The sequence below is a fragment of the Peromyscus maniculatus genome, chromosome 2 (genome assembly GCF_049852395.1).
Source record: "Peromyscus maniculatus bairdii isolate BWxNUB_F1_BW_parent chromosome 2, HU_Pman_BW_mat_3.1, whole genome shotgun sequence".
In the NCBI taxonomy this organism is placed as follows: domain Eukaryota; kingdom Metazoa; phylum Chordata; class Mammalia; order Rodentia; family Cricetidae; genus Peromyscus; species Peromyscus maniculatus.
In genome coordinates this window covers 130450545-130522633 of record NC_134853.1, presented here as the reverse complement: position 1 = coordinate 130522633, position 72089 = coordinate 130450545, and the positions used below count along the sequence as shown (strand labels likewise).

Genomic DNA, 72089 nt, shown 5'->3' with positions numbered 1-72089 from the left:
AAAAAGCCATCAATTCAGACACACTGCTGGTAGACTGACTCAGGAGAATCATTTGAACCTAAGAATATGAGGTTAGCCTGAACAAAATATTAAGACTCTATCTCAGGGGAAAAAAAACAGAAAGGAAAGGGGAATGAAAGGCAGGTGTGGTGGCATACCTATAACCCTATCACAGCTTTATGAATGGTTTGTTTTACTTAGCTTTGCTTTGCTCTGCTATGTTTTGTTTTGTACAAAGTCTCATAGCTCAGGATGGCTTCTAAGTCACTCTGTAGCTGAGGCTAGCCTTGAACTTCTAATCTTCCTGCCTCCACCTCCTTTAATCTGACAGTCCATAGCTTTCAAAGTAGCCAATGGGTAGTTAGACTATTAGCAGTAGGAAAGGGTCAGTATATATAAATTAAGTTTTTCAAGGCAAATATAGCACAGTCTTGAGTTCTACCCAATCAAAGAGCAGCTACATCTATTACCAGTCTACATGGTCAATGCAAACTCAACAGATCCAGAAGCTAAGCAGGTACTGTCAATTTCCAGCCCTCCTAAATCGTCAGTGAACCAGGCCTAAGTTTAAGGTAAGACTTTTGTGAACTGAAGACCCCACTGAACCTGTGGCTTTGTTTTAAGCCAGACAAGTACAACCTGCAGCCCACAGGACACATGTGTCCCAGAATAGCTATGAATACGGCCCAGCACATTTACAGATCACAATGTCATGGCACAGTATCAAAGATTTCCTCCAAAGAAAAGACTGAAACGCCGGGCGTGGTGGCGCACGCCTTTAATCCCAGCACTCGGGAGGCAGAGCCAGGCGGATCTTTGTGAGTTCGAGGCCAGCCTGGGCTACCAAGTGAGCTCCAGGAAAGGCGCAAAGCTACACAGAGAAACCCTGTCTCGAAAAAACCAAAAAAAAAAAAAAAAAAAAAAAAAAAGAAAAGACTGAAACAAAAAACATTTTATCCCCCATCTCTCAAGCAAACCAAAATTCTAGCAAATTTGTTTTCTGCCACAAAAGTTGTAAATCTGTTTCCTTTCACACTCAAATGTAAGTACACACAAATCTAGGACTATGGTGTGAAAAGGCACAGAAGACTTTGCCTGGTCAAAACACAACTTTATACTAGCTGTTACTCTAAAATAAACCTCAGTTTAAAAACAAAAACTTTCTTTTTCACCTATTAAAAAGAGTCAGCAACAACCAAAGGAATGTTTAGGCAGCTAGCTGCTTTTGAATCTACTTCCTAAAACTCTACAAATCCTCATTAAAGGCAATAAATTACATAATCGCCCATTACAAATCAGTGTCAGTGAAGTCATGGATTTTAAAGGAGAAACTACAACCACCACTTTATTAAACCAGCATAATCCACAGCAACAATTTAAACATTTGCCCTTTTGAACCCATAGATAAATAGTCCTCACCCCTCCAAGGAAACTTCTCCATGTAACAGATGGAGTCAATTACAGAAAACAACCAATCAAAATGCAGAGTTGTAGAGCCCAATCCCAATAGATACATCTATAAAACACTCTCATACCTAAGGCTCAGGGAACACTGGGGTGCGTGAGGTGGGGAGGGGATCCCTGAAATATTTTAAGAGCCAGAGGATCAGAGAGTTTGCTATGAGATTGTCTCTCATTACTAATATGAGAAGCTACACCCATAAAGTCTCATCAGCATGACTGCCTAACCATGTTGAACAAGGATAACACGAATAGACATGTCAAAGTAGACAGAGGAAAGCCCATGAGACCTCAACCTTACACAAAAAACTACAGGCAACTAAGGAATGCTGAAAGTGGGTGAAAGTCTTCTCCAGGAAAGAGCACCCAATACCAAATGGTCAGCCCTGAAAACATAAGTACTGGTAACATTATACAGACTGTACAGGTTTTATTTATAAATATAGATGTATCAACATATGCATAAAACAGTAATTGATGGTGCTGGAGAGATGGCTCAGAGGTTAAGAGCACTGGCTGTTCTTCTAGAGGTCCTGAGTTTAATTCCCAGCAACCACATGGTGGCTCACAGCCATCTGTAATGAGATCTGGTGCCCTCTTCTGGCCTGCAGCCATACATGCTGCATACATAATAAATAAATAAATCTTTAAAAAAAAAAAGTAATTAATGAAAAAAAGAGGCCATGAATTTGAAAATGAGCAAGGATGGGTATATGAAATGGCTTGGAGAAAGGAAAGAAAATAATGTAATTATAATCTCAAAAACAAAAGGAAAAAAATTTAAACTTTCACTAACACTTCTGAATGACAATTCAACTATTAAATAATTCAGAGCATAGTAAAGACAGGGTTAAAAATGACTGAAACCTAACTCTAAAGCTATTTGGGTACATATAACCTAAAACTCTTCCTTTTTCCTTTACCACAATTTACACTAGTTCTTTCTAGCTCAATAATTCCTCTATAACCACAAATAAATATGAACGCAGGTGCAATTATTCTGTTAATTCAGCCAGACTACCTTTTGAAATTATCTGCCAACCTCACTTTAATGTCAATGACTAATATTTAACATGATGAACAATTCTGATTTAAAAATCAAACTCTGACCTCCATATGCATGGCTATTACACATGTAGGCTCATACACACTCACATACACAAAAATAGACAAACAGATAAAATGGGGGAAAAATTAAGCTAAACCAAAGGTGAATTATTTTGTACTTCTATATATGGTCAATGTGAAGTTATATCCTTCAATTTAATATTCAATTATGGTCAATTTTTACCTTTTAAATTTTTATTGTTTAGAATTTTAAATTTGTATTGTTTAGAATATGTCAATGAACAGTTGATCCTTAAAATATATCAAAATAAGCCCGGCGGTGGTGGCGCACGCCTTTAATCCCAGCACTCGGGAGGCAGAGGCAGGCGAATCTCTGTGAGTTCGAGGCCAGCCTGGTCTACCAAGTGAGCTCCAGGAAAGGCACAAAGCTACACAGAGAAACCCTGTCTTGAAAAAACAAATTTATATATATATATATATATATATATATATATATATATATATATATATATATCAAAATATGGGGCTTGGATTGTAGAGCTGGCTCAACAGTTTGAGCATTTGTTGCTCATGCGAAGAACCCATTTCAATTCCCACCACCTACATGGTGGCTCATAATCATTTGTAACTCCAGTTACAGGAAATCTTTTGGCCTTTCTGACCTCCATACATGGTATACATGCATACATACTGGCAAGACTCCTACATATAAATAAAATCAATAAGTCTAAATGAGGCAATAATCTGATTTCATTCTCCAGATCCCATGTTTAAAAAACAAAAAAGGAAACAGGCATGATGCCACACACATATGAGAGAAGACAGGCAGGTTCTTGAGGCTCACTGGCCAGCCAGCCCAATTACTTGATCAATTCCAAGCCAATAAGAAAACTTGCCCCCAAAAGTAAATAAATGAAAGGGTGGACAGCACCAGAGGGACAACAATTGAGATTGCCCTGCAGTTTCCACAGGCACACATGCCCACATATCTACACATGTATAAGTGTGTGTGCGTGCACGCGCGCACACACATACAAAATCCATAAAATTTAAGTTCTACACTATTTTTTCATAGCAGTCTTATTCTAATAAATATTCACTAATTATCTCTTACGAGTTTCTGTAGTAACAGATGATTAAGAACTAAGCAGCTGATCTCCCAAAGAACTGGCAGTAGGTGGTAAAATATGTAAATTGATCATTAACCATTAAAAAAAAAACTAAGAGAGAGAAACATGAGCAAATACAGAATAAATAAATTACCAAGCCTCAGTAGGTGTATAGGTTGTGTTGTGAATGTTATATACAAAAGACAGGGCATGAGTTCTTAAAGAATAAATAGAAATGTTCCCAAAGGAAATAAGAGTCCAACACCAAGTCTCCACAGAAATACATCTTTATTCTAAGTCATACAAATGGATCATAAAATCAAAGAATGAAAAGCATGGATGTAATTTCAAAAGTCTTCCTTAATAAAGTGATTCTCAAGTTCTGATACAAATGAAATTTGCAGATCCAACTCCGGATTCACTGAATAACCTATGGTTTAGCAAACCCTCTAAGTTACTCTAGTATACACTAAAATTTGAGATCCATTGCTTTAGATCAGTTTTTAGCGCTATCAACATTTAAGACCTGATAATTCATTGTGGGTGAATTTCCCATGCTTTACAGACATTTAACAATATCTTGGGCCTCTATACCTTAAATGCCAACAGCACATCTCCAGACATTGCTTAATGTCCTGTCCCCTTGGGGAACAGAAATCACCACTAATCTAGATCAGGAAAATTTCCTGTAAGGCATCTAGTAAATATTTCAGGTTCTGTAGTCCATATAATCAACTCTGCCCTTCTACTGAGGGCAAAAGTGGCTAGAGACACAAACAAAAATGAGTGACTGTAGGTACCAACAGGCCTGTATCTTCAGAACCAGGTGGTAGTTTGGCCCTCAGGCTGTAATTTGTTGACCCCTAACATAGACTACATGCATTCTAACTAAATATCTTCAACTACTGCTACCAAGTAATTGTCTAGACTCATATCTGACTTCATCTAGTCTACTTGTAAACTAGATAGGAGTCTAGACAGAGCTCCATTAAAGGTTAACTGTCTTACTCAGAGAACAATTATCAAAATACTGTAGCTCCAGCTGCTCTACCTAAATGCACTCTCTGACAACTGTACTCTATAGAGGTATAACCATATATTACTACATGAGAAACATTCAAATATCTTATATTGTAAAGCAACCAAAACATACAGAAAAATACTGATTTTACTGAAGGCAGTAACAATGATTTTCTTTTAAATGGGATCATTTCTCTTATGGGCAAACTTTATAAGAAAATAATTCCAGGATGGGCCACTTTGTTCATGGGACCATTGGGCAATAACAGAAAGGCAAGGTAAAGAGGCTCACTGTACACAGAATGGGTCATCCTATCTACTTGATTACTGAATTCTTTCCCTGCTGAGGTCTCCTTTTGATGAGCATTTACACGGGACACAAGTATCTTTGTTGGGGAATATTATTTTAAGGAGTGTTACTTTTGTTTATGTTGCATTTGTTTAACTCTTTGAACCTGTGTTACTGTGCCTGCCTGAAACATCTGATGGTCTAATAAAGAGCTGAATGGCGAATGGTGAGGCGGGAGAAAGGATAGGCAGGATTGGCAGACAGAGAGAAGTAGAAAGAGAAATCTGAAAGAAAGGGAAGAAGGAACAAGAGAACAAGGAGAGGAGGACTTCAGGGGCCAGCCACACAGTCAGACACGGATTAAGAAGGAAAGAAAAGGTATACAGGAATAAAGAAAGATAAAAGCCCTGAGGCCAAAGATAGACAGGCTAATTTAAAGTTAAGAAAAGCAGGCAAGAAACAAGCCAAGCTAAGGCCAGTCATTTATAATTAAAAATAAGCCTCCATGTGTGATTTGAGAGCAGAGTGGCAGGCCCCTCAAAAGAGCAAAAACTATCAACATATCTTCACATCCATTGTTCAGAATCTATGCACATACTTCTTCCCAAATGTCTTTCTCAACAATTTTCCAATCATGCTCTTTCTAATCCCTGATCATTCAGCCAAACCACTGGCTATATAACCCATCAATCAGTAAACAATCATACATCTGATCATTTCTCCTTCCAAGCAAAATGTACAATCATGTGTACTGCTGAAGTTCTTTCTACTTCACATAGAACAGTGTTTTTCAGGATTGTCCCATAAAGAAGTTTTAATGCTGTAGTTGGTGATGCCTGCAGAACATGCAGAACAGTAAACCAGGTCCTAGTCTTCTCTTCCTCAGTCAACCAATCATAGGACACACCATGTTTGGAAGAAAACACTGTAACAGCAGAAACCATAGGTATTTGGGCAACTTCTTCATATAACTTGTTTGTGCACTCAGGACCTGCTCAGTCCTGATCATGTAAATACCACTTCCATTTGATAATGAATTTCTGCTGTGCACATCCTACTTTATGGCATGGTGGGTCAGATAACACACAACTCATGATGGGCAGCTCAGTTTGCATAGTACCTTGGTGGCCTGCTGTCAAACATTCAGTCACTAGAGCACAATATCACTCAAAGAGAAATGTTGTCTACAAACAATGGTAGGGCCTTGTTCCAATACCCCAAGGGTCTCCTTTTTGATTCACCTATAGAGGCCTACCAAAGGCTCCAAACCACATCCCTACCTGCCACTGACACCTCAAATACCATCAGGTCTGCTGGTTCACATGGTCTAAGCAGTAGGGCAGCCTGCACAGCACCCTGGACCTGTTGAAAAGCCTTCTCCTGATCCAGGCCCCACACAAAACTAGCTGCTTTCCATGTCCCTTGATATATAGGGGAGAAACACATCCAAGTGAAGAATGTGCTGTCTCCAGAATCCAAATAGGCCCACTAAACACTCTGCTTCTTTCTTGATTATGGGAAAGGCCAGATGCAATAATTTATCCTTCACCTTTGAAGGAATAATCTCTGCGTGCCCCACACCCCCAGACTCCTAGAAATTTCACTGAGGCCCTTGAATTGAAGCCCTTGGTTAGATTTATTTCCCATTCTCTGATGCAAATATGTGTTACCAACAAATTCAAAACAGTTGCTACCTCCTGCTCACTTTGTTCAATCTGCATAATGCCATCAATATAGTGAACCAGTATGACATTTTGAGCAAGAGACAGATGATCAAGATCCCTTTGGACTAAGTTATGATACAGGGCTGGAGAGTTAAATATACCCTTGAAGTAAAACTGTAAAGGGGTTCTGTTGGCCTTACCAGTTGAAAGCAAATCATTTCTGGGGCTCTTATGGACAGATATTGAGGAAAAGTATTTTCTAGATCAATAACTGCATACCATATACCAGGAGATGTATTAAATATACTCGAGTAAAGAAACCACATCTGGTACAGCAGCTGCAAACAGAGATATTACTTAATCAAGTTAATGTTAGTCAACTATCATTCTCCATGATCCATCTATCTTCTGCCCAGACCAAATAGGAGAGTTAAAGAGGTAAATATGGTAGGAACCACTACCCCTTTATTGTGACTATACTTTTCATTGTGACTACAACCTCCTCATGGGCTACACTTTCTATCTCCCCTCTAGGAGCCAGCTTTAAGTCTGGTTATAGGTCTAGAGCTAGCTATTGATGGGTACAGCGAGACATCAGTATTGTCTTGCCTAGCATTTCCTTCAGGGAATGTCAATGAGGGTTCCACAGACAATAAAAAATTAATTCCCTCAGGCATAAATTTCTGTCTTAGTTAGGTTTCCAATCCTGTGCTCAAACACCATAATCAAGACACTCTTATTAACAGAAAAAGTCAGGGCACAGTCACAATCAAACCAAAGCAAAACCAAACTTCCAGTGTAAAAATGTCAGTGTTTGACATCTGAGATTCACTTTAGTGACCCTGGCCTCTTGCTAATACATCCAATTCTGATGGTCTAGAAACCTTATAGGACCTTCATTTTACTACAAAATTACTGAATGCTTCAGGAAATTCTAGATGAGATTTCAAAGATGCAGCTCAACATTTCCAGCTCTGCCTCCTAAGGAGTTCTTTCTCAGATACCTCTATTTGGTTATAGGAATCCCAACTTATACTACAGAAAAAGAATCTCAGAGCCAGTGAGATGGCTAAGAGAGTGTGTGTGTGTGTGTGTGTGTGTGTGTGTGTGTGTGTGTGTGTGTGTATTCATTCTTAGGTGTATAGTACTTAATAAATCCCCTCTTCATTTAATAAAGCCCAATTTTTGTTACACACACACACACACACACACACACACACACACACACACAATGTAATAAATGGTCAAAATGAAAATAACAGAATGTGAGCACTTTCTATTTCAGACACCTAATAGCTTTACAGGTGCTAATTCATTTTTCATATTGGAAACTGAGGCAGATGTATAAAATAACTTATCAAGGCTCACAAGATGGATGAGTGGCAGCACTGTGAAATAAATTCAAGGGGTGTGAACCTCAAAGGCATATCCTAACTACAAGCTATTAAATTTTATTCTCTATGCCAAAACTTTATTTTATCAATAATCTACAATCCAAATACTAGAACAGTATGATCTGTCCCCAAAGGAAAGAGAACAAAGAGAAAGGAAACAAAGGACAAAGGTTAACTAGACTACCTGCCCCACAGTACTCAATCTCCGACCCAAGGTAACCCCTCGGCCATTAACTATGTTCCCTATATATTTAGCTAAACCCTAATCTTCATCATCACAAGGAATACCATACTCCTTTGCAGAAGCTATCTGTGTCAAACTGAAAAAGAAAGAAGGATCAAAATACCATTTAGAAAGGCCAAGTATTATACAGGAGTGGCAACAACATGCATGTGACTTACCAGAGAACAGTGTCATTGAAGACTATGCTTGAAATATGAAAGTGAATCAAATCTTAAATGTGAGTCCCAAAATGAGAAAACTTATAAACCAATAGAAGTCATGCTATAAGAAATATAACATCAAAATAAATGCTAAATTTGACAGAAAGAAAAAAACTCTAAATCTATGATCAAAGCAACTAAGTTATTCAGAAAGAATATCTTTTTTTTTTTTTTTCCAGGTTTTTCGAGACAGGGTTTCAATGTGTAGCTTTGCGCCTTTCCTGGAACTCACTTGGTAGCCCAGGCTGGCCTCGAACTCACAGAGATCCGCCTGCCTCTGCCTCCCGAGTGCTGGGATTAAAGGCGTGCGCCACCACCGCCAGGCCAGAAAGAATATCTTTATCCAGGTAGAGGAGATTTGGTTTCTGGGAAAGTCTGAAGCAACACATCACTACCAGTAAGAACCTCTTATTTTTTTCCACTTGAGCAATGATTCCTATCTGTCACTAACAAAAAAATGTAAATAGAAAACCAACTTATGAGACCAGTCTTTTGTTCCCAAAATATATTAAAACTAACTTATGAAGCCGGGCGGTGGTGGCGCACGCCTTTAATCCCAGCACTCGGGAGGCAGAGGCAGGCGGATCTCTGTGAGTTCGAGGCCAGCCTGGGCTACCAAGTGAGTTCCAGGAAAGGTGCAAAGCTACACAGAGAGACCCTGTCTCGAAAAACCAAAAAAAAAAAAAAAAAAAAAAAAAACTAACTTATGAGACTAATCTCTTATTTCAAAAAGTTATAATTTTTTTGTAATGGAAAAACAAATTCTAGCATGACATTAATCAAAGAGCTAAAAGACCTAGAAGCCTCACATCATGGCACACACCTTTAATGTCTAGAGACAGAAGCAGGAGGAGGATCTCTGTGAGTTCAAGGCCAGGGTATTCAACACAAGAGGTTTCAGGGCAGTCCAAGATACATAGAGAAACCCAGTCTTATAAAACAAAATAAAATGAAAAATATAGATAGAAGTCGTTTGCTTTAACTTAATAAGATGTAACTAGTACTACTAGAATGATGTGACAGCAACTGTAATTGTTTAAGTAACTATTTTCCCATCTGTAAACAGATCAAACAGGGTCAAGTTTGTTTGATAAAAGTGATTTTTGTGAAGGAAGAAAAAGAATATAATATAATAGAAAATAATAAAGAATTATATAATTCTACAATTACTAGAAGGGCATAGTGGCTCACCCTTGTAATCTTAGCACTTGGAAGACTAAGGTAGAAGAAATAGCATGAATTCAACATCAGTATAGGCTACAGTAAGTTTCAAGCCAGCCTGGGCTAGGTGTGAGAGCCTGTCTTTTAAAAAAAATTTAAAAAAAAAAAAAAGGGGGGCCAGGACTTAGGAGGTAGAAGCAGGCAAATCTCTGAGTTCCAGGACAGTCAGAGCTACATAACTAGACCCTGCCTTGAAAATAAACAAACAAACAAACACTCTATACCAAACATAATAAAAAATAAGATTTGAACTTTTCATCTGGATGCACCTCTTTGTTATAAAAAACCTGGGGGTGGGGGGCACAGTCTGGTTTTTGGTTTTTAACTCGGGTTATTTCTGTACACCCTCTTTTGGCTCTAGCCTGCCAGAACAGCATAAGTACTACACTCTACCACTACTTTAACAGTAACATACTGTGCAAACAGAATGAACACTTTTGATTAAATAGTCCAAATTCTAAATTGACTAGACAGAGCTAACTTTAAAAGTAACTATTGAACTGGGTATTGTGACCCACATTTACAAACCCAACACTATGGAGACTGAAGCAAGAGGATCTTAAGTTTGACTCTAGCTGCAGCTACACAGGGAGACCCTACAAGATGCTAGTATTCTTCCATTCAAAAAATTTTGGTGGTATGGTTGCTAAGGAAAACAAGATGACACATCCTCAAAAAGACTAAAAATCCCATTTCAGTTTAGGATTATCGTGTGACACAGCAATTTTAGCTTTAGGAATATACCCAAATAAGCTGAAGTAAGGGACTCCAGCAGATATTTTATAGCACTGTTCACAGCAGCATTATTCATGATAGTCACAAGTTATGAGCATCCTAACTATCACAGAAGATGAATGAGTAAGCAAAATATTGCATTTCCAAATATGGAATATTAGTTAGCTGTTAAAAGGAATAAAATTCTGACACATGCCACATCATAGATGAACCCTGAGAGCACATACACTAAGTGAAATAAACCAGTCGCAAAAGAGCAAATCCTGTAAGTCTTGTTAAATAAGTTACCTACAACAGTCAAATTCATATAGACAGAAAATAAAATGTTGGTTGCCAGAAGCCAGAAAGAGGGAGAAATGAGGATATTATTTAATGTACCCAGAATTCCCATTTTAAAAGATGGAAAGAACAGTGGAAATAGATGAATAATGGTGATGGTTGCACAGTGCTATGAATACGTAATACCACTGAAGTGTACACTTGAAAGTGGTTAATATGGAAAATTATGTTATATATTTTCCATGATTAAATTTTGTAGTTGAAAAAACTGGGAGTCCTGTTTGTTTTTCACTACTGGGGATCAAACCTGGGGCCTTATCCAAGCTAGCTAAGCACTCGAGAGGGGGTGGGTATTAAAAGACAATTTGTTCTGTAGTAAGTTCACCCATCCACAGTGTCCCAATCCTCTCCCTTTAAGTGTGAACTATAATCTTCTACCCACTACTTAGCAACTTTTCACTGATTCTAAAAGAAGCATTTTTCTCTTTAAGTAACATGGTCAAGACTCCTTTCCCAAAAGCTTTTCATATTTAGACATTATACTATTATAATCTATTATCCAGCAATGATCAAAATCTGATTTTTTTTTTCCTAAAAGGAAATGGAAGAGTTTTAGAAAGGCTTCTTCACTAGGCTTGTTAATTGCTTTCTTCGTGTTATATAATCATAATTAAATAAACACAAACATTAGAAAAGAAAATACTCAAATGCATGTAAAGGTTTCAACTGAGGGCTTTTTTTCCAAAACCTCAATAAATTTTATTTGACTTAAAGAAATTATGATTTCAGCCGGGCGGTGGTGGCGCACGCCTTTAATCCCAGCACTCGGGAGGCAGAGCCAGGCGGATCTCTGTGAGTTCGAGGCCAGCCTGGGCTACCAAGTGAGTTCCAGGAAAGGCGCAAAGCTACACAGAGAAACCCTGTCTCGAAAAACCAAAAAAAAAAAAAATTATGATTTCATTAAATCACATAAAATTTTTTTAAGTTCTGGAAAATTTTAAATTTTTTGGAAGTTTTTAAAATTTATCAGTTAGCATACAAAAACAATGGGTTTCATTCTGACAGTTTCATACGTAGACAGCATTGGACTTTGCCTATATTTTCTTCCTCAGCAGCCCTTTGTCCCTCCTTCCCTCCTCTCACTCAGGTGCCTTTCCATCACATAAATAGTCTTTCTTTCATCTCACAGTATGTATGTGCATGTAAATAAACATACATATGGCCTACGGAATCTGTATATTAGAGAAAACAGGCAATATATGCACTTCTGAGTCTTTCTTACTTTGTCCAACAAGATGATCTGCAAGTGAGTTAACGTCACTCTCTTTTTTAAATTCATTCTTTTTAAAGGTGAATAAAACTCCATTGTGTACCCCACATTTTCCTTACTTTTCACATACTCATGGGCATCTAGGCTGGTTCCATATCTTCTATTGTAAACACCAACACTAAACAAGCATGTACAAGTATTCTTAAAATTTAAAGTTGTGTCCTTTCTACACAGGCATGCTGATCTCTCATAGAATTATTGATTCTGACAAGCACGTGAAATAAAACATAATTTCTTACTATATTCGCTTTGGGGAGGTATTCCACTAAACAAGTATTACCCAAGAATCTACATACCATGTCCTATGTTTGAGTACACATGTGTATGTGTGCACATGCAATTTCGTGTGAGTGTGGTACTAGGTATCAGAACTAGGGCCTTACATATGCTAGGCTAGCCAGTGCTCTACCACTGAGCTACATTCCCCCATCTGCATGCCAAGTCTTGAGGTATAATCCTTACAATAAATTTCTTGATTTTATTATAAGAGATAATTGCTTCTTTTTAAATTAATACTAAAAAGACCTACAATACAGAAGACTACAATGATCAATATAAAAGTAAGACTACACAAACAAAATGATGTGATATTTAATTAGTAAGATCACAGGTTCCTAAACACACAAAGAATTAATGTGCTTAAAGTACACAGAGTTCTAAGCAAAATTTTTATTATATGAAAATTTTCTCCAATTATATTTTCCAATGTGCACAGTATATCCTGGCCTATAAGATCATTCCAATATCATTCTTGTAAGAAAACTCTTTGGCCGGAAATATAGACCAGTAGTAGAGCTCTTGTCTGGCATGCACAAGGCCCTGGGTATAATACCTAGCTACTGAGAAAATAAAACATTTTCAAAGGTGAAAGAAAGACTGGAAAAGAGAATGTTATTGAAATTTAAGAATGTGATCAAAATAATCATTTTGATTTCCAAACCAAAAGTCTTGATACCTCAAAAATATGACTCTGCCTCTGAGAACAAAGACTGTAAACTTCCAATCCTTTAGCTAATGTAAGAGTAATAGTGAGCCAGGTGTGGTGGTATACACTCCTGTAATCCCAACACTGGAGAAGCAATCCGGGCTTGCCTGGGATGGATGGATGGATGGATGGATGGATGGATGGATGGATGGATGGATAGATATATCTTGAAACTCTGCCTCAAAAAAAATTAAAATTAAAATTAATAATAAGCATAGTGATTGACAGAAGATGGAAAGTAGCTACAAGTTATTAGAGCTTTTAAAAATTTATAAAATTAAAACAAAGTTATAATCACACTAGGGCTTGGGTAAATTCCACTATGTGTTGCTGTCCAGAACCTTTCCCAACAAAACACAAACTGGGTAAAACTCCATCTAAGAAGTAGACACAGTGGATCACAATTTTAATCCCAGTACTGTGAGAAGCTGAGGTAGGAAGACTGGATTTAAGTAGATGCCAGCCTGGGCTACAAAGGGAGACAGGGTCTAAGAAAGATAAAAGACCTCAGGCTATTCTTTTTGTTTGTTTTCAAGACAGGGTTTCTTTGTGTAGCTATGGAGGGTATCCTGGATCTCACTCTGTAGACCAGGTTGGCCTCGAACTCACAGAGATCCGCCTGCCTCTGCCTCCTGAGTGCTGGGATTAAAGGTGTGCCCCGCCACCGCCCAGCCCTATTCTAAAGCCTACAAACACCAAAATATCATGACCAAATTTCTTTTTAAAACCATCCTTTCTGAATTTGCTGTTTACAGTATGGTCAAAATGTACATGTAATCATATTCCTAATGTACCAGATAGATACTAGAGAAGAAAAAAAAAAGAGCAAATTCTTGGAAATGGTCATCAGAATAATAAATAGAAAAGGAATGCCTACAGAGACCGTGAAGTAATACCAATGTTGGAGAAAAAGTCTGCCAATATTTGACACACATAATGCCAAACGGTGTGTGTATGACACTAAAATATTTTCTTCAGTAAATATCAAAAGGCAAAAAAAAATTTACAGGATATTGTTTATAACTCACAACCTTTCCAGACGCACATGGTGCTACTTTCAGGGGGCCTCGCTAAGATACTTACATGCCAGTGTCACTATAGAAGGGTTCAGTAAAGAAATAATCTTTAGTTTATATTAACTCCTGAGGAAAGGACACCAAATAAATCAAGTGGGGAGGGGAGGGGAATCTGCAAATATGAACGGGTTAAGTTTGTGTATTCACTGCAAAGATACATCAGAACATACCACAGAGGAGCCTCCTTATTGTCCACCCTCCAAAGATTCCAGTAAGGCCTTCAGCGTCTCCTCACCTGTTTCCCCCTCTTTGAAATGGACCACACAAAGCCCAGCTAGCTTCATCACCTCCTCATCACTCTGCCTTTTCAACTCTCCCCTTCATACAATACACCACACCCATAGCAACACACTCCACACACACACATCAGTTTCCTCATGGAACAACCCAAACACCCCACAATTAACCCCAGAGTCTACACATTCCTCATAAAACTAAGAAAGAGCCCACACACACAGCAACCCCCAATCCTAACAACCCCAAACCTAAAATCCTCATTCAACCTCATTTAACACGTTCTACACACCACACACACACACACACAATACAGCATATGAAATACATGTTCCCCCATGGTTCACAATATACACACACCCTGAGCCACGTAGGGGTAGAAAAGCCCCACACTACAACCACTGCGGTGCTCAAACAAACGCTGGGAAGAGGCCACCGCGCTGCCACGCCGAAGCCGCCAAGTTGGAGGTGGGGGGTGGAGGTGGGGGCGGGGGGGGGGGCGAGCAGAGCCAGACACTTCACCTGAAAATCCGCCAGGATCATCTCCCGGTCCATGTTGGACGCCATGGCGGCCGCCGAGCTCCGCGGCTCCGGGGACGAAGCGCGCACCTGGGAGCGAGACGGCGCCTCCTGCGGCCGCAGATGCGGCGGCCGCCGCCGGGGGGCGAGGGGCTGGCGGGCGAGCCGGCGGGCGGGCCGGCGGGCCGGCGGGCGGGGCAGCGCGGGAGGCTAGGTGCTCATGCACTCGGTAACCTTCAGCCGCCCTGCGCCCGCCTGCGCCCCGCGGAGCCCTCGCTGCAGCCGCCGGGACGAGGAGGCTGGTCTCGATGCCGGGCTGGTCCTTCCGTCGCCGGCTGGGACCCGGAGGACAGGCTGCGACAGCGCGCGCCCCGCTGCCTTCGGCCGCGGCAAGCCCGGCGGGGGCGGGGAAAGCGAGAGAACGAGCAGGCGGGCCAACGCCACAGCCGCCTCCGCCTCCTCCGCTTCCTCCCCGGCCGCCGCCTCCGCCCCTGGTTGGCCAGCGCCAGGGCTGTCGCACATTTTGCCTGTCATCGAGGTCGCAAAGCGGCGCTTTGCGGCTGTCACGTGGCCGCCGGCCTGTCAAGCGCTTGGCGCACGGCGGGCGGGCGGAGACGTGGGCCCAGGTGGCTGGGAAGCCGATGTGCGTTCCCGGGAGCCTGAGGACCCGCAACAGGTTATTCCGGTTTGGGCTGAAGCCGGGGCCTGGAGGCGCCGCCTCCCCCCTGGCCACGGCGGGAATGTGATTCGGCGCCTCACGTGGTTAGTCACACGCAAAGCACATCCAGCCTCAGCCCAGCTCAGCACACGCATAACCCGCCTGACCAGCAGAATTGGTAACATGCACGTTTTCCTCAGACAAAGGTTCACCCAAATACCGCTTCGTATACGGTCTCTTACCCTCAACCTCACGGTCAAAAGCCGCTTGCATTCTGTCACTCCCAGTCTGGAAGCTTTTTTCTCAGTCTACACCCTCAGACCCGAACACTGAGGTACACAGAGGACCATGTGCCTGTGGAACTTAGAAACTGAGAGGTGGATGAGAATCCAGACCTCAAAAGGATGCTGAACATTTTAAATTAATATTTGAGGGAAAAGATTTCTACTGCTATAATATGAACATTTTTAGAGCTAAGACAAGGAGAAAACTCGAATACACTATTTTGTATAGATTTTTTTTTTAATACTTTCATAAGTAAAACTCTGTAAGTACTCATAATTACTGAAAATTTCAACTTAGGGTCAGAAATTGGCAATCCCCTGTTACCTAAAACGGCCAAAAGTCTATGAATTATATGACAGTTTGCAATTGCCATCCAGGACAGAATGTATTCAATCTTGACACAAGATAGCAGGAACTTAAAGACTTTTAAAGGGCACATACAGGCCCTGGAAAGTATTTTAAACTCTAAAAATATTAAACAAAAATAGGAAGTAATGAAATCACTATGAGGAACCAATGCCTAAGCTTCTTAGGCTAGGAATATTATCCAAGAAAAAATAGGAAGTCTGAAATATTCAGTCCCTTGAATATAAAGACGTGTGCTGTGTCATGTTAAGATCTTGATTTAGCCGGGCGGTGGTGGTGCACACCTTTAATCCCAGCACTCGGGAGGCAGAGCCAGGCGGATCTCTGTGAGTTCGAGGCCAGCCTGGTCTGCAAATCGAGTTCCAGGAAAGGCACAAAGCTACACAGAGAAACCCTGTCTTGACAAACCAAAAAAGGATCTTGATTTGCAGGAGGTGTAACTCAATAGTAGAGCACTTGCCAAGCAAGCACAAGGCTCTTAAATCCCCAAAATCACTGGGGGAAAATTATAATCCATGGTTCTTTTACTAAAAATAATCTGGCCTACAATTCTATGATAACTTGTATCTTTTTTAAAATTTTTAAAATTTACTTGTTTTATTTTATGAGTGTTTTGCCTGTGTGTATGTATATGTACCATGTGAGTGCCTGGTGCCCCTAGAGGCCAGCAGGGGTGTCTAAATGTCTGGAACTGGAATTATGAATGATTGTGGGCCATGGTGTGGATGCTGGGAATAGAACCCTGGTCCTCTACAAGAGCAACTAGTGCTCTAAGCCACTGAGCCATCTTTCCAGCCCTATAACCTGTATTTTAATGTACAGGATCACCTAAATAAAAAATAGAACTCCTGTGGCTGATGTGGTGATGCATGCCTTTAATCCTAGCACTTGGAGTACAGAAGTAGTCAGAACATAGAGAGTTCTAGACTAGCCTGGGCTACATTGTAAGAACGAGAGAGAGAGAGAGAGAGAGAGAGAGAGAGAGAGAGAGAGAGAGAGAGAGAGAGAGAGAAGAAAAAGGACCCTCTTTTTTAGTCTTTTTTGGTTAAAGGGAGAGATTTTGAAAATGTCATACAGGAATCATGAGGTGAAACATAATGCCAACAAAATAAATGAGACAATTCAATTACCCTATTAGTATGTCCTCTCAGAACAAGGCAGATTCAGTTATATGGCCAGTATTAGTGCAACCCTGCAAAGTTGAGTTTTCTCTGTAAGACGTGACTACCTCAGAACCCATTCAAGCACTGCATAGATCCCTCTCAGCCTCCCTTCACTCCATCTGAAAGTTAAAACAATGCTATCATGTAGTAAGAACATGTAGTAAGAATGGCCTGGATATTCAAACTACGACTTTTTGGAACTATTTTCCCAAAACTTAGCTGTAGAAACCTGGATGAGTTGTTCAAATATTATTAACTTCAACTATCAAGATTGTTTCAGGAGGTAAATGAGAAAGTTCAAATATTTGTATAAAAGTAGCATAAATTTCACAGCATTTCTGTGTTTGAGACCTGTTGTGTGATATTTTGTCTGTGTTCTGACAAATAAAGCTTGCTTGGAGTCAGAGGGCAAAGCTAGCCACTAGTTAACCATAGAGGTCTGGATACCTGTACAGACAGGAGACAGGAAGTGATAAGGTGGGGTGGAGAAAGGATCTAGGCCCTTTTGGACTGAGGAGCGAGAGAGGTAGGAAGCAACTGACAGCTGCTCCTGTTTTCTGATAGTTCAGGTTCTTACGCCAATATTTGACTCCAAAATTTTTATTTGGTAAAGATTAATTAGATTTATGCATTATCTGGTGCCCCACATTGGGTGCCATAAGTAACTAGATGTTTCCTGTCCCAACTACCCACTCGGCCAATACCTCAGGCTTATTACTGTGACAGAGTCCTGTGCTGTTGTTCCCTTTGGGGGAGGGAAGCAAGTAGGCACAGAGTCAACGACGCAGACTCTGGGAAAATGTTGAAACAACAAACTCAGTTTATTCAGGAAGAGGCCTCCACCCTGCCCTGGGGGAAAATCTGATGAATATGCATCTGCTGATGTGACATGGCTGCCTCTCATTTGTCCAGGTCATCTTTAGATCATGTCTCAGCTGCTGTTGCTAAGGCCCTTAGGCAGATCCAGGTTGACTCTTTGAAAGTATTTTATTACTGGTTTGGGCAGGCTGGCCCTCAAGCCTTTTAGGGATGAGTCATCCCACATATTACTAACTAGCTCTTACATTTAAATTAATCCATTTCTATTAATCTATGTACTGCCATGTGACTCATGGCTTTACCTGTCCTCTAGTGTGTCTTGCTTTCTGGGTGGCTGGCTGGTGTCTCCCCTGACTCTGTCCTCCTTTTTCCCATCATTCTTAGTTTGTTTTCCCCCCAACTTCCTGCCCAGTGACCCGCCTGTAAGCTTTCTACTAAACAATGAGAGTAATACATATTCATAGTGTAGAAAAGGATTATTCCACAGTAGAGATCTAACTTTGTCCCTTTTCAACCCCTCTGTGAATCTTTAATTGCTGACATGAAACTAAGAAAACTTAATGATTTCAACACAGTGAGCAATACAATGCCTGGGGAAACTCCTTATAAACATTAAAGCTTTCCTAATGTATTAGTTGTTAGTATGATAACACCTAATATTCTTTCAAGGCCACCCCTTTGATTAAGCTTAAACACACAAGAATGTCTGCCTTTTTTTTTTCTAACCATGACCTTTAGTACCTTAACAAATACAATTTCATGTTCTGACAAATTCTATGAATTTTTTTCTGCAGCTGTTTCATCTACAAATGGTTTATTTCCTCCCATGGATTTAAAGTTCCTTGACAGTTATAAACCATTTTATCCAGTATACTTTAATATTCATCACGGTACATTCATAGCAAAATCTTGAGTACATAATAATAATTTGAATATATTAACTTTTATTGTGTCTCTTATGGTGATATTGTATTCCCCAATATATTGTGCATATTAATAAAATTATCTGGGGTCAAAGAACAGAACAGCCACTAGATATAGAGGCCAGAAAATGGTGGCACACACACCTTTAATCTTAGCATTCTGAAGGCAGAGATCCGTTTGGATCTCTGTGAGTTCAAAGCCACACTGGAAACAACCAGGCATGGTGACACACGCTTTTAATCCCAGGAAGTAATGGCAGGAAGCAGAAAGGTATATAAGGCATGAGGACCAGGAACTAGAGTCTGATTAAGTTTTTAGGCTTTTAGCAGCAGTTCAGCTGAGATCCATTCAGATGAGGACTCAAAGGCTTCCAGTCTGGGGAAATAGGGTCAGCTGAGGAATTTACAAGGTGAGGTTAGCTGTGGCCTGTTCTCTCTCTCTCTCTCTCTCTCTCTCTCTCTCTCTCTCTCTCTCTCTCTCTCTCTCTCTTTCTCTCTCTCTCTCTCTTGGAACTTCCAGCGTTCACCCCAATACCTGGGTGCTGTGGGATGGTCTGTATGTAAAATGCCCTGATTGGTCAATAAATAAAACACTGATTGGCCTGTGGCCAGGCAGGAAGTATAGGTGGGACTAACAGAGAGGAGAATTGAGAGAACAGGAAGGTGAGGGGAGATACTGCCAGCCACTGCCATGACAAGCAGCATGTGAAGATGCCAGTAAGCCACGAGCCACATGGCAAGGTATAGATTTATAGAAATGAACTAATTTAAGGTGTAAGAACTGGATAGCTAGAAGCCTGAGCCATTAGGCCAAACAGTTTAAACAATATAAGTCTCTATGTGTTTACTCGGTTGGGTCTAAGTGGCTGTGGGACTGGCCAGTGAGAGAGATTTGTCCTAACTGTGGACCAGACAAGACTGGAGAAAACTCCAGCTACAAATGGCACCCAATGTGTTGGCAAGAGTTTCCACCTAAAACCTGAAAAAAAAAAAAAGATTCTAAAACAGAGCTAAAAACATTTTTTAGTTGTCTCAAGTTAGCAGCAGCCTGAGTGTTTGAGCTACTATGGTGGGTTCCTGGCATGCAAGCTCGACCTGCAGTATGGCGGGAATGAGGCCTCTGCAAGTGGCACATTAAGTTGCACCATGGATTTAGCCTTTGCTAGTACAAAACAAAAAAAAAAAGAGGTTTCTGGGCTACACGCTGCTTTGATAGAAGCAAGAGACCCACTATTTCTGAGAGTTGATGGCTCCCAGAGCTGGCAGAAAACGTACCACTGCCATGTTGGGAAGCTGAAGTGGATGGAGCCAGCAGCCACAGCGCCATTTCTGTCTTAGAATGCTGCAGTTTAAAGCAATAGGTTCAAGGTAAAAAAATAAATAAATAAGCCACATAAAGATGGCTACCACACAGAGAATCTGGATTATGTTCTTGTTGATATTTGTAACTGAAGAAAAATATTTGATTGCAAAAGCTGTTGAGTTATGCCAAAATGTATATTTTAAAGGTACCTTGACGCTGGGCGTTGGTGGTGCACACCTTTAATCCCAGCACTCGGGAAGCAGACGCAGGCAGATCTCTGTGAGTTCGAGGCCAGCCTGGTCTCCAAAGCGAGTTCCAGAAAGGCGCAAAGCAACACAGAGAAACCCTGTCTCAAAAAAAAAAAAAAAAAAGGTACCTTGACTTCAAATTTTGGATGTAAGGATATGTTGCTTTGGAAAGGAGGCTCTACTTTTGTTTCCACAGAAAGCCAGAGGCTATAGATTTGTTTCAGATTAAGATACATCAGGTTTGACCAGCCAAGACCCCCTGAAAGGTCTCCGATGACACCATGGCCCAGATAATCCAACATCTAGATTGAATTCAAGGCAACTGGCTCAGACTATATACCTTCATGGACTACTTCATAATCCTAAAATTTTCTTTGTGTCCCCATAAGATACAGCGCCCGCCCCCCTCCAGCAGGAAGTAGTAAGAGAAGCTACACCCAAATTCCCAAATATACCAAGCTGGCTTTGGAGATGTGTAAAAGTTAAAACCTTCCTTTAAAAAAAAAAAAAAGAAAGAAAAGGGGAAGTGCTGTGGGATGGTCTGTATGTCAAATGCTGTGATCGGTCAATAAATAAAACACTGATTGGCCAGTGGCCAGGTAGGACGTATAGGCAGAACTAACAGAGAGGAGAACTGAGAGAACAGGAAGGTGGGAGGAGACACTGCCAGCCGCTGCCATGACAAGCAGCATGTGAAGATGCCAGTAAGCCACGAGCCACATGGCAAGGTATAGATTTATAGAAATGGATTAATTTAAGATGTAAGAACTGGATAGCTAGAAGCCTGAGCCATTAGGCCAAACAGTTTAAACAATATAAGTCTCTATGTGTTTACTCAGTTGGGTCAAAGTGGCTGTGGGACTGGCGGGTGAGAGAGATTTGTCCTGACTGTGGACCAGGCAGGACTGGAGAAAACTCCAGCTACACCTGGGTCTGGGTTTGTTTTTATTAATAAGACTAAGTTTCATGTTGCAGTCTCTAGTCAGGTACAGTGGCACACACCTTCAATCCCAGCATTCAGGGAGCAGAGAAAGGTGGATCTCTGTAAGTGTGTAAACCAGCCTGATTTACAAAATGAGTTCCAGGACAGCCAGGGCTGTTACACAGAGAAACCTGGTCTTGAAAACAAAGACAAACAAACAAAAGTCTTCTTCATACAAGTATTTTATATACTTTATTTAATTCAATCTTCACAAAAGCCACTTTACACAATGAAAAGCTTCTTTTGAGAGGTTAAGAATTTGTCCAGGTCCATGATCGAAAGTGGAAGGCCGGGGCTGGAAAAATGACTCAGAGGTTAAGAGCACTGCTTGCTCTTCCAAAGGTCCTGAGTTCAATTCCCAGCAACCACATGGTGGCTCACAACCATCTGTAATGAGATCTGGTGTCCTCTTCTGGCCTGCAGGGATATGTGCAGACAGAACACTGTATACATAATAAATAAATAAATCTAAAAAAAAAAAAAAAAGTAGAAGGCCTACAGTTCAAGGCTAGGTCAAAACCAATATTCTTCCCAGTTTCTCTGGTGACTTCCTACAGTATCACCCTCCATGCTGTCAAGTTTATAAAGTAAATGGTCTAGCTATATTGATTAGATAACCAGCATCCAGAATTAATGTCTACTACAGAAAAAAATTTAAAAGAAACCATTGAATTATCATGAGAAAGTAATTTGTTTTTTTATTTTTCTAAAATTCCATTTTGAGAAAATTTTACTGCAGTGCCAAAAATCAGAATAGATATTCTTTTTCCATAAGTATTCAAAATAATTTTAATCTCATTTTCATAGTCCACTAAAGTAGACTTTGGCCTAATTTAAATACAACCTTCTAAAATCTTCGTGTACTACCTCTTTCTAAAACTCTTTGAGTTTTTATTTCATTTTTCAAGTATAAGTTATTTGTGATATTATTAATACTTACTTTACTATTTTTTTTAATTATGTGACATCAGTATGGGTATCCACAGAGGCATCCGATTCCCCTGGAGCTGGAGTTACAGGTGGTTCTGAGCCACCTGGTGGTGTGGGAATCAAACTCGGGCCCTCTGCAAGAGCAGTCTAAGCTCTTAACCACTGAGCCACCTCTCCAGTCCCTATTTAACTAAGTTTTTATTTGAAATTATTTTGGATTTATAAACTCCAATGACATCCCAGATCCTGAAAATTCTGAAGAGTCAAGAACTTTATAAGCTATCCCTCAACTTGGTTTTGCCTAGTGTTTCCTCGGATTTACACTGAGTTTGTGCTGGGCGTGGCAGCACATACCTTTAATCCCAGTATTGCTGCCAGGATGAGAGCCGGAATGGGACAGAATTTGGGGGAAGACCTTATTTTGGGGCAGGGGATGGGGGGGACTATACTGAGTTTATGGATTTTGAATAAGAATACTCAAGGGCAATAGGTCCTTCTCATCACATGATATTGGGGTCTTCACTCTATCAAATGACTTACTGTAGTGTTAACTTTGATCCTGTGATTGAGATAACCGAATTTTTTTTAACAAGGTTTCTTGTTTATTAGGTAAATCATGAGACTAATATTACTACCAAGTTAAATTCCTGTTTAAGTAATCAAACAGGTAGTTTATCCAATGATTTTAAAGAGTCTAGTGGCTGATCTTGGACTTGTAAGTAGTAGGAATGGCCTAAGATTTAGGGCCTAAGATATGAATTCCAGTCCTATACTTAATGACTTTAAATCATAATTTCAAATTTCCCTCATCAAAAAATGAGAATAATATTTACTTCACAGAGTTGTAACTTTTAAATGTGTATCATATTTAATAACTAGAGAACACTGTAAGCATTACTTATTAATATCATATTTAAGCTTTTAAGTTGTTTACTGGCATTTTTTTTCTTACTTTTCAAGAAAGGAATTTCTAAGTCCTACAAGTACCCATATGAAAAGCCTGTTGACTCTCAGAAATAAATACCCAAGCCACAAGTATAAGTAATTTTAAAAAGGCCCCCTAGGGGGCCACCTCTGTTATCTATAAATTCAACAAAGAGAAGGAAGATTTTAAAACCAAGAAAGTATAGTTACCTCATTCACATTCCTCAAAGCTAATCATGTAGAAACTCTTTATTGGCTGGAGTCAATGTGGGAAAAGAATGAAATAATTTGACTAAACCATATGCTTGCTGTAAGTCCTTTAAAATGATTCCCACAACTCTTAGTACCTTATATCCAACTATACAGGTTGCCTTTAAGCGTTTGAGGGACACAACTATATTAAAAGAAAAACTGTTAATTTTCGATGTAACTGAGTACCTGTGAATCTTCTGAGTATGTGTTAAAATATAAGGTTATGGGGGACAGATATTCTTAAATCTAATTTTTTTTTTTCAACTTGATGTGATAGCACATGCCTATAAACTCAGGAAGAACTAAGAAGGCTGAGGCAGAAGGCCCAGGAAGAAAGGGAGGGATGTGAAAAGGAAGGGGGGAGGGAAGGAGAGGGAGGGAGAGAGGAGTGGATCTTCATCGGTAGCCCTTCATTGTGCTTATTTAAGCTCTCTCAGCTGGACTGAACTGTGTGCTGCCAGTTCTGCTTCTCAGAGTAGGCAGAGGAAGCACACTCTTAGGCACCAAACAAAACCAAAACTACCCCCCCACCCAAAAAAACAAAAACAAAAACAAAAAAAAACCCAAACCCTTTCTTAAGCAGTATTTTGGGTTGCAGAGATGGCTTAGTAGTTAGGAGCACTTGCTGCCTTTGCAAAGGCCCAGCGTTTGTTTCCCACCACCAGCCTCATAAGACAGCTCACTGTATCAGGGAATTCAATGCCCCTCCTCTGTCCTGATGCGCGCGCGCGCACACACACACACACACACACACACACACACACACACACGTTTTTATTTACTCTTTAGTTTTGGTTTTTCAAGACCGAGTTTCTTTGGGTAGCCCTGGCTGTCCTAGAACTAGCTCTGTAGACCAGGCTGGCCTTGAACTCACAGAGATCCACCTGCCTCTGCCTCCCAGGTGATAGGATTCAAAGGCACATGCCACCACTGCCCTGACACATAAGTTTTGTTGTTTTGTTTTTATATGTCAAAGTTTTCCCCTCCCCCCACCACCACTTCCCGCCCCCATTCACTAATCCTCCTCTATCTCTTCAGAAACCAGAGGGCCTCCCATGGCTATCAGCCAGCCATGGTATATCAAGTTGCAGTGAGACTAGGCACATCTTCTTCTGTTAAGGCTGGATGAGGCAATCCAGGAGGAATGGGTCCCAAAAGCAGATAACAGAGACAGCCCCTGCTCCCACTGTTCAGGGTCTCACATGAAGACCAAGTTACACAACTGTAACATATATGCAGAGGGCCTAGGTCAGTCCCATGCAGGCTCCCTGGTTGTCAGTTCAGTCTCTGTGAGCCCCTATGAGCCTAGGTTAGTTGGTTCTGTGGGTTTTCTTGTGGTGTCCTTTACCCCACTAGCTCCTACAATCTTTGTTCCCCCTCTTCCACAGGATTCCAGAGCTCTGCCTAATGTCTGGCTGTGGATCTCTGCATCTGCTCCCATCAGTTGCTGGATGAAGCCTCTCTGATGACAGCTGGGCTGGGCACCAATCTATGAGTATAGCAGAGAATCATTAGGAATCATTTCATTGACTCTTTTTTTTTTTTTTTTTTTTTTTTTGCCAGTCTGTTTGGTTCTATCCTAGGTCTCCGGGGTAACCCACCTCTGGGTCCTGGTCCTCAGGAATGTGCTCCCTCTCATGGTAGGCCACACAAGTTTTTTAAACGAACCTAAAAAGTTAATATTTTAAGAAGAGCAACTGAAGTCATAGGAAGAGCAGAATTTTTTTTTGTTTTGTTTTTTTTCTCTGTGTAGCTTTTGCGCCTTTCCTGGAACTCACTTGGTAGCCCAGGCTGGCCTCGAACTCACAGAGATCCGCCTGGCTCTGCCTCCCGAGTGCTGGGATTAAAGGCGTGCACCACCACCACCGCCCAGCGGAAGAGCAGAACTTTATTGAACTGTTTTTGCTCCTTTTTAAAATTAGTGATGTATTTATTTATTTTGAGACAGGGTATCTCTAACGTAGCCCTATCCTGGAACTCACAATGTAGACCAGCCAGCCTCAAACTCAGAGTCTGCTTGCCCTGGCCTCCCAACTGCTAGGATTAAAGTCATGGGCCACCACACCCAGCTGCTTTTCCTTATTTGCAGGTACCATATCATTTTTATATTTATTTACATATTACCTATGGGTGATGGGATGTTAAAATCTTCGTTCTTAGGGCCTCCAAACTTTTTGGTTTTTCAAGTTTTGAGACAGGGTTTCTCTGTGTTGTGCCTTTCCTGGAACTCACTCTGTAGTCCAGGCTGGCCTCGAACTCAGAGATCCGCCTGCCTCTGCCTCCCAAGTGCTGGGATTAAAGGCATGCGCCACCAACGCCCAGCTCCAAAAACTCTTAATACAACAAGGTACAGTACTGCATACTTGTAATCCAGCCATACCAGGCTGCTTCTAGATTACAATAAGCCAGCCTGAGATACATAAGGAGCTGTAGGCTTGCCTGGATAAAAGCACCCTAAATCATGAGTTTTCTTTCACAACACAAGTATTTTATTTGATAAAAGTCAGAACATATGTACACTCATGTTTTACAGAATACATACAATTTTATTCTTTCTCATTACCATATTTTCCCCAAGCAAGATGCCATTAAATTGTAGAAGGCAATGTTTGTAAATTGGATTAGTGCCAGGTATCACTTTAACAGTGCCAATGTCCTATCACAACTTCCAGCTGAACTAAAATCTCATAGTTCCCAGAATGATCGAGTATACAGTATACATGGAATCCTAAATATTATAATGTTAAAATGTTTGCTTTTAAGGAGTTCATTTCTTTGGTTGTTGTTACCTGATTTACAATATTCAGCTTTAGTCACACCAGAAAATAGCTGGTTTTTCTCCCCTTAACAATTTCAAGAAACACTGCCAAATTCTTGCTAGTTTCAACTTTCCCTAACAGCCAACCTGCTTCAAGATGATTACCCAGATGTTTCTGGCTTGTTTTTAATACTTCCATTTTACTCCATGGAACTGGGTACAGATGTTGCTTGATATATGTGCCATGGCTGGTTCTAATTAGACCACTTGTCATTTTTTGCTTGGTTTCATTTTGCTCACATACAACCGTGCTGGTTTGTTTTCTAACTTACTGTAAACTTTGCTTAAAATTAATCCCATTTCTCCCTTTCCCTCAAGAAGAGAAGTCACATTTTCTAGACCCTGGAACTTTAAAGCTTCTAAGTTCATCGTGATTTCTCGTAACATACTTTCCGTTCTCCTACAACTCAGTCTACAAGACTTCTGTCTGGCGCTGTCAGTCGGGTCGCCTCCGCAGCCCTGGCAATGACCTGACAGGTGCCAAGGCCTGCGGTGGAGCAAAGGGGTTCAGCCAGAGCGCGCTCCCGGAGGAGGAGGCAACAGCCGCAGGCCAGGCCGCTCCAATCCGCGGGCCTGGCCCGGGAGCGCGGAGGCCGGGAGCTGCCCGGGTCCAGCAGAGGAGACGCCAGGAGCGCCCGAGCGCTCTCCGCCCGCCAGCGGTAGGGCCGCGGAGCCTCTAGAGCCTCAGCCGGCGCCGGGTTACCACCGCCGGGGTCCCGCCCGCTAGGGGCTCGGCGTCGCGGGCTGCAGCCAGTCAGCCCCAGCCCAGCAGGGCCCGTCCGGGCGGCCCCGACCCGGCTTGGGCAGGGGCGCCCGGTGGGCAGGAACCCCGCGGCCCGCCGCCCCGCGGACCCAGGCCCTGCGCGGGCAGAGGAGAGCGCGGGGCCGCGGGGGCGGGGCGAGCGCGCCGCCGGCCAGTGCGCCGCCAGGGCGGAGGGCGGGGCGTGGGCGGTGCCCGGCCTTCCCGCTCCCGCGGCGCGCTAACTCCACGGAGCCTCCTTAAAACTCTGCCGTTAAAATGGGGGCGGGTTTTTCAACTCAAAAAGCGCTCAATTTTTTTCTTTTCAAAAAAAGCTGATGAGGTCGGAAAAAAGGGATAAGAAACCGGCACCGTCTCAGCAGAGGCAACCGAAGCAGCAGTTGCTCCAGCGGAAAAAGAAGCAAAGGAGAGAGGGAAGGGAAAGATCCTAAAGGGGGGAAGACGCGCAAGTGCCTGAAGCCGGGAAGGGAGCAGCTCTCCGAGATTTTGGGGAGTCGGACTACAAAAGAAACTGTCAGCCGCAGCTCGGGAGGGACGGGCTCTGCCTGGGTCGGCTCCGGGACCCAGCTGGCTGGCCGCCGCTGCCCTGTCCGCGGCACAGACTAGGGGCACAGGCCGGAGGACCGCGAAGAACTGGCCAAGTGGCACCCAGCGCCCGAGCTGCTGCTGGACGGACGCCAAGAAATCGGCGGGACTGGCTGCGCCCGGGAACTGTGGCGACCGCCTCTACTTCCAAGGACCCTTCCCATCACCGGAGCCCCCCGGAAAATCGGAGAAGAGGGAAAGACCGCTGCAGAGGCGACGACCGCCGCTCAGCGAGCGCTTGCAGTGGAGAGCCTGAGCTAGTTCGGTCGTAGGCGGGAAGTTACTGGCGAGCTGGCCCGGTGCAGCCGCGATGCTACGGCGAGCTGCCACAGCGACCGGAGCCCGGTAGACGCGTCCCTCGTCGCCCTGCTCCTTCCTCAGGCTGCCGGGAGTCCCGGGACCCGGCGGGACCGGCATGACGGGCTTGGCGGGGGCCTGCCGCGCGCCCACCAGCCTCCGGAGACCTGCGCCCTGCCCGGCTCCCACGGCCTCTGAGGCTCGGCGGGGCTGCGGCAGCCCGGCGGGCGGGCTCCGGGGGCTCTTCTGAAGGCGCCGAGCCCGCTGGGGAGTCGTTGAGACCCGAGAGTTGAGGGCCACGGAACTGCTGCTCCGGTCTGCCTTCGGCGATCATCTTTAACCCCCCCAGCACGTCAGCATCCAGCCATCGCGGCGCTCTACTGGCGAGCAGCACTCGGAACTACCCCCTTCGGCGAGACGGATGGAAAGCGAGCCCTGCGGAGGACCTGCCCCTGAAGTTCTGCCTCAAGTCACCATCGTGAACAAGGGTGGGTTAAAGCCTTTTCTTCTCTCCAATACTTTCTCTCCCGCGGTGTTTTCTGAGCTGATCTAGTCCCTTAAGGCTCCGCACATCCTCCTCACAGAACTGTGAAGCTTAGGTACGTGTCAGCTCTGCCTACATCTCACGTCCAGAGTAATTAATCAAGAATGCCTGTGTGTCTGTATGTGTCTCTGTTGAATCGCCAGAATCCTTCTTAGGGGTTAAAGCTAAAAAGCTAGGAGAAGAGCCCCTCTCCAATGGGCTCAGTTTTGCTGAATAATCACGTGTGAATCGAGGGGCGGGCTTTTGGCAGGCCGACCTTACTAGTATTTACTACCAAGCTCTACTCCAGATTAACCATCCCAGTCCTTCTGTCAGCCTCCGATGCCATCATGCAGCCTGATTAGGAGCAAAGGAAAGTGGGAAAGGAGAAGCAACTAATCGTCTTTTCCCGATCGTCAGGACCCTAAAGAATGGCCGAGCCTTGGGGGAACGAGTTGGCGTCCGCAGCTGCCAGGGGGGACCTAGAGCAACTTACTAGTTTGTTGCAAAATAATGTAAACGTCAACGCTCAAAATGGATTTGGGAGAACTGCGCTGCAGGTTGGTATCCACAGAGGTGGGGAAAAACAAGTTAATAAGGTTGCCTGGGTTTCTAAAATGACAGCATTTAAATTTTGAGGGGTACAAATCTTCACCGTTTTAAAACCTACTTGGTTGCCATATTTTATATCTTTAAGTGGACCCAACTCCCCAAAATGACGTACTTTGGAGAAACTCGTCAAACCCAATAACATCCTCGATATCAAGAGAATCGTAGGTTTGGTCATAATTTTTGGAATGTTTTTGTGACAGTGGAGATTTTAAAGTAGTCTTAGCGTCGAAATCTGTTTGTTTTGTGCTGTGTTGTTTCAGATAGCTCTTTAAGCACATTATTATGACTCTTATTTGAAGTAAATACACAGCTAATAGTGGTTTTTACCTATTTTGTTCCTAATAATTGACTTTAAAGTTAATTTCCTTGACTACTAGGAAGGGTGTTTTTCCTTCAGCTGCTTCATGTCTTAACAAACGACCTTTCCTCGTTTGGAATGGGATAGCCTGGGCACCAGGACAGGATGTACATTTCACAGTTAATATGGTACCTAATATTCAGGAGTGAGGAGAAATAAAAAGTTGAATTTTCTAATCAGAGCTGAGCAGTAGTTTTTTTTATTATCCTCGTGGTCATGCGGTGGTATGCTCTGATTTTCAGTAATTAGATTTACAGGCAACAACTGACACATGTCCAGCTGCTGAGGATGGACCTGATAATATTTTTTCCTCCTCCGAATGTTGTCATGTAACTTTGCTGAAAGGCATAGAAACAAAGAGTTGGAAAAGTGATCTCCACTAGTTGCTTTTATTGGTGTTCTGATGGTACTCCTGGGAGCTTTTCCTTACCACGAGCAGCTTTTGAAAATCCACTGGGGTAAAGGCATTAGAGAGCTTTGTTTCTGTTTAAAAAATCAGAAATATAAGTGCCAGGAGATAACCACAGTGGAAGCTCACACGGTCTGTATATTTTAAGTCAGAATACACCTGGCCTTGCAAAATTTTTACTATTGAGGAGGCTTATGCAGAGACACAAACATATTTATCTTGATTCAGGTAGATTAAATAAGGAAAGGGTTTTGTTTTCGTCTTACCACCTAATACTTTTGTGCTGGTTTGGTGATGGTAGCAGTGCCCTACACTCCAGATACTGAAAGGTTTTCTGTTGAAAGTCAAAAGATTAGGTCAGTTTCACGAAGTATGAGCCACTTCATCTGTGTTCAGAATCTTTTGCAAACAGGGCAGTTGGGTAATGAAGATAATTAAATTCTGACAAACATTTAAAAAATAATAAGCATCCACTTTTGTTTATATTAACAAACTTAGATAATACCCACTTATTGTAGCTTAATATCAGGATGTATAATGAAGCAAGCACACACAACTGAGAGTCTTTTTCAGTATACATAATCCTGACTCTGAAATTGTGTCATCAGAAAGAACTTTCTTCAAAATCATTTGTAGTATTACTGTTACTTTCTGCCAAAGATGGCAAATTTTAATCTGTGATTATGTTTCTTACTCAACTGTAGAAGCCTTTTTCTTTTGATATTGTTTTCAATCAGAATAATCAAAGACCATCGTACATTTGCTTTGCAAAGATCTAAGGTGCTTGTTTCTTGTTTTACTCACTTTAACTCTTTAAATGTGACTACGGTTTTAGGGAGATATGAAAAAAATTAAAATTAGACTATTAATTTTTAATAACCAGACAATATATTTCATGGAGGTTCTGGAAAAATAAATTTTGGGTCATTTTTCTACTGCTCTAAATCAAGGGGTGAGAGGGTTTTATTAAAGAAGAAACTTAATATAATGACAAAGTGTGTAACTTGCACTTATAAAGTATTATTCATTCTAAATATATTTTACTAATTTGCAATTCTTTAAAAACATTTTAAAGAGATCAAATCAACTTTGTGCATGTTTTCAAATGTATTACTTTTTTACTCTAATAGATATTGAGTGTCTAGTAAGTAGCTCACTTATTATTATATAACTTGGATTCTTATGAATATACCTAAGTATAACTGAAACTAGTTCAAATGCTGGAATTTTCTGGTAGATTAATGATAATAATATTTTTCACACAAGAATAATATTTTTTACAAGTAAATAATATATATTTTATTCTCAAGTGCTGTTATACATACATTTTTACTTATGAGAGATCTTTAACAGACATCTTTTAAAATATAATACACTTAAACAACAGTAAATAAGTCTTTGTCATATAAATTATTTTGTGCCTTGCTAGCAAGTATTGATACTACATTCTGGCCTTCAAAATATTGTTAGTTTACAAATAGCTCTTCTTAAATGTTATGAGTGCAAACGGAAATTAGACAGGATCACCAGTTGATTATTAAATGACTCAAACCACAGGATAGAGCTGTCTGTTCCAACACACACATTAAATTTCTTATTTTTACTTTTGCTTACTTGAATATCAGAAGGCTAGTTAGAACACTGAGAAATCCTGACTAATACAGTAGGGTGGCTGTTGGATTTTCTTAAGAATGGTGGCCATGCAGGCATTTCCCTCTAATATAAGGCAGATCACCAACTTAGCTTGAAATAAATGGATATAATAAGCAATGTAGAACTCAGTGGCTTAATTAATACCTTAATAACTCAGTGATATTCTGTAATTTGAAATGAATTCTAGCCGTGGAATGTTTCTAGTAGCCAATATTTATAGCCTGTAAAGAAAAAAAAATCATGCTTAAAAATTTCAGGCAATATCTATTTGGAAGGAACTTGTAAAACATATCATTTAAGAACATGTCAACTCTGGGATTTTAAAGGATCATTTCTACACTAAGTGACATTTATCTGGGGGTTTAAAGAAACCCACCATCATTTGTTTTCAGTAGCTACTAGGAAATAAATTTTACTCCCATTTAATCTTCCAGAATTAATAACCCCAGGTATATTTTATGAGCATGAATAAACAAATAGGAGTCTTTACTTAAATACCAAATTACATTTCTTTTATTTTAGGGAATTCAAGAAGAAAAAAAAAGCAAAAAACTACACAGGTCTTCATGAAAGATAAAGAAGCAAGTTAGCCATCAAATTAGATAAAAAACCAAATTAGCCATCAAATTTATTCATGTTGCAGAAATATTGTTTTATTGATCAATTTATCCCACATCTGGGCTTATTTAGAATATTTTTATTGACTAATAAGATCAATTTTTGTACTTTTCTTCTATTTTTACCAACTGGTACTTGCCTGCTACACCCTCCTTCAAACTCTGTGGTATAAGTCTTCTTCAAGTACTGAATCAAAAATAATGGCCAGAATAGGACAGATAGATGTCTTTAAATATTGCTGTAGCTCCAGAGCTGGAGGGATTCTCCCATCTTTAACTTCTTTCCTAGGTTATGAAACTTGGAAATCCGGAGATTGCCAGGAGACTTCTACTCAGAGGTGCTAATCCCAATTTGAAAGACCGAACTGGTTTCGCTGTCATTCATGATGCAGCCAGAGCAGGTTTCCTGGACACTGTACAGGCTCTGTTGGAGTTTCAAGCTGATGTTAACATCGAAGATAATGAAGGGAACCTGCCCTTGCACTTGGCTGCCAAAGAAGGCCACCTCCCTGTGGTGGAGTTCCTTGTGAAGCACACGGCCAGCAATGTGGGGCATCGGAATCACAAGGGGGATACCGCCTTCGATGTGGCCAGGTTCTATGGAAGAAATGAGGTTTTGAGCCTGATGGAGGCAAATGGAGTGGGGGGAGCCGCAAATCTACAGTGAGTGTGAGCCAGAGGGCGAGCGAGCCAGCAGGGAGGCCTTCCCATGCCGCCTTTACCTGGTCAGTCAGGTGCTTGGCCGTCCTGGCTGGTTTACTATCACTTTGTTTTGTTTCTTATTTTTAAGCAGCTAGTTAACTTCTTTGAAACTGCCTAATTGGAAATCTCACTACAAGTTTATGAAATATTTAAACAACTTTTTCACTGTCAAAATTCTGATTTCTAACATGTAATTGCAAATAGCTATGCCTTTCTTCTGGATATTTTATCTATGATTTTTTTTTCTTTGCTTACCCTTTGCCAGTCTCAGTGTCTGACTTGGAGACGTTGTTTTAAAAATTATTTGTCCTGATGCATCTTTTGCCTAATTAAAACACATTTTCAGAAGAGGACCACATTTTCCTGTGATTTTTTTTTTACTCCTCTATAACCTATACACAACTTGCCACTCTGTAAGAAATGTGTTAAAAGTTCATAATACTGTAAGTCTTAACATTAGAAAAGAACACATTGGAAATCCAGTTATACTGAGTTATTCCTTTATTTTCTTTCCCATACTCCTTCCCAAATATTTCATTGGCTATCTCTGCTTTTATTAGTATTTTGGCTTCAAAAAGGAATATGAACAGCATTTTTGAAGATCAGACTTGAAATTAGTTCAGTGTGAATTCCTAGTAATGTCCAGTCTTCCCTTTTTCCTCAAAATTGAGTCAAACAGCTGAAAGGCAGATTTCAGAAGTAGCAATCTGAAAACAAAACATCAGCTCTAAAAAGTCAGTGCTGAAAGCAAATAGCAGCGTGGAAGCTGCCCCTTAGGTGACTTTTTAAAATAAAAAAAAAAAAATGAAACAGTTGCTTAATGTATTCTCAGACTTGTGCCACAGGTCAGCCAAAACAACACTGGCCTTTCCCTATGAGTGTCAAAAATGCAAAACTACAAAATGTTTAAAATTACAAATATCAGTGTTCATGGTGGGAGACTAAAAAGACCTCAGCCAGAAAAAAAAAAAAGGTATATAAAGACCCTAACTACCTAGGGTCTACAGAGTAGGAAATATAAGAACTTTCACTACACATAAAAGCAGCTCCTCCATATGGTACTTGATTTATTTCCACATGTTCTTTTTTTTTTTTTTTTTAAACTAAATGGTCTAAAATCTTTTGGGGAACATTTTAGCTTAAAAAAAATAAATTGTTGAGGGAACTAGATATACCTCGAATTTCCAAAAGGATTTTCTCCACATCTAGTAATTAGACTGTTGTATTAAAGATAGTCCCCGAAGGATTTCAACGCAGTTACCATTTATAAATTTATAAATACGGTATTCATCATTTGCCACACAAACAAAGATGTTTTATGTGAAAAGTCCCCTCCCCTGCTTCATGAGCTCTCTGCCCTCGATTCAAAAGGAACAAAATACTTGAAGGTTTATTGAAGGACATGGCTCTGATGTCTGCCTTAACAAGGACTGCAAGGGCTGAAGGCAATCGCTTTAAATAGTGCATCTTCTAGTGTGATATTAAAGAATCTAGGATAAAAAGCATAAACATTTTTACTGTGGGGTTAAAATTTGCATTCTCTAAACTGAGTGCAATAAGATTTTTACTTCTGCCTCCTTTAACTACATTTCTACATGAATGTATTTTCAATGTCAGGATGACATTCAATTTAGGAAAGTTTTTTGGTTTGTTTTTTTTTTTTTTTTCTTCGAGACAGGGTTTCTCTGTGTAGCTTTGCGCCTTTCCTGGAACTCACTTGGTAGCCCAGGCTGGCCTCGAACTCACAGAGATCCGCTTCACAGAGATCCGCTTCACAGAGATCCGCTTCACAGAGATCCGCTTGGCTCTGCCTCTTGAGTGCTGGTATTAAAGGCATGCGCCACCACCGCCCGGCCCCAATTTAGGAAAGTTTTAAAGGTAGAAGTTGAGACGGTCTAAAAGGAAAATATTTCTATTCAAGAATAGACTCATTATATAAAACATACAGCTTTAGTAAGCTGAATAGTTGCAAAGAGTAGTACTATTACTGAAAGCCATGCTTTAAAACCCTCCTTACAAATTGTAACTGTAAAGTTGGGTAATTCCAATTTACAGTTTAATTGACTCGAAGTACTACATGTCTCAGCATTTACTTTATCCCATAATGTAAAATCACCTTTAGCGATTTCAAATACAAAGGCACGAGATGTCCATAAAACAGAAGAGAAGTACTGTAATTGCTTTGTTCTCGGGTGGTCTGAGCACAACAAAGGGAGAGGATGCCCTATCTCTTCATCAGGCTAAGATTTGCTAGGCATTAAAACATCTCCACATTACCCTGGCTCCTCGCAGGAAGTAACTTTGCTAATCTGAGTATTTTAGAAATGAGTTATGTGGTCCCCTCTAGGAAATATGAAAAGCTATGCAATCTCTCAAAAACCTCGACAGTGCTCAGAACTCTTGAATAAGCAGAGCAGTGAGTGTAATGCTGAGCTTAATGGGGTCTAAATTGCATGGCGCATAGGTCAGGAGAAGTCTGAATTTATTCAGGTGCAGAGTAAGGATGAAACATCTAATTGAATAGAGTGCCTGGAACCCCAGGGGACCTGCTCTATCAAAGATAGAGGTTATAAAGCAGAGATGCGAGCAGAGCTGTCTCCACTGTGCCTAATCCGCACAGGGAAACTCAGGTCCAGCCTTTGCGCAGTAAACTAAATCCAGATTTACACCTGCAAAAAGAGGGAGGGGTTGTGCACTAACAGGGTCTCAGTCCACACTCTAGTACTGGAGTCACTAACCAAGGTACCTATCCTCTCGTTTCTCTGGTGAGTCAACAGGGTTGTTTGGTTTTTTTGTTTTTTGTTTTTTGTTTTAATGAATATCATGCATCAAACAGTGGTGTGATGACCTTTTCCTTGCGCGCGCGCGCGCGCACACACACACACACACACACACACACACACACACACACACCGCTGTGGGAACCTGACAAATACATAAAGTATTGTTTCCTGGAAAAGCAATTTATTTGGCAATATGGTAATTTACTTTATCTTGATCATATTGGATGCTGGAATTTGTGGCAGGGGACTTTCAAGTTTTCAGTTGCTAGGAAGGTGTTTTAGACTTTCACTGGGATCCAAGAAACACTGGAAAAATCACAGTGCCGAAGGGAAAAAGGGTCATACTTGCAAACCTTTCTAGCTCTTCTAAGCTACCTCAGTCAAAAGACTACAGTGGGGAAAGCCTCATCTTCGCGTGTGTGACTGCTGCTTTCACCCTGCTGTTTCCTGCAAATCGACCCACGCAGACATTTAGTGAGAGGCAGAAAACAAAAATTCCGCCTGAGATGGGGGTAAAGCTCTGCCCAGAGCCAACCGCAGCATCTGTGGAGGGGCTGCGAACACATCTTTTGTGTTCCAGACTGAGACTCGGGCTGGGGAAGGAGCTGGAGCAGGGCGCTCCTTCTGTGTGCGCAGAAAAGCCCGAGGGTGGGGGTGGGGGAGCTGCAAAACCGTTAGCTCACTTTTTTTTTTTTCCGTGTACTCGCAAAGGTTTCTTTCCTCTTCTCTTCCTGTCCAAATATTTCAAATCTCCGCGCCTTAAATAACAGCCTCCTTTTATTTAGTTCGTTTCCCCGGCAGGTTCGGCCGCCGGCTGGTCTCTGCCTCTCTATGGACCGGGGGGCTCCTCTCGCCCCTTGGTGCTCCTGCAGCACAGCGGGCTGCGTGGAGCGCTCCCAGGCCGAGCACAGCCCCGGCCCGCCGCGACCTCGCTTGACCCGGCTGTCCGGGCACCCGGGAGCCACCGAGGCCGCCCCCAGCCCGGACAGGGGCCGAGCTGTCTCCCAATCCAACTTCCCTCCCTGAGCTTTGGGAGCATGCCCCGCTTCGGGCTTGGAAGCCCACAGCCCCGCGGCGGCAAAAGGCCAGGGGCGGGAGGAGAGCAGCGACGAGGCCAGTGGCCACAGTCCGCTCCAGCCCCCAGCCGCGGGTAACCTTGAAGGCGCCCTCGAGTGAGTGCGTGCATGCGCGGCGGCCGTGGCGAGCTGGCACACCCGGCTAGACGGGAGGCGGGAGCTGGGAGCAGGGAATGGGGAGCCGGCCCCAGCGCCCTGAGAGTTGTGGGCGACCCCGACAGCCAGCTCCCGGTGCTGGCCCTCCAGCAGCCCTCCGGCAGAATGGTGCTGGCCCCGGGGCTGCGGCCGGAGGGCGGCGCGCGAGCTGGGGCGAGCAGGCCGGTGAGCGCCTAGCTCTCCGCGGAGGTGAGCTGGTGGCCCGAGCTGCAGGCGGGCTGCAGCCACTCGGTGCCCCACGCCGCCAAAACCCGTGCTCCCCTCCTCCGCTGGCGATGACAGCTGAGGACAGCCAGGCTCCCAGCCTGGCAAGAGGCAAATTCTTTGGTTTCTTAGCCTTTTGGACTATTCGCAAAATTGCCCTATAGTTTTGCTTTTCCTCCCTAATTTATTTGACATCCAGAACCGAAAATGCACGTTCATTCAGAAAGACCCCAGCCTGAACAGTGATCTTCTAGGCCCCTGGGGTGTGCAGAAGAACACCTAGGAGTCTCTCTCTCTCTTTTTTTTTCTTCCAATCTTCAGCGATGCCTCAAAGGAATCACCCTTCTCTCTTGGCAAATGAAGGTTCCTGTGAAATATTTTTGTCTGTGTAGAAACGTTGTGTGGACTTTAGGTGTCAGAATGTGGTTTTGGAATTTTCTGTGTTGTCTTTAATTCTCACCAGACATTTAAAAAAAAAAAAAAAACAGCTTGGTAACGGCCGGCGGCAAGTGAGCAAAGGTTATCCCTGCCACCACAGCACCTGCAAAAGCACAAGTGGAATTCACACATTTTGCTTCCCATGTTCTAAAATGGATTCTGAACCGTCCAGAGAAACCAGCACATAGACGGAAGGGGACCTGAGATGAAAGCAGAGTTTGCACATTTTTAAATTACACAGGTACTATATTAAAACTGTCTCTTCTAATCTCTGTGTGTCTGTCTCACTGATCAAGGCCGAATTTTAACTTAGGCCTACTCAATCATTTTATATACAGCCCCTTTCTCTTCCCTCACATCCCACTCCCCAGCCACGACTACAGAAAGAAGAGAGAGAGAGAGAGAGAGAGAGAGAGAGAGAGAGAGAGAGAGAGAGAGAGAGAGAGAGAGAGAGAGAGAGAGAGAGAAAGGAAGGGCAACATCTCTTTGGGAGAGGAAGTGGAGAAACCACCAATCTCTATCCAAATACACTTCGTTTCTTTTGAGTACTAAGAAGAAATCCTACTTCCAACCAGGGCTAGGGAAGAAATAATTTACCAGGAACACAAACATTTAATTATCATAATTAAAGTGATTTTTGTCTCTTAACATGAAAATAATGGACAGTTTCTGATGTTGCTAAATAAAAACTGAGATTTCTTCCTGGAAATATTTGGACCCAGAGGCTTTTGCTTTTAATATTTCATCAGTACAGCAAGCCTCTCAGAAAAGTCTGGAACTTTATCTTAACAACATAGAGAATAGAATCATGTTGAGAGATTTTATTTCTAAGCCTTTGCATTTCAAATTAGTTACATAAATAGTGGAAGTTACATATAAAGGCAAAATGTCCCAACATCTTTTGGTGTCAGATTTTTAACTTAGAAATGCAACCAAATTATCTACCATCATAAAATACTGTCCACTCCCCTGTTTCTACTCAGTGTAGTACACTGGCTGGAAAAAGGTCTGTTCTGAGTTTTAAATGTGTGTTTTGGAAACACAACTTCCTAAAATTAAGAAAGAAACACAAATCCCCCTGTCTCTAGGAATAGTCCTACCATTTGGCAGTTCATGAACCACAGTCACAGTATCTTCTCTTCCACAGTGAGAACTATCAGACTGCACTACTAGGGTCCATTGAGCCCAAATAATTTCTGACCCAATAATGTTTTTACTGAAAAGTATATGTCTTCAGTGATGCAGCCGCACCCTGACGTCCAGTCTATAGATAAGCACTTCAGACCAGCATGCATTTCTTCCTTTGTCAATGTATGGGACAGGCCTGAATAGATATAATCATCTCAAAGCCTAGAATAGTTAATTTGCAGGTCAATAGTAATCTTATAGTGTGGTGATGAGTCACAATGAAATAAAAACACTCATGTATTAGGACAAGTGTTCAAATTATTAATTTGAGCTGTATCTGATGATGGTGAACAACATACTATACTGTCTACTTCAGTGTTTAAATAAGCAATAGTAGGTGTCGCAGTGTGTTTGTTAAACATTTTATGTTGTCTTCCTCGTGAGAAAAAAGTTGGTCATCTCAGGGTCTCTTCATTAATGTTAAGTAAAACATAATTAGGAAAAATATTTTTTAAAAATCATTTTACTCTACTAGCACCATAATTTTGTTTGTCTCTAACTTTAAAACCTTTCCTCCTTTCTTTTTCTTTCTCTCCCTCTCTCTTTCTTTTTTATCTTCACATTTTGGGTAATGAACCAAAATACCATGTAGGTAGAGATGTCCATTTAAAAAAAATTCCTCCTATCTCAGCTGTCTCTTTCCCCATTCTTAAAAATCACTTGAGCTTTAAAAACTATACTTAGTGATGCTAAAAAGTAGTTGTTACTTACTCCTATTAATTCAAACTTACCTTGGGCCTATGAATAAAAAGCCTCAGTCTGTATTTTATTGGAAGTAAACAAGTATGGACACTAAGTTAGCAATCATGTATTTATGCCTTGAATATAAGTTGAAATGCAAAAGATAGTTAATATTTTACATATGCTAAGAATTTGTTAGCATAAAATCAAGACCTAGGAACACTTCGAATGTAACTTTTGGTCTTCAAAGCAATTTAATTCATCCTAATCTGGCATATTAGGAAAATGCTGATTATCTTAACAGATACAAAGTTAAGGTGAGCAGGTTGGTCTCTGCTAGTCAAGATCAGCCTGGTCTGCTTGCTGTCTCAAAAAAAAGTTAGGTTGTCAATAATTATGGAAAAATATGCAAAAAGGACTTCATTATCAAGCTCTGGTTGCTTTTAAAAAGAAATTATCACTGCAAGTAAATTATAGAATTTAATTGTATGCTTAATACTTTGTAGCTACATTTTTTACTTCCTAGTATTCTCTATCAACTTATAGTTGATAATTGAGAAGACAATCAAAACAGTGTTTTTTTTTTTTTTAGTCTGTCCTATTTGAGCATTTTTACAAGTGTGTGTGTTGATGTTGAGATATTTCTTACCAAAATTCTACATTTAGCAGATGGATATTTTGAACAAAAAATACCAATTCACTTCACATTACTTTTAAGATGCTATATTATTATAGTCCATGCAAATATGAGCTTATCATTTTTTTTTCATTACAGGTGAGCTCATTTTCACTACTGACCCCGGAAAGGATGTAAGTTAAAAATCTAAGAACTGAAAATGCTGAACAGGTCCTAGTTCTGCCTGATATTATTTGAAATTCTTGTCTTGGGGCAAGGATGTAAAAAGTCACTTAACAGTTACAGTTGAGAAATTTCAAGTAGGAGAAACAGAATTTTCATAGTGAGGACAAAGAGATTTTCAGTATTTTAGATAGACATGGTCATAGATTAAATATTGATTATGCAAAAGGAGAAATTTGATAAGAAATCCAAAAGCAAGGACAAAGGATGACCAGTAAAATATATTTGTCCAAGAATAAAAGCACAGGGCAAATAACATCATTTTTTTTATTCTATCACTATAATAAATGTAAGCAAATTTAACTTTCTTATATGAACAGTTTTCCAGTTTCCTGTGAAATTTTCTACTGTTTGCATTTGAATAATGCTATAAAGATACACCTAGAAAAGAATCACTATTGTTTATAGTCATACATATAAATTGTATATCTGTTTTTTCTTACATATAAAAAGAATATATTCTGTCCCAAACTAGCAAGATCAGCACCATTCTGAAAGGCTTAGTGGATACAGTTGGCCATCTGGAGTAGACTTAGAGGCCTGTTCTGTGTGAGGCCAGCATAAGGCCACATGGGAGAGATCACTGAACTGGCTAAAGGCTGGCTAATTTGTTTAAAAGTAATCAAAATGGCTCCGAGCTAGTACAGAGTGTCCACAGTTGCTGAAATATACCATGTATCTACCAGAAAAGCAAAGAGCTGAGTACAAAGAGTATAAAAAGGGAAAAGGTATTTTAGTCCAAGTAATACATAACAAATGCCACAGGAAAAATATTAAGGTGAAAATATAGTAGAGAATTTTATGTAACAGTATTAGCTGAATGCCAGTGATTGAAATTTTGTTTAAAAAAGCTTATTTTAACCTGCTTTAAAGATTGAAATTATATGCTTCTTCAAACCAGTGGCTATTATCTATAAAAAATTAACTCATTAATACTCTGATTTTTTTTTTTAGTTCATCAGTTCCTATTAAAAGAGCTTGTAGCATAAATTAAGGCCAGCAAATAAAGTTTCTGGCTACCAACACAAGAGAATTTTAAAGATCAGTGCTCTCTAAGGAAAATAGCACTTCTTTTTTTTTTTTTTTTTTTTTTTTTTTTTTGGTTTTTTCCGAGACAGGGTTTCTCTGTGTAGCTTTGCGCCTTTCCTGGAGCTCACTTGGTAGCCCAGGCTGGCCTCGAACTCACAGAGATCCACCTGGCTCTGCCTCCCGAGTGCTGGGATTAAAGGCGTGCGCCACCAACGCCCGGCTAAATAGCACTTCTTTAGCAGAAAAGATTATATAGAGGATCAATATAGACTTTTTTATCATTTCTATCCCAAAGTATATTTTTATATCATTATTTTTAATTCAAATATATGTAATTTAAACAGGATATAATGCCTTTACATAATGAGGATTTTCTACTTAGCAACAGAATAAACTGAAGAAAAATAAGATCAAAGTGCCAGACATAAAATCCAAGATACAGAATGACAATGACATTAAATCAACTAACAAAAAGTTACCTGACACAAAAATCATCTGTCAATTTGAGGGAAAGGATTTCTCAGGAAAACGATTTAAATCTCCTTCTACTAGATTAAAAGATTACTGGAAAGCAACAAGGATATCCAAAACCAACTGGCCTCTCTTTAGGTCTCTGTGATAGCAATTTTCTGAAGGATTCTCTGAGGTTGTTTTAATGTAATTTGTGTATATTGGCATATAAAAAGTGCTCCATAAAATCTTGAATTATACAGAATTGCATCATCATTTGCAGACTAGTGAATTATATATGTATATATATGCAAATGAGATTTGGATAAATATTTCTTTTTTTAATTTTTTTTTTTTTTTGAGACAAGGTTGCTCTGTGTAACCTCCCTAGCTGTCCTGGAACTCATTCTGTAGTCCAGGTTGACTTCAAACTCACAGAGATCTACCTGCCTTTGCATCCAGAGTTCTGTGATTAAAGGCATGCACCACAACCACATCCCAGCTCTTCTTGAATCTTAATTTATTCACTTATTTCATTTGGTTTACATTTAAATGAGACAAAAGAAACACATAAGTGAGTTATGAATATTTATTTTGCATCTATTTTTCTTGTTTAATATCCATAACTCTTTCAAGGTAAGGGTTGGGCCTTCTTTTTAAAATATCCCATTCTACCAATCAGGAATCTCAGAATTGATGGAAAGTAAGCACTTGTCCATAGAAACAAGCTGGTATCTTAATAATAGCACAAGGATTTAAACTTGTGTCTTTTCTCCTATTTCACTGTGGCCAGATAGAAGATTTTCACCCAAATGGCACAAATCAGTCAAGTGGATAATTATGTATCATGATCCCATCATCATAGTCACCTAATAGGCTTATGCCGTTGAGACTTTAGGCTTTCTGCATTCTGCAAAATGGGAGAAATAATCCCTAGGTTTTCATGTTCTCATAAATAACAGCAAACTGTGTACAAAGATCCTGCCCCTCAGTAAGCCCTCAACAAACCACAGCTATTATTAATAAACCACAAGCAACAGAAAAACACATTCTTTTTTGTTTGTATGCTTTTGTTTTGATTTTGAGTCTTACTTTGTAGGTCAGGCTGGCCTGAATTCGTGACCATCCTCTTGCCTCAGTTCCCAAAGGCTAGGGTTGTAGGTATGAGCTAGCATTGACAACTAGGAAATCCCTTCTTGACCTCAAGGGACTTAAAAATTATTTGGTTAAATAAAGTTTCCATATGGCGAAAACTATAGCTGGAAACTAAGTGAAGTGTAAGCAAGTGCATGGTAATGTGAGGTGTAATTGTGCTGACAACGTGACTGTATAAAGGAAAATATGATTAGAAAGCTGATGATGTTGATTTAAATATCCTATTATTAGATACTTCAAAATAAGTGTCTTGTAATCTCTCAGAATGCCTTTATCTAACAAAGAGATAAAATATGGAAAGTGGCTACATTTTATAATAAATTTATAAAAAATTTTATAATAACGTCATATATAAATAAATACTTTGGAAGACATCTTTCATTGTTTTGAAATAGGAAAATATGATACTGATCAAAGTAGAATAGAATGAGTTTTGTAATCATTACAAAATGCAATCTGTCATAGCAGTCAGTATAGGATGGTCAATGCCAAGTGAATTTTACTTATAATTATATTCATAACGTTACCGAAAAGTCTGTTAATAATGAAGTTTCCTGAGATATCAATCTGGTTATTTTAGTCAGAAAGAAAAGGAAGTCCCACAACTCGAAGTAACACAGACTTGTGTGGTGGTGTGGGCCTGTAATCCCAGCCACAGGAGACTGAGACAGGAAGACAGAGAGCTGGAAGCTCCACAGTGAGACACTTCCTAAAAAAAAATAACATAGGGGCCAGAGAGATGGCTTAGTTGGTAAAGATCTTGACACACAAGCCTGGTGACCTGAATTTGACCCCTATAACCCACACAAAGGTGACGGGAAAGAATGAACTTCACAAGGTTGTCCTCTGACCTCCACACAGGTGCTGTGGCATACACACATGCACCTACATACATATCATACACATGCAGTAATAATAAATGAATAAAATTTCAAATTAAAAATATTTTAAATACATTAATGAAATCTTTAAGACTTAGAATTACTATTTCAGGCAACTTCAGATGCATCGGATCAATATGTATGTGCTTGAGTTTAATAATTGCATTTGTTAAATAGCTATTGTGTATAAAGCATTGCTCTTTAGATTTTATTTGTGTGTGTGTGTGTGTGTGTGTGTGTGTGTGTGTGTGTGTGTGTGTGTGCATATGAATGCATATGCGCTGTGGGGGGGCCTGTGGAGTCCTGGAATTAGAGGCATTTGAGTGCTAGCCTACAGTGGGTGCTGGGGACTGAACCCCCATCCTCTGCAAGAGCAGCAATTCCTCTTAACCACAGAACCATCTCTCCAGCCCCTAAAATAATTGCCCTATATGCTGAATATACAATAGTAAATTAGATTCCATGTCAACCCTAAAGAAATTGACTATTTTGTAAAACTGCCACATACAGAGTACAATAAAATATGAAACACAATTAAGGCAAATAAATGACTTGGAAAATAAGAAGGACCTGAAAGAAACTGAATTCCTTTGCAGAGTTAATCACTCTTCAAGAGTCTTTTTAATTACCTCTAAATTCTTAAAATTAAATTCTTTAAATTACCTCTAATTCAAGACTTTTATTGTCACTAAAATGAAGATTAGCCCTAAAACCATCCCAGGACAAAGCTGATACACTGCTGTATAAAAATACTTTTTTGAATGTAGAGTTGCACTGTTAAGAAAATAGGAGAGGCCAGGCAATAGTGGTGCACGCCTTTAATCCCAGCACTTAAGAGATAGAAGCAGGTGGGTCTTAGTGAGTCCAAGGCCAGCTTGGTCTACATATTGGGTTCCAGGACAGCCAGGACTATGTAATAAGACCCTGACTCAAAAAATGAAAAAAGAAGATGGGGGAGGAAAAAAAAAAGAAAGTAAATATAAGAATTCTACAGAGATTAAAAAGGGAAGACAACCCCAATTCAGCTGCATGGATGAAGCCTTGACATATTTCATGAGTTAGGAAGATCAGTAGAAAATGATGCCAGGAGTGAAGAATGGTTGTATATATCTCCATACAATGGACTGTCTTTAGCAATAAAAGGGAATGAAGAACAGGTAGATGTTACCACATGGATGAGCCCTAAAACATGTGTTTTTAATGAAACAACTGAAAGAAACCAACACAAGAGATCACATATTGTGTGACTCCAATAGATTCAATGTTCATAAGATGCCATCTACAGACAGAAAAAGTAGATTAATGGTTAATAGGTACTATGGGAGGGGGATAGAAGGAATAACTATGAATGGATATAAGTTCCTTTTAGAGGTAATTAAAATGAACTAGATAGTAATGGTTGCTGCACAGCTTCATGAATATGCTAAGACCACTGCATTGTACACTGTATTAAAAGTTTTTTGTTTTAATTGAAATAGAATTACACCACTGTGCCCTCTCACCCCTCCTTCAACCCCCTCCAATGCCCCCACTCTCAAATTGATAGCCTCTTTTTCTTTATTATTGTTGCTATATATATATATATATATGTGTGTGTGTGTGTGTGTGTGTGTGTGTGTATGTATGTATGTATGTATGTGCACAAAACACACACACACATACCAACCTGCTGAGTCATTTGGAATTTATATGGTTTCAAGGTTGACCACTCTTTATTGGACAACCAGTAAAGGGCTTCATCCCTGGGAGATGCTAATTATAGATATAGATAACTCCTTACTCCAGCAGTTACTAGTTGCTTTTAGTTCTTTGTCTAGTAGTGGGACCCCATGAGAAATTTCCCCTTCCACATCGACATAGCCATTGATATTGCCATTGTTCCAGTATTGTATATAGCCATTTTTAGGAAAGTCTATTTCACAGCAGACTTCCTGGCATTCTGGCTCTTACAATCTTTCCATACCTTCTTCTGCAATATTCTTTGAGCCGTGGAGGCAGGAGTTGTGATGTAGATATATCCATGGGGCTGGGGCTACCCGTGATCTGTTGATCTCTACATTACGGCCAATTGTGGTTTTCTGAGATGGTCTCCACTTGCTGTAAAGAAGTGATGAGGGGTGGTAGCTACACTTACCTGTGGGTATAAGGGTAAGATTTAGAATGTTGTAAAGAATTATGCTGGTTTAACAAAATGGAGGTAGAAGATTCTTTTCTAAAGCCCATGACCTCACAAGCTGGCTAGGTTTACCGGTATGAGTGACACTTACTGCATCTTCATGCATATATTGCCATGCTGGTTACTGCTATGGTTCAAAGGCGTTGCAGCTAAATAGGCCTGCTTAATTGTTTCTCTCCCTTCACAGATTGCATAGTTTTTTTTTTTTTTTTTTTCCTGAAACCAAGGAAACTACACTGCAGGAAAGAAGCTTTCAGGTCAGGTCCAAGTAGAATCACTGAATCCTATGTCCTAAGTATGCAGTGTCTTCAGCAATTGGGGCCCATCCTCAACTCCTGAGAGGCAACCATGAACACTGATAATCTGTATTGTTTGGGAGATCCTGGATTCAAATCCCAGCAGTGCCTTTGTACAGCCTAAGAGGATGAATTTCAAGACTTTTGTTTTATGTGGCATTTCTTTAAAAGGAAGAAGAAACAAAAGAAACTAGCAACAGCAAAATCCAGACAGGCTATTTGCTCACACACCATCAAGCCAGCATATCTGAGATACCTACACACTAGTGTTGATTGGCAGCACTGTCACCATAGCTGAGTCACAGGACTCCCCTAGGTGTCAATGGAGTATATACACACAACGCAATTCTTTTTGGCCATAAAGAACGAAGTTACATGATTTGCAGGGGAATGGATCCAACTACAGATAGTTACATCAAGTGAAGTAAATCAGTCCCAGGAAGACAGATATATGTTTTCTCTGTACTGTAGTTCATAGATTTTATATAGCATTTATAAGATCGTGGGTGTAACTACGACATGAAAGTAGAAGCAAGTCTAAGGCAACAAAGAAGACTAACAGGGCAGGGAGGGGTGGACAGGGAAGGTGGGGGACAATGTGAGGGGGCATGCTCGATGTATGACATACACACTTTTACAAAGATGTCCTCTTATAACACAGTACCACATTCAATGAATACACAAAGTAGAAATACATTTTTTTAAATCCAGATACATGTTTACTGCTCTAATAAAGAAGGAATATATCCTTCTTGGGGGTGTTGAGAAGATGCTGTTTCCATATTGATTTTCTTCCTGGCAGCAGGGTTTGTATTTCTTTTGGATAACTCACTAACCCCCATTTCTACCATAATTCTCACCACATGTTAGGCATCCAATAATGTACTATGAATGACTGAAAATGTAGCGAATGGTGGACTAAACGAATCTTGGCTGAAATGTATCGCAGTGGTACAGTAAATGCTTAGTGCATGCATAAGGCCCTGAGCTCACTCCCTAACAGCAAGAAAAATTGCTTGTTTTCCATTAACATACAGTGATTGCATAAAATGTCTCACTGTGACATCACACAACTTTGACTGTACCCCCGTTACCCTCATTCTACGTCTTCCATTGGCGCTCTTTCCATATAGTCTGTCACAATTAGTGTCAGTTATCAACTTGACACACCTAAGAAGAGGAACCTCAGCTGAGGAATTGCCTTCATCAGATTGGTTGTGGGCATGTGGGAGACTGCTAGTTGATGTGAGAAGGACCCACCCATGCCCACTGTGGGTGGTCCTATTCATGGGCATGTAGACCCCCACTGTATGAGAAAGGTAGCTGAGCAAGCCAGAGGAAGAAAACAAGTAAATAGTGTTTCACCATGGTCTCTGCTTTAGCACCTACCTCAGCTTCCCTCAGTGATGGGCTACAGCCTGCAAACCAAATACACCCTTTCCTTTCCAAGTTTGTTTTGGTCAGTGTTTTCTTATAGAAATAAAAAGCAATCTAGAGCAGTCTCCCTTCTGCCTTTGGGTTTGGTTTTACCAATAAAATGATGTTTATTCTTCTGAGTCTGGCTTATTTCATCTAACAGGGTGATCTCCAACTCTGGTTCCATTCGATTTCATTCACATGGTAGGATTTTGTTTTCTGTGGCTGAGTAATAATCCACTGAGTATATATGCTACTTTTTTTATGCACTTGCTTATCCATTGATGTACACCTAGACAGAGTCCATAACTTGGCTACTGCCAATAGTGCCCTAATAAACAAAGGTATGCAGCTACCATTATTGTATGTTGATTTTTTTAAAGATTTATTTATTATATAGGCAGTGTTCTGCCTGTATGTGCCCCTGCAGGCCAGAAGAGGGCACCAGATTTCATTACAGGTGGTTGTGATCCACCATGTGGGTGCTGGGAATTGAACTCAGGACCTTTGGAAGAGCAATCAGTCCTCTTAATCAATGAGCTATCTCTCCAGCCTTTGTACATTGATTTTAATCACCTTAGGGATATAGTTAGATCATATGGTAGTTCCATTTAGTTTTTTGAGGAAAAAAAACTGATGTCTTTACTGACTGTGCTAGCCAACATTCCCACCAGCAGTATATGAATATTCTTTCTTCTTCTTCTTCTTCTTCTTCTTCTTCTTCTTCTTCTTCTTCTTCTTCTTCTTCTTCTTCTTCTTCTTCTTCTCCTCCTCCTCCTCCTCCTCCTCCTCCTCCTCCTCCTCCTCCTCCTCCTCCTTCTCCTTCTCCTTCCTTCTCCTTTTTCTTCTTTTCTTCTTCTCCTTCTCCTTCTCCTCCTCCTCTTCCTCCTCCTTTTTTTTGTTATTGATCATGGTTCTGTACACCTTTAATCCCAGCACTCAGGAGGCAGAGGAAGGCAGATCTCTGTGAATCCCAGGGCAGTATGGTCAACATAGAAAGTTTGAGGCTAGCCAGGGCTACACAGTAAGATTGTGTTTTTTTTTTTAAGTTTGTTTGTTTGTTTTTCCCTTGCATCCTTACACACATTTCTTGACGACAGCCATTCTGACTGGGATGAGACAGAATTCCATTGTATTTTGATTTGCACTTTTCTGATGGCTAAAGACATTAACTATTTTCCCTGTGTTTGTTAGTAACTTGTACTTCTCTTAAGAACTATGTGTTCAGTTCATTTGCTCATTTATCAGCTGGACTCTCTGTTCTTTCTGTGTTTAACTTTCTGAGTTTTTACAATACATTCTGGGTACTAATCTGTCATATGGCTGGCTACAATTCCTCTCCCCGCTTTGTAGGATGCCTCTTTGCTCTAATTATCCTTTGTTCTACAGGAGCTTTTAATTTTATTATTTTGTTGTTTAGTTTTTTTTTAAAGGCAGGGTTTCTCTATATAGCCCAGAATGACCTTCAACTTGTGATACTTCTATTTCAGCCTCCCAAAATGCTGGGATTGCAGGTGTGTGCTACCCCAGCTTTAGGAACTTTTTTCATACATCACAGCTGTCTCCCCCCACCCCCAACTGCTTCCTTCTCCTCCTTCCTCCTCCCCCTCCCTCCTCCTCTTCTTTTGTGTGCTAGGAATCAAACCCAAGGTCTGTGCATGCTAGCAAGTGCTCTGCCATTAAGCTTTAACCTCTGCTTCCATTTATGACATTCCTGATACTGTTTTGGTCGCTGTTGAGAGTCCAGTTATGAAGCCATTGCCTATGGCCTGAAGTGTTTCCCTATGTTTTTCTCTGTCTGAGATTAGAGTCTTACCTCCCAATTGTTGATCTATTTCAAACTGATTTTTATACAGAGATACAGATCTAGTGTCAGTGTTCTACATGTAGACATCCAGTTTTTCCCAACATTGTGTGTTCAAGAAGTTGCCTTTTTCTCCAGCTTTATTTTGTAGCCAACAATGTAATGCTTCATTAAAAATTATTGTGTGAAAGTTTGATGGGAAACAGGGCACTTAAATAATCAAAAATATCACTCCTAAAGTTACTTATTAATTGAAAAGAGAAAACAAATGTATCCCTAAAATGGAGCAATCTGCCAGGCAAGGTGGAGCATGCCTGTAATGCTGGCACTTGGGGTGCTGTTGCGGATGGATCACACATTTGAGATCATTCTGGTCTATATAGTAAATCTGAGGCCTTTATGGCTACATAAAACTTTGCCCTCCCCCCCAAAAAACAAGCAAACAAATGAAAAACAAAACAAAATGGGGCTGGAGAGATGGCTCAGCAATTAAGAGTACTGGCTGCCCTTCCAGAGGACCCAGGTTCAATTCCCAGCACCCAGATAGCACCTTACAACTGTTTGTAACTCCAGTTCTAGGGGATCTGACACCTTTACACCAATGCACATAAGATAAAATTTAAACGTGTGTGTGTGTGTGTGTGTGTGTGTGTAAAAAAAAAAACAACCCAGGAGTGGTAGCACACACCTTTAGTGCCAACATTCAAGAGGAAGAAGATCTCTAAGTTTGAAGCCTGCCTAGACTACAAAGTGAGTTCAAGAATAGCTAGGGCTACACCCTGTCTCAAAAAACCAAACCAAACCAAAGAAAACCATTGAGGTAGCCAGGCATTATGGTGTACACCTTTAAAACCAACTCTTAGGAGGCAGAGGCAGAACTCATCTCTATGAGTTCAAGGCCAACCTAGTCTACATAGAGTGTCAGGCCAGCCAAGCCTACAAGGTGAGACCATTATAAAACAAACAAGCAAACAAACAATAGCCAGATCTTTCAATACCACCTTATAACTAGTCAAACTGAGCATCATCGTGACGAGCTGATTTGTGTATGTGCTTTTGTTTTATTTTTATCTTTTCAGGCAGAGTCTCACTATGTCACCCAGACTGGCCTGGAACTCTTGGGCTCAAGCCATCTTCCTGCCTTAGTTCCTGAGCTGCTGGGACTACTGGCACGTGCTTCTTGATGTGATGCAGTGGGAAGTACACAACATCACTTGTGAAATATTCTTACCAAGAATGTATAATGTAATCTTGAGAAGTCCATCAAATAAACACAGATGGTGAGACATTCTATGAAACAATTGACCAAATTCTTTAGAAGAAAAAAAGTTTTGTCAAAGAAAGAGACCAGAACTGTTACAGATTAAAACAGGATCTAGAAGAGCAGAGGAGGGTGTAGCTCCTGCCAAGCCTGAACAAGGTCTTGAGTTTCATCCCCAGCTACAGAGTGGAAATGCTTGGAGATAAAGATTTAATCACTATAGATATCTAAAGGAAAATATAGACTTGGGCAATAATAAGTTCTAATGAAAAAGACAACTTTTTTTTTCTTCTTTTTTGTTTTTGTTTTTTTGAGACAGGGTTTCTCTGTGTAGCCCTGGCTATCCTGGAACTCACTTGTAGATCAGGTCGGCCTCGAATTCAGAGATCCACCTGTCTCTGCCTCCCAAGTGGCTGGTATTAATGGCATGTGTCACCACCACCCAGCTCTTAAGTTGACTTTTGAAAGAAACAAATAATCAAAGCTAAATCAAGAGGAAGTTTAAAAAAAAAATCCAAGCAACTGAATAGCTATTAAACACATTGAATTAGTAGTTTAAAATACTCCAGCAAAGAAAACTAGCGGCACATGACTTCATTAGTGGTATGGTACTGTCGTAAGCTTTAGTTGTCAACTTGACACACTTGAGAAGACAGAACCACAACTGAAGAATTGCTCCACTGGGTTGGCCTCTGGGCACCTCTGGGTGTGGGGTTCTTAACTGGCGGTTGATATAGGAGGGGCTAGCCTGCTGTGGACAGTGTCAGGCTTGGTCAGGTAGGCCTGGGCTATGTAAGGGAAGCAGACAGGCAAGCCAGTAAGCAGCTTTCCTCTGTGGTTCCTGCTTCCAATGCCTGCCTTGGCTTCCCTCAGTGATGGACTGTAACCCGCAACATGAAATGAACTCTCTCCTCCCAAAGTTGCTTAGGGTTATGGTGTTTATCACAGCTACAGAAAGCTAACTAGAATACACGATTTGGTTGTGGTGTCCCCTACAGTATTTAATTTGGTCCCAGGTGGTGGTACTATTTGGGGGAAGTTGTAGAACCTCTAGGAGGCGGGGCCTGGCTGGAGGAAGTAGGTCACTGGGGGAGGGCCTTATAGCCTGGCCCACCTCCTGTCCTATCTCTGCTTCATAGTCATTGGGATGTGGATAAGGTGTTCCACTGCACACTCCTCCTGCCAGGAAAGCACCCCGCCACCATGTCTTCTCTGCTGTGGTGGGCTCTATTCCCCTAAACAGTGACCAAAATAAATCTTTGCTCTTCTAAGTTGCTGTAGCCAGCCAGGTACTTTAGCAGAACAAGGAGAAAAGTAACAAATAGAACTATTTAGCTTTAAAGAAACAATACTTACGAAAGTATTTGCTTGAAACAAAGTATTAGTAAATAGAATTTCAGCAATATGAAGCCTGTTATAGTGGTCAATTCCTGTGACCACTTGAGAGCCTGAGGCAAAGCCAGCCATAATGGCGAATGCCTTTAATTCCAGCAGCAGAGGCAGGTGGATCTCTGTGAGTTTGAGGCCAGCCTAGTCTACATAGTGAGTTCCAGGACAGCCAGGGCTATGTAGTCTCAGGGAGAGAGAGACAGAGAGACAGAGACAGAGAGAGACAGACAGACAGACAGACAGACAGACAGACAAAGAGAGACAGAAAGACAGAGAGACTGAGGCAGAACTGTGAATTGAAGACCAGCCTGGCTACATCCTGAGACTCTGTTTTGAAAAGCATGTGTATCAACAATATACTTGCTCATAGTTTGAGCAAGTGAAATTTACACAAAAGTCCAGGGTTGACTTAACATTCACTAGTCACTCGTTTTAATTCACTACATTAACAAAATATATGAGTACAGCCATATGATTATCTTAATAGTTAGAGGGAAAATCTTTCCAAACCATGATACCCATTCATATTGTTTTTAATCTACTAAAAGTAAGAAGAGATTGACTCTCTTTCACCGTAAAAGATCACTTAGGTAACTCTCAGAGCAAAGCTGCATTTCATTTTCAGCCGACTGCTTTCCCTCAGATGGCTGCACACTCACCATCTCTGTTCAATTTGTTGCGCCCTCCATCCTAGCCAGCTGGCTCCAGGACAACACTGTAAACATGCACATAACCTTTGACCCAGCAACTCTACTACTAGAAATGAACCCCAAGGAATTGTAGGTTCTTCTTAAACTCATTTTTACAGCTCTTTATTTGATGTCTCCTATTGTGCGTCTAACAGGCATCCAAAATTGATAATGTCCCAAGCTAAATTCTCAATTTTATCCCATAAAACATCTGCTGCATTTCCTGCATTTCCAATCTCACTTAATTAACCTACCATCACCCACATTGCTCAGGATTATCAACCTTTTTACTAGTCGAGTGCACACACACACACACACACACACACACACACACACACACACACACTCTCTATTATGTCATCTAATAGCATGAGAATAGACTGTATTTTATGTATATGTATATTACACATATATGTATTAAGAATCAGATAACTTCTTACCTTCACTGTTGAGCGCCACTGGTTCTAATTAAGGGTGCCATGATCTCTCAAATAACCACTGTGGCTTTGTCTGGCTGAGCATGAGTCATGCTCAGGTTCAGGCACTGAGTCAATTTAACCCAAAGTGCCTGTATGAATAGATACCAGAAAGAAACAACAGACTTGATCTATAATGCAGTAGCATTGTTGGTTAATTGCTTAGATTCTCTTATAAATACAAAATACTTCTATACACATACAGAATGAGGTAGAAGGAGAATGTGAGAAATAAGTCCAGTGTTCAGCTCACATGATGCTCTAATGTATGTTCATGTGAAGCATATTTTCAAATTTAACTTACTTTATGCAATCTTTAAAAAATCATTTCTCATAGATGTTTTTAATTACTAGCGCTAGTTTTTTTAAAAAGTCAGATGCTGAATAGATATTTTTCACATGGAATAGAACAGTGGAATGGCATGTGCGAGTTTATAAAAAGTTCTTCAAAATAATTTTTCTAAGATGTTTTAAAATTTACTAGTAGTGCATTTAAAACATAGAAAAAGACCTGATTTATACCTTCGTTCAAATATAGTTTAAAATTTCTGTTCAACTTATTGCTAATTTCTCTGGTTTCATCATTAGGCCCCAAGAGAATAGTTTTCTTCATCTGAAACACATAAATATAGGGCATAGTTCTATGAAACATTCCTAGTCTTATAAAAGTTACCCTGACTTGATGTAGATGCAACTGAGGTCATTATATTAACTGAAATAAGCCTGACACAAAAGGCAAGTGTCACATGATCTCACTAACCTCTGGGGTCTGGAAATTCATCTCAGTGAAGAGTAGAATGGTCATCACCTAAAGCTGGGGAGAGGAGGAAGCGGGGATGGGGAAAATTGATCAAGGAGTTCTAAGTTAGAGAAAGGAGCACAATGTCTGGTGTGCACTGTAGCAGAGTGACTGTAGCTGATGATAATGAGCTAATTCAGAAGACTAGAAGAAAAGATAGCAAACGTTTCCACCGTAAGGAAATGTTCGAGGAGACAGCTATGTCTACCCTGAGCCAAACAATACAGAATCTATACAATTAAATAAACACCACACAATATCCAATTAGCATGTATAATTTTGTGCTTTTAGATATCAGTTAAAAATAAATGTAAACTTAATATTACCCTGATTGCTTAACTACGGCAACTTTGTATGCAAAATTTCAGAAGTATAACTCTTTAAAACAGAAAGGTTCCTTATACTTAAACATGAATTATTACTGCTGTTTAAGAAAGTGTGTCCGTGGAATGCCACTTACACTTTCAGTACACATGTACGATCTGTTCCTACTATATATGGCGTCACTCACGGTATGTGAGGTTTGTAAGGCAGGCGGACCCTACAGTCAAGAGTGGTGACTTGGCTTTTGCTTACACGGAATGCCAGCTTACATGCATGTGGCTTGTGCTGCCTTCTCACAACCCAGCTACTTAAATGTAATTAATTCAGCCAAGCCTGTGTGTCAGGGCCAGAGGATATTGATGACTTCTGGCTGTGTTTGATCTTTAGTTTTTGGTCCTAGATACTAAACCCAAGGCCACACACATGCTAAGAACACTCTACTATTCGGCTTCAGACTTGTTTCGATCTTAGAATCTTCACCTGCCCGCCCCATCTCTATAAGTGACCCCTTTATAAATCCTCTTTAATTCTTTTGGTTATGTCACGTGCTTTGTGTAAGTGCTTTAGTTGATATAACCTGGTACACGAATCCTAAATGGTCTTATAATAAAAACATGGAGCCAGATTATTGGAGTAAATGCTGAAAGATCAGAGAGACAAAGGAACAAGCCACAGCCACTTCTTACCTCTCCAACTCCACGAATCCTCAGACTGAATGTCTCTGAGTCCTCAATCTAAAGGGCTCTAGTTCCTGTCTCTTCATACCTTACATGCCTTTATCCACACAGCCATTTCACTTCCTATCTCAGCCTTCCTAGTGCTGGGATTAATGGTGTGTGTGCCTCCCAAATACTGGGATTAAAGGTGTGTGCCACCACTGCTTGGCCCTGTTTGTCTCCTACACTGGATCAATCTCATGTAGCCCAGTGTGGCCTTGAACTCACAGAGCTCCAGATAGATCTCTGCCTTCCGAGTGCTAGGATTAAAGGTGTGTGCTATCACTGCCTGACCTCTATGTCTAATCTAGTGGCTGGCTCTGTCCTCTGATCTTCAGCTGGTGGCACTGTTTGGAGATGTTGTGGGGTTTTTTGGAGTGAAGCTTTGCTGCAGGAAGCAGTCACTGGAGGCAGACCTTGAGGGTTTATAGAATCACATGACTTCCTGTTCTCTCTGCTTCCTATGTGGGGATGAAAATGTTGCCAGCCAGCTTCCTGCTCATGCTGACATGTCATGCCTTCCCCAACAGTATGGATGCTCCATTTGGAACCATAAACCAAAATAACTTTTTCTTCTATAAGTTGTTTTGATCATGGTATTTTATCACAGTAACAGAAAAGTAACTAATACTACAGGCAAGTGTAAGGACCAGAATACAGATCCCCAGCACCCATGTGAATGCTGGGCAGGTGGATCCTGCCTATAATTCTAGCACTAGGAAGGTGGAGACAGAGAAATCCCTTAATGAATAAAGCAGAGAGCAATTGAGGAATTGCACATTTGCAAACAAACAAACACACACACACACATATACCACACACACTTACACACGAGGAGAATACAACATTCACCAGGGCATGCTGATGCACAACTGTAATCCCTGTACTTGGGAAGAGGATCATGGGCTCCAGGCCAGCCTGGGCTACATAGTAAGACCCTATCTCAGTCATCAACAAAACATAACACTTAATAGTCTTTATGAATTTAGGAGGAAATTACGGAGCATTTAGACAATGCAAGAGAAATTTGAATAGTTTTTTAGTAGTCTAGTGAGGTGATATATAATTAATAGTAGACCTTCAGAAAATAATTTGGTCCTTAATGGAGTGTGCATGACATCAAAACACTGTAATTTCAAAATCTCTAAACTTTAATTCAGGGTCATTTCAACAAGATGACCTGTTGTGAACAGGCCCCTTTCAGCCCCATGCCTTGTATGCCTTGTCTCCCCAAAGTAGTACTGTTTCTGCCTCCCCTTTCCATTATTTCTAACTTTTTATTCAGTATATGCTGTTTCTTTTCTTTCTTTTTTTTTTTAACTTAAAAAGTGTGAGGGTGATATACACCTTTAATCCCAGCACTTGGGAAGAAGCAGCAGGCAGATCTTTGTGAGTTCAAGGCCAGCGTGGTCTACAGTGCAAGTTCCAGGACAGCTAGAGAGACCCTATGTAGAGAGACCCTGTCTCAAAAAAAAAAAAAAAAAAAAAAAAAAAAAAAAAAAAAAAGGATATGGGTGTTTTGTCTCCATGTGTGCCTGTGGAGGCCAGAAGAGGGCATCACATGCCCTGGAACAGTCCAAGCTAGTCTGAAAGACAAGATGGCCCAAGCAGTCTTTTTTTTTTTTTTTTTTTTTTTTTTTCAATTAAAAGTGCCATGCCCTTACCTAAATGGCTAGTAGGTGTGGAGAACTCCACAATGATGAATTTACACAGTTTTCTTCATGTGACTATGGCAATGTGTCAGTGAGGCTGGAGAGATGGCTCGGTGGCTAAGAGTGTGCACTGCTCTTTCAGAGGACCGGAGTTCAGTTCCTAGCACCCATATCAGGCAGCTCACAACAACCTATAACTCCAGCTCTAGGGAGACCTGATGCTTCTGGCCTCTGTGGGCACCTGAAGTCACGTTCACATGCCTACAGATAGGTTCACACACGGAAACATAATTAAAAGTGATAAGCCTTTAAAAAAAATTAAATTTAAAATGTGTGTGGAATGGCGCACTCTCAAACACTGGAAAGGGATTTCTCATTGGACCTGTCACTGATAGGTCTGACTGTTAGATTCAACAATCTCAGCTGAGTAGGAAACAGGCTGTTCCGCTGGGAATGCCAAATATCACCTTTTCTTGAAATACACAGAGTGCAACACCTACAAAAATAGTATTTTCCTTGGAGAGCCAGCTCTGTGAAGAATTTTCTCACTGAAGTCTAGTCTGCCGATGCATCCGTCTTTCTTTTGCTTGCTGTTGGCATGGACTTGGTGTGTCTTCCAAACTCGGTGAAGGGCTGGTGAGACGGCTCAGCAGGTGAAAGCCACGTGCTGCCAAGCCTGACATCCCGAGTTCAATTCCTGGGACCCACAGGATGAAAGGTGAGAACCAGTTCCCACAAGTTGCCTTCTGACCTCCACATGTGAGCTGTGGTGTGTGTGTGTGTGTGTGTGTGTGTGTGTACGTACGTACACACTCATACATACACATAGAAGAATAAATAAATGTAATTAAAAGTTTCAAACTGTGTGAGACTTAACTGTTTTCTTGTGAGGCTTCTGGGGCTATAGCTCACTTGTTCTCCTGTAAGAATTTCTGAAGAAATTATTAGATGATTCAGTCATGAAGCCCCTACAAAGTCTATTCCAAGACCATTCAAATTTGCCAAATATGTAGTCATTCTCATACAGAGAGCAAAATTTAATTCTGAGATATTCACATACTTGGTATGTTTCCAAAAGCTTGCCTGTTTTCCATATTTAAGTTCAAACTCTTGACTGACAAATATTCTCTAGTCATCACACAGTGACCACTATGACAGAGTTTTGCATCAGAAATAGAGGAGATGGTTTGAGGGGACAAAATGACCTGTTACTGGGATCTTCAGATTCTCCTAATAGTTTAGGATGCCTATCACGGAGGGCAGATGCCCTCGTGTCACAAAGCACATGCTGAATACAGATGTGTTGCAGCTGTTTGGATAGAAGTTGGCTGCTGTAATAACCTCTATGAGCACTTCCATCCTGACAGGCTTGAAACCCAAGTATCAAAACCCCTCTCTGTAACTTCCAGATGCCAAGAATGAATCTGAGAATCATCTACAGATAAAGAAGTTTCATAATCACTATTAATAGAACTTAAGTGAATGTGGTATGTATTAACAGTAGTGAGGGGTCATCATGGACTGGCTTCAGCCAGAGGATTCATGGTCTAAAGCTGAGCGCTTGTAACTGTGGTGGGACCTCTCGAACTGCCCCCTTCCTCTCTCAGGTTTGATTCTCTGGTCTCTTTTCACTGATTTTTACATAAATATATTGTTTTGTCAGTGATATCAATTAAAAACTGAGCATCATTTTTCTTTCTAAAAAATGTACTCCTTTTATTAATGTATGAAATTTGAGAGTTTCATAAATATATTTTGATCATATTCACTCCCTGCCCTACTCCTTCCCTAACTCTTCTAAGACCCACCCCTATCTCTCTACTGCCTCTTTTTCTCACTTTTTCTTTAATTATTACTATTACATATATATATAAATGTGTAATTACGACCTACTATATCCATTTAATGTTGCTCACGTTTACATTTTTAGAGCTGACCACTTGCTATTAGATAACCCACTGGGGGCTGGGTGGCATTTTTATGTGCTGACTACATAATTTTATTGGATTCTTCTATTTCTTTTTTTTTTTTTTTTTTTTTTTTTTTTTTGGTTTTTCGAGACAGGGTTTCTCTGTGTAGCTTTGCGCCTTTCCTGGAACTCACTTGGTAGCCCAGGCTGGCCTCGAACTCCCAGAGATCCGCCTGGCTCTGCCTCCCGAGTGCTGGGATTAAAGGCGTGCGCCACCACCGCCCGGCTTGGATTCTTCTATTTCTAAACTCCTCAAGCAATCAGATTCTGGCCATTGGCTTTGTTCACATTCTCCTCTGCTTGGAGACTGGATTTTCTCCTGCTGTTATCAAAAGGTGCCAGCCGCACCACCCTTAGCTCCTGCTGTAAGTAATTCTCCAGAATAATTAGGTTCTGAACAGAAATTCTACTTCAGCTGTATCAGCATTTGCATCCCCTCCTCCAGCTCCCAGGGTGGTGGTGGTGTGGTGGTGTGGTGGTGGTGGTGTGGTGGTGTGGTGGTGGTGGTGTGGTGGTGTGGTGTGGTGGTGGTGGTGGTGGTGGTGGTGGTGGTGGTGTGGTGGTGGTGTGGTGGTGTGGTGGTGTGGTGGTGGTGGTGTGGTGGTGGTGTGGTGTGGTGGTGGTGGGGTGTGGTGGTGGTGTGGTGGTGGTGGTGGTGGTGGTGTGGTGGTGGTGTGGTGGTGTGGTGGTGGTGGTGTGGTGGTGTGGTGTGGTGGTGGTGTGGTGGTGGTGGTGGTGGTGTGGTGTGGTGGTGGTGGTGTGGTGGTGGTGGGGTGATGGTGGTGTGGTGGTGGTGTGGTGGTGATGGTGGTGGTGGTGTGGTGTGGTGGTGGTGTGGTGGTGGTGGTGTGATGGTGGTGGTGGTGTGGTATGGTGGTGGTGTGGTGGTGTGGTGGTGTGGTGGGGTGATGGTGGTGGTGGTGGTGTGGTGGTGGTGGTGTGGTGGTGGTGGGGTGTGGTGGTGGTGTGGTGGTGGTGTGGTGGTGTGGTGGTGTGGTGGTGTGGTGGTGTGGTGGTGGTGTGGTGGTGGTGGTGGTGTGGTGGTGGTGGGGTGTGGTGGTGGTGTGGTGGTGGTGGTGGTGGTGTGGTGTGGTGGTGTGGTGGTGGTGTGGTGTGGTGGTGGTTGTGGTGTGGTGGTGTGGTGGTGGTGTGGTGGTGGTGGTGGTGTGGTGGTGGTGGGGTGTGGTGGTGGTGTGGTGGTGGTGGTGGTGGTGGTGGTGTGGTGTGGTGGTGGTGGTGTGGTGTGGTGTGGTGGTGATGGTGTGGTGTGGTGTGGTGGTGGGGTGTGGTGGTGGTGTGGTGTGGTGGTGGTTGTGGTGTGGTGGTGTGGTGGTGGTGTGGTGGTGGTGTGGTGGTGGTGGGGTGTGGTGGTGGTGTGGTGGTGGTGGTGGTGGTGGTGTGGTGTGGTGGTGGTGGTGTGGTGTGGTGGTGATGGTGGTGGTGTGGTGGTGATGGTGTGGTGTGGTGGTGTGGTGGGGTGTGGTGGTGGTGGTGGTGTGGTGTGGTGGTGGTGTGGTGGTGGTGTGGTGGTGTGGTGGTGTGGTGGTGGTGTGGTGGTGGTGTGGTGGTGGTGTGGTGGTGTGGTGGTGGTGTGGTGGGTGTGGTGGTGGTGTGGTGGTGTGGTACTGCTGTGGTACTGCTGTGGTACTGGTGTGGTGGTGCCCCTCCTCCAGCTCCCAGGGTGGTAGTAGTGTGGAGGTAGCAGTGACAGAAGTACACGAATACTCCATTGCATTTTAACCTGTACACACTCTTCCTCTCAGTGCAAAACAGATTTCTGAACATGACACAGAAGAGGAAAAAATAGAAATTAAGTGAAGGAAGATCTGAAAAAGAGCCAGCAGACTCTAGTTTCACCTCTTAATAACAGTGTCTTTGAAAAAAAAAAGTGAAAAATCTCCAACCCTAAGTTTCTTCATCTATAAATTGAGAAAATGTAGATACCCCATAGAATGAAATAAAGCTATGTATATAAGATTCCTTTCATTAGCCAGGGGACCAGGCTAGACTGATCCTCGCGGTAGCGGGTTAACTGGGGATATCAGTAGGAACACATGTTTAACTTAAAAGGTTCAGATGGCCACGTATAGAAACACTTTCAGATATGTGTCTGTGCGTGGGTTAGTGTGTGTGCGAGAGTTCCTTTGTTTTCTCAGCTAAGAGTCCCCAAGCCAATGATATCCGAGCAACATTGAGCACATGAGTGAGCAGGTCTCGGGTCCAGGGCTTCTTAGACAAATGGCTCGTTCTAGGACTGGGACAGGGAATGTCCCAATGAGTCTGGATTGTGTCACAGCATTATAAAATAAGAAATTATTGAACGTATACACAGACAGACACTGGTGGATATGGTCAAAAGAACACAGACTGACTGAAAGAATCGACAATGACCAACAGTGGAACAACTTGAGCAATACATTAACTACAGTAGCATTAGGTTATAAACCTAAGCCAAAGATAAGAATCTGAGTCCATACTGATAAAATAGACAAGTAAGTGAATAAACTGAGAACAGTCTCTCACTCAAAATTCCAAATATGTGATGCAGAGTATATATACCTTACAGGAAGGAAAGCTGAATTTCACACTCCTTACACGTAGTGACTGTATTCAGTATTGAAAGAGCAAAGCAGACCTTCACAGTAGGAAAGGCTGACAAGCACGGTTTCAGGCAGGTCACAAGACCAAGAGTCATGGGTGATGTGATGAGAATGCCACCTCAAATTTACCATCTTCTCTAACATCCCTTGAACTCTGTCTAATCATGACAAAATAATTAGACCAATTCTCACAGAAGTTTTATAGTATACCTATCTTAGTTAAGGTTTCTATTACTGTGGAGAGACACCGTGACCACAACAACGCTTACAAGGAAAGCATTTAACTGGGGCTAGCTTACAGCTTACTCTGTGGGAGTCCAGCTCTGACCTGCTCCCACCTATTGAAGGTTTCTTGGGTAGAGGAGAAAGGAATGAGAAAATATCAGATAGAAAGATAGACCTAGATGATGAGGAGAAAGAGACACAGGATAGCTTTGGGAGAACCTGGGTCAATACCCAACAGCCCAGAACTTGATTCAAAAGGGCTTTTTATAATATGCCAAGGGGAGAGGCAAAAGACCTCCCCCTTGCAAGATCAAAACACACCATATAGCCAAGTGTAGACCCTTTCACACACCTGGTAACCACGCCCCTGGCCAAATCATCCTATTATGCAGCCCTGCTGGGTAAAGCAAGCTCAGATTCTCTGACCCTGAGTAATTTGTCATTAGATAGCCTCTGTGGGTCTCCATAACAGTTTCAGAGGTTCAGTCTATTATCATTATGAAGGGGAGCATGGCAGCATGCAGGTAGATGTGGGGCTGGAGAAGTAGCTGAGAGTTCCACATCTTGCAGGGGCAGGAAGTCAACCGAGACACTGGGTGGTATCCTGAGCATAGAAAACCCCAAAGCCCGCCCACACAGTGACACACTTCCTCCAACAAGGACATACCCATCCCAACAAAGCCATACCTCCTAATAGTGCCATTCCCTATGAACTTATGGGGACCAATTACATTCAAACTACCACAATACTTGACTGGTGATCTTCAAAATGTCATGGTAATAAAAAGCAAAACAAAACAACAACAAAAAGCAAAGCAAAACAAACAAACAAACAAACAAAAAACCCACAAGAAAACATTCAAGTCCAAGAGGCCTAGGAAGTCAATATAATTAAGATGCTGGACAAGTCTATGGGACAGAAAAGGACATTAGGAAAAAAAAATCAAGGAAACATAAGCAAACTACCAACTTATCAATATATCTACTGCTTTATTAATTATAATAATCTGCCATAGGAATGTCTGACTTAATACCAGGGGAAGCTCTGGTTCTACATGAGAACTCTATACTACTCAGTACTCAGTTTTCTGTAAGTCTAAAACCATTCCAATTTAAAATTAAATTAAATTTAAAAATGCCTTTTATGATACTTAGTATGTGAAGTTGTTCAACAAATGATCTGTATAATTATTATCATTATCATTAATAATAAAATGGCATATTTTCAGATCATAGTCACAAGCACAGTCCTATTTAATCTCACTGTTTTAAATGGGAGCCATTTTATTATTAATCCCAACTGTGAGAAGAAGACCACTAGCACAATTTGAACCAAATTTGAAGCAAGCTTGATTTTTATTGGGTTGCACCCAAGAGCAGGCCAGCGACTGCCTCCTAAGCCATGTTAAAAAGAGGAGTCCCAATCCACTTCTTGGGCCCCTTTTAAGGAGTAAAATCATGAGCAGTTTTACAGAAGGGAGACAATGGGGCAATAAGGAAATACAAAAAACCTTAAAAACCATCATGTGGTCACCCACCATGTGATTAGGGAGGGTCAGGGTGGGTCAGGGTGGGTCAGGGTATTCTCAAAAAACCAATCAAAGTCATAGGTTGGGGAAGGTCAGGTTCCAGGAAACAGAGAGCAACTCAACTCCCACAGTAAACAGAAACTTATTTTTTAAAATACAGCATAATGGCCCCTGCCTTTAAAATGGAGTCTGGCAAATTCCTCAATATTATAGAAAAGCAGCACCTAAGATTTAGAGAGGAGCAAGGATGGCAGCCGCCGCTGCTAGCCGAGTGATCGGTAAAGAGCTGGGGCTGTGTGGGATTGAGTCACAATCACATCGCTAGGCAGCCAGGGTGTGAAGGAGTTCATCCAGCAACGTTATGAGGAACTGAAGAAGGCGTACCCTGGCCTCCCCATTCCAATCCGCTAATGTTTGGAGGTGCTGCCCAAAAGGCCAACAACCTGAGTGCTGATGAGGTAACCAGAGGCCTGGAGAATGTGCTAAGTGGCAAAGCCTGAAGTGTCTCCACTGAGGACTGTGAGCAAGAGCATTGTGAACCTGGGCTCTCCTGGACCGAATGCAGTGTGGGGAAATGGCCTTTCTGTTCCTTATAAAGTTTATGCACTACAAAAAAAAAAAAAAAAATTAGAGAGGAGCCGGCGGGAGTGGCGCATACCTTTCATTCCACACTCAGGAGGCAGAAGCAGATGGATCTCTGTAAGTTTGAGGCCAGCCTGGTCTGCAGAGCAAGTTCCAGAACAGCCAAGACTGTTACACAGTGATACCCTGTATCAAAAAACAAAAACAAAACAAAAATTAAAGAGAAGCTGGAGAGATGGCCCATCAGTCAGCTAATCAGTGCTTATTGCTCTTGTCGAGGACACAGGTTCTGCTCCCAGCATCCACATGGCAGCTCACAACTATCTGTAGGTCCAGTTCCAGGGGCCCCAATGCCATCTTCTGGCCTCTGGAGGCGGGGGCATCAGGCACACATACAATGAACATACATACATGCAATTGCCTGATTCTGAATCTTTCCTAACTTTGTTAACTTTAAACAAGATTTTTTTTGCCTCTCTGTTATATTATACATAGGAAATGTTCCTCCAAAGGCTTACATACCCAGGTGGTAATGCTATTGAGAAGTGTTTGGGGCATAAAGGCTGTGCTGGCTAACTTTTTGTGTTTTGTTCTTGATTTTTATTTTGTTTTTTGGAAAGGGGAACATAATTGAGAAAAGCACTTTTTTTTTTTTTCGAGACAGGGTTTCTCTGTGTAGCTTTGCGCCTTTCCTGGGACTCACTTGGTAGCCCAGGTTGGCCTCGAACTCACAGAGATCCGCCTGGCTCTGCCTCCCGAGTGCTGGGATTAAAGGCGTGCGCCACCACCGCCCGGCAAGAAAAGCACTTCTACCAGCATTTTCTTAATTGATGTGGGAGGGTCCTACTGTGGGCTGTGCCCCTTCTGAGCAGGTAGTCATGGGTGTTATAAAAAAAAAAAAGTAGGCTGAGAAAGTTCTACCATGTACTTCCCACCATGATGTTCTGTCTCAACACCAGCTCTTATCAAAGTGGCCAATTGGCAAAGGACTAAAACCTCTGAAACTGAACCACAAGCCTTTCCTTCCTTACATTGTTTCTCTAGTTATTTTATCACAGTAACAAATTGCTAGTACTGAAAATTGCTACTAAGAAGTGAGGTCATTGCTATGACCTTTCCTGACCATGTGATTCAGATGCCTTTGGACTGATTGGTGGGAGGAATTTGGAAATGCTTAGAGATGTTTACAATACTGTAAGTGAAGCTTAATGAGTGGTTCCGGTGTGAGCTCAGGAGACCTAAATGTAGATAAGATGTAGGCAACGAGGTGTTGCACAGAAAATGAGGACTCTATCATGAACAGATGTAGGGACTAATCATGTTACAAAAAATTGTCCATGTTTTGCTCATGCTCTGAGAATTTGTGGGACATAGAATTTAAAGCTATGAACTACTTAGCTGGTAAAGAAAACGTCAGGGCAACATAGCATTCAGGATCTGGCATGGCTATTACTTCCTTCAGCCAGACTTACAGAAAGAATCAGGAACAAAAAGTAGAGTGGGTGGATTTGAAAACTTGCAATTTGGCTGCAAAAGTTAGAAAGTTAGGCCAGGGTAAGGTAGAGTTTCTAGAGCTCAGCTTCACTAAAATAGGCACATACTTTGTACAAACACTAAGATAGATACCTAGAAGCCATCTTAGGAATTGCTTGGGCCTTGTGCATCATAGGCTCAAGAGTATACATGTGTGAACTCACTTGAAAGACTCTGCTTTGAGAAGAAAGCTCTGGAGCACACTCCTCACATGGAGGTGCCTAGCAATGTGTTTCCCCACATCCAGCTGTGTAGGCACTCAGAGGCCACAGTAACCTTGGTACAAGGGATTTCATCTACTGCTGGATTTAGTAGCAGACCTTGGTGTCATCCGCGTGATATGGATTGTGCAGACATACAGAGTCTGAGAGTTGGGGATTGCAGAGGTTGCCACCAAGAGTCCAGAGACAGGCCTTGGATGCCAGGCAGTGTGTGGCATGGTTGGAATGCCTTGTGGGCAGCACTTGAGACGGAAATGCATGAATCTATGAAAGTAAAATTGAAGCTGAATGGAGACCCCAAGAAATCTGAGATGCCAAGATTATAGGATGTTTATCAAGGAAAACCACAGCCAGCAAGGAAAGTCAGCCCAAGAGAGAAGCCATGTGGAAGTCAGCAAACAAGGCCTTAGTGGTGGGGCTCCCCAAACCCTTGGAGGCTTGTATCACACTATCATGTGACTTGTGTGAGCTGGATCTGCAGGATTTAATGTTTGGTTTCAGTCTTACTTGATTTGATTCTTCCTCGGTTGGCTCCTATGCGGGTTTTTTTTTTTTTTTTTTTTTTTTAAATGGGATTTACTCTAGGTCTGGAATGGAAGAGGGAGATGTCAAGATTCAGGGTCCAAGAGCGGACAGTCACTGTTTGGATAGGAAGTTTCCCCACCCCCAAGCCCTGCCATCCTGTGTTGAAGGCATGGTCACCAGCTGGTAGTGCTCTTGGCAAGTGTTTGGATGGATTCCTGTTAGAGGGTGGGACCTAGCTGGAGGAAGTAGGTCTCTGAGGGGTGCATTTGAAGGACATGCCCATGACTGCCTCTTTTCCTCTCTGCTTCCTGGTTCTATAAGGTGAATAGCTTTGTTCTGTCACATGCTCCCCACCATGGTTTTGTCTGCTCTGAATGAAGGCAGTACGGGAGTAAACTCTAAGTATGTTGTTGGAGCCCACCTAGGTTTCCTAGGGGCTTTACCCAGCAGGACTGCATAAGAGGTTGGTTGGACCACTGGCCTGAGTACCAGCTGTTTGTAAGGGTCTACACTTGGCTGTATCTAGCAAGAGGGAGGTCTTTTTCCCCTCCCCTTGGCATTGTTATAAACAGACCTTTGGAATAAAGTTCCGGGTCAGTGGATAAGGATCCAGGCTCATGCGAAGCTATCCTACGTTTCTATCTAAATCTCTTATCCCTCACTCCTCAAGAGTTCCTGTGATAAATAAATGTGGGAGCTGCTCTCCCACAGTATATAACAACTACAAAAACAGCAATAAAAAACAACTAAAGGTAGATATGGGTTTTTAAAAAGATTTATCTTTATTACATGTATAGGAGTATTTTGCCTGCCTGCATGCATGTATGTATGTATGCATTTATTTATGTATATATGTATGAATGTGTACCACATGCATGCCTGGTACCCACAAAGGCCAGAGGAGGGCATTAGATCCCCTGGAACTGAAGTTACAGACAGTTGTAAGCCACTATGTGGGTGCTAAGAACTGAATCCAGGTTCTCTGCAGGAGCAGCCAGCGTTCTTAACTGCCAAGCCCTCTTATTAACACCATCTACCAGTAATTTAAAAATACACCAGTGACAAAATATGCATCTTCCCACATATTCTGTTGGCTTAAGTTTTAGACAATTGTGCAGTGCATTGTGAGCTGTAACATATACATAAACGTCCAATTAGCCCCCTTTTATTATTTAAACAATATATTCTACATAGAAATAATTGAGTCGGGCTCCAACACAATCACACCAAGCTGCACATTTGTTTTGAGTAAGTTCATAATGGTTCAGAATAGTCTCCATTCATTACAGACACTCTAATTCCCTGTCTCTAATGACTATGGGGCTATATATTTCCACATTTGAATAGTAAAGTTGATACAAATAATAACAATAGACATAATGAAGAAGAAACTTCATTTACTTCATTCAATAGAACTTCAGTTACTTTAATTTTACAATTTCTATGAACATACAAAATTACTTGTGTTTAACAGTTGAAATTTAAGACAGGGCTGGGGTGTAGCTCAGTGGTAGCATACTTGCTTAGTGGACAAGATGCCTCGGGTTTGATCTGCAGCATTGCAAGTAAGTAAGAAGATAAAATCAAACACAGAGATGTATGCGGGGTCTGCTGTTCTCTTCTGCACGGAGATGGCTGATGTGTGCTGCCACACCCAGCTCTGGTGGGTGCTGCGGATTTAAGCTCAGGCCTCAGGCTTGCATAGAAAGCACTACTGAGCCATTTTCCCAACACAACAACTTAATGTTTTTAAAAGAACATTAAAATTCAGCTCTGGGGTTAGAGGCATGGTTCAATGATAAAGTACAATCTTGATTGACATGTATAAGTCCTTAGGTTTGGTCCCAAGCAACATAAAGACAATACACACTGGGGCCAGTGGTATTGCACAGTAGAGAAAGAGGATTGCCTCCAAGCCTAACGACCTGAATTTGACCCCGAGGACTTACAGGGCGGAAATAGAAAACCAATGTCCACAAGTTGTCCTCTGGGTTCAGTGCGGAAATGATGTCCCCGCCCCCACCACCCTGCCCCAGGCTCATGTGTTTGAACAATTGGTTCTCATCAGGTGGTGCTGTTAAGGAAGGTTAGAGAACCTTCTAGAGGTGGAACCTAGCTGGAGGAAGTGGGGTGGGGTATCCTGGGAACCCACTTGGTAGAAGAAAAGAATGGCCTTCAGCATGTATGTATGTCCTTTGTCTCTCATACAATGTTGAATGAAGTACACACACACACACACACACACACACACACACACACACACACACACACACATTTAGAGAGTATGGTGGCTATTAGCCATTCTTGGTTGTTCACTTGACACATCTGGGAAGAGGGAATCTCAGCTGAGGAATTGCCTCAACCAGATTGCTCTATAGGCAAGTCTGTGGAACACTTTCTTGATTGCTAATTGATGGAGGAGGGCTTAGCCTACCATCTCGTGGGCAAGTAGTCCTGGCTTAGATATAAAAGCTAGTGGAGCGCAAGCAGGAAGCAAGTCAGTAGGCAAGGTTCCTGCAAGGTTCCTCCGTGGTCTCTACTTCAGCTCCTGGCTCCAGGTTCCTGCTTGTGCTCCGGATCTGACTTCCCTTGATGATGATGGACTCTAACCTGTAAGATATAATAAATCTAAATCCCTTTAAGTTATTTTTGGTCCAGGTTTTATCACAGCAACAGGGAAGCAAAGTAATACAATGGAAACTCTCATAACCCCAGCACTTGGGAAGGGCAGAAGGATCAATCAGGAATTCAAGGCCACACTCTAGGTTATATAGAGAGTTTGAAGACAGCCTGGGCTACAAACAGTAAACTCCTATCTCAAAAAGCAAATACCAAAAAGAAAGAAACTGTAATGATATAATATGTGTAAAAATTAAAACATCGCAATGGAACCCATTATTTTATATGCAAAGTAATGTAATTTTTAACAAATTATAAAAAGTTATAGCACGACAGTAACCAAAACAGCATGATAGTAGCATAAAAACAGATACACACTAAAACAGCATAAAGAACATTGAAACTATGGGGCTGGAGAGAGGTGACACAGATGTTAAGAGCATGTACTGCTCTTGCAGAGGACCGGGGTTAGTTCTCAGCATCCATGTTAGATGGCTCACAACCACTTGTAATTCCACTCCAGGGGATCCAATGCCCTCTTCTGGCCTTTGAGGGCACCTGCATATTCTCTCTCTCTCTCTCTCTCTCTCTCTCTCTCTCTCTCTCTCTCTCTCTCTCTTTCACACACATGTGCACACATACGCACATGCATAATTTAAAAATGAAACATTAAAAAGAATGACATTGCCGGGCGGTGGTGGCGCACGCCTTTAATCCCAGCACTCGGGAGGCAGAGCCAGGAGGATCTCTGTGAGTTCGAGGCCAGCCTGGGCTACCAAGTGAGCTCCAGGAAAGGCACAAAGCTACACAGAGAAACCCTGTCTCGAAAAAAAACCAAAAAAAAAAAAAAAAAAAAGAATGACATGGCAATCCACATACTTTCAGCCAACTGATAATTGACAAAGATGCCAAGGACACACATCAAAGAAAAGACAGTCTTCCCAATAAATGGTGCTGGGGAAACTGGGCATGTGTGCAGTGGCAGAAAAACAAACCTCTTATCATATATTAAAGTCAATTCAAAGTGGATCAAAGACCTAAATATAAGACAAGACAGTGTGGAATTACTTTAAGAAGGCAGTGGAAACACACACATGCACATATGTATGATGATTTGTGTATGTGACACCAAAATCACAAGCATCAAAACTAAAAATAGAGCCGGGCAGTGGTGGCACATGCCTTTAATCCCAGCACTCGAGAGGCAGAGCCAGGCGGATCTCTGTGAGTTCAAGGCCAGCCTGGACTACCAAGTGAGCCCCAGGAAAGGCACAAAGCTACACAGAGAAACCCTGTCTCGAAAAAACAAAAAAACAAAACAAAACAAAACAACAACAAAAAAAAACTAAAAATAGACAAGTAGAATTATATAAAAGCAAAGGCAACAGTTATAAACAGTGGAGGGCAGAAGCAACCTACAAAATGGGAGAGACGTGATAACCATCAATCCAACGACAGATTGATATCCAGAATATGTAAGGAACTAAAACATCTCAACACCAGAAAAACAAACTGAAAAATGAGTAAGCTAATCAAGTAAATAATCCTCAAAGGACATACAAATAGCTGCTGAGTATATGAAAAGATGATGAATATCCCTAGTCATCAAAAATAATTTACAAAGAAGTACAGGAATTAAGAACCCAAGCAAATAAAACTGTCATTCAACAAATGGACAAATGGATTGACAGTTTTCAAAAAAGGAAAAAGACACACAAATGGCCAATAACTATTTTTTTAATATTAAATATTCATAGACATCAGACAAATGCAAATTAAAACTACTTTGTGAGATACACCTTACCCCAGACAGAATGTCTAGCATCAAAAATCTGACAAGGTCAGGCAGTGGTGGAGCACCCCTTTAATTCCAGCACTTGGGAGACAGAGGCAGGCAGATCTCTGAGTTCTAGTTCAGCCTGGTCTACAGTGTGAATTTCAGGACAGCCAGGGCTACAGAGAGAAACCCTGTCTGGAAAAAACAAAAACAAACAAAAAATCTGACAGCAAATATTGGAGAGGACATAGATTGGAGGAACCTTTATCCAGTGCTGGTAGGAATACAAATTAATGCAGCCACTATGGAAGCTGATTTGGAAATTCCTCAAAAAATTAAAGTGGAACTACGATATGATCCAGCCATGCCACTCTCGGGCACGTACCCAGAGAGCTCCATAACCCACCACAGAGGTGTTTGCACACCCCTGTTTACCACTCTTTAATTCACAACAGCAGGGAAAGAGAATCAACCTGGTCTGTTCATCATAGATGAATAATGAAAATATGATACATGAATCAGATGAAGCACTATCAGCCCTAAAGAAAAATGAAATCACAAAATTTTCAGGAAAATGGATGAACTTAGAATGTATAATAATAAGTGAGGTCAAACAATCAGAAAGAAAAAAACCTCATGCTTTCCTTCATGCATGGATCCTAGCCTATAATACATACATACATACATATATACATTACATGTGGATCCAGTGTGATATGTAGAAATGAGAACAAGAAAGGGTAAATATTAGGTGATGAGAAATGCAGATGGTAGACACCTGAGTCATGCAAGAGGATATAAATCTAAGTATTTTTCTAGTTTTAACTGTAAAGGATTGTTTATGCTCTGGTAGTGGGTAAGTGTAAAAAATATATTTGATAATGAATTTGTAAAATCTAACATGAAGCTCCACAGCCTCACAATGGCTATTCTAACCATACAGAAGTTCACTGAGATGTGTAGACTTTGGGTCTGACTAATCTTCTTGCATAATGTTTTTTACTTGCAAGGGCCTTTTTGGTTTGTTTGTCTTGTTTTTGTAAGTAATATATTTAATCAGCAACATTACAAAGTGTTCACAACAGTGTCCTACCACCCAGATATATGGAGACAGGGGAGCCCACAAACAGGCAACTTGAGGGCTCATATGTACTAGTTCCTTTGTCTGGCCTCAGCTCTAGTGAGGACCATGGGTCCCACTTGCATAGTCCTGGCTGCAAGTTCCTGGGTGCTAATGAAGGTCACAGAAATCCCAGGCTTTGTACTGCTCTGCAACTAAATGTAAGCCTGTTGGTAAATGGGGGCTAACATGTCCAGTGGGTATAGGTACAGGACCATGAGAGATCGCTGATCTAGGGCCTGGCCGGATTCAAGTAAGTAGGCCTTGTTCCCCATGGAACTCCATGTATAGCTGAGGGATGGGAGAGGGAATGGGGAAGTTTTATGATAAAGTTTTAATAAAAAAGTGCAAGTCAAAACCACAGTGTGATATCATATCACCATATTTAGAATGATTATTGACAAAATGTAATGTTACCAAGCAAAGGAAACCCCTATACTGTTGACAGGGGTATAAATTAGTAAGCCATTATGGAA

The 72089-nt window shown here is 41.4% G+C and overlaps 2 protein-coding genes, 1 long non-coding RNA gene and 2 pseudogenes across 3 annotated transcripts in view; 3 read left to right on the top strand and 2 right to left on the bottom strand.

Moving 5' to 3' along the window:
- Positions 1-14966, bottom strand: part of Faf1 (Fas associated factor 1) — a 339484-nt gene extending 324518 nt beyond the window's left edge. The window contains exon 1 of the mRNA XM_076564728.1: positions 14832-14966. Coding sequence (XP_076420843.1) covers positions 14832-14876 — 45 coding nt within the window. The 5' untranslated portion in view covers positions 14877-14966. The remainder of the gene's footprint in view (positions 1-14831) is intronic.
- A 13523-nt stretch (positions 14967-28489) lies between these two features.
- On the top strand, positions 28490-33368 carry Cdkn2c (cyclin dependent kinase inhibitor 2C). Its single transcript, XM_006977764.4, has 3 exons — positions 28490-28629; positions 29085-29224; positions 32603-33368. The coding sequence occupies exons 2-3, from the start codon at positions 29096-29098 to the stop codon at positions 32978-32980; spliced, it is 507 nt and encodes a 168-aa protein (XP_006977826.1). The 5' UTR covers positions 28490-28629; positions 29085-29095; the 3' UTR covers positions 32981-33368.
- Positions 33369-36493: 3125 nt separating this feature from the next.
- Positions 36494-53149, top strand: LOC121827332 (uncharacterized). Its single transcript, XR_006069566.2, has 3 exons — positions 36494-37913; positions 40317-40351; positions 50687-53149. It is a non-coding gene; the product is annotated as an uncharacterized LOC121827332 (long non-coding RNA).
- A 4665-nt stretch (positions 53150-57814) lies between these two features.
- LOC102904019 (serine/threonine-protein phosphatase 2A 55 kDa regulatory subunit B alpha isoform pseudogene) lies at positions 57815-58403 on the bottom strand (annotated as a pseudogene).
- A 4884-nt stretch (positions 58404-63287) lies between these two features.
- On the top strand, positions 63288-63833 carry LOC102922151 (NADH dehydrogenase [ubiquinone] 1 alpha subcomplex subunit 2 pseudogene; annotated as a pseudogene).
- The last annotated feature ends 8256 nt before the right edge of the window (positions 63834-72089 follow it).

Coding starts and splice junctions, on each gene's coding strand:
- Cdkn2c (XM_006977764.4), top strand. CDS start 29,096: ATGGCCGAGCCTTGGGGGAACGAGTTGGCGTCCGCAGCTGCCAGGGGG. Junction 29,225..32,602: donor TTGGGAGAACTGCGCTGCAG/GTTGGTATCCAC, acceptor CTTCTTTCCTAG/GTTATGAAACTTGGAAATCC.